Source organism: Triticum urartu, chromosome 2A (genome assembly GCF_056163025.1).
Source record: "Triticum urartu cultivar PI428250 chromosome 2A, HENAU_Tu73, whole genome shotgun sequence".
Lineage (NCBI taxonomy): Eukaryota > Viridiplantae > Streptophyta > Magnoliopsida > Poales > Poaceae > Triticum > Triticum urartu.
The window spans coordinates 210,584,223-210,656,311 of NC_141874.1; positions in this window are offsets into that span (position 1 = coordinate 210,584,223).

Sequence of the window (72,089 nt, forward strand, 5' to 3'; positions counted from 1 at the left end):
TCGTGCCCCGGAGAGGCTTTGTTTTATCTTAGTGTATATCCGGAGATTACATGCTGTATTTGAGAGAGAGAGGGGGCGGAGAACGGATCTCCATGCCTCAAGCTAAATGGTGAAAAAGAGAGAGAGGTGGAAGAAAAAAGCCCCATAGTCTAGTGGTGGGGGTGGCTTATATAGAGTGCGCCACCCCCTCACCTCCTATGTTACAAAAGTGGGGGCGTTAAAGCCATAACACAGCCTACTACTAAGATGATGCTTCGAGTGCCTTGTCGACTGCTGGTCTTCGCATATCCGAGTGAGATTAGGTGCTCCGAGTGGAATGAGTTGGTTGAGTGGTTGTTGTCATCCGAGTGACTTAATGGTCATCCGAGTGGATAGTATGTCTGTATGAAATTTATCAGGACCCACATGCTGTGTGGACCCATGCTTTATGATATTTTGACCCATCGTGGGCCTACCTGTTATGTGTATCCCCAACATTAGCCCCCGAATCGATTGCGATTTTGCAGAACGAGGTTGTGAAAGACACAGTTTGGCCCGAGTGATTACGGAAATACTCGGTACCCATCATTGTGCTTTCAGACAACCAAGGTTTGAACAAAATATCAATGGATTCTGGTACTGTGCATCCTGACTGATCTGGGGTCAGTGCCCGCGAGGAGCAACTTGGTGACATTCGATCATCTCTCGAAAGAGGTTAACTTGTGATCAGAGTATGGATGTGTCATTAAATCCAGGCAACAAGATTGACGCATGGACTGTTCTCTCGGAGAGATGCCATTCTTATCCCAGAAGAACGTCAATACGAGTCAGTTCTAGATCCAAACTTATGAGTTTCACGCTTTGAGTCCTAGAAGAAGGCTCAAAACAGGTCCATGGAGGAGCGTTAAATTCAACTTATAGCAATTTTTTTGTAGCCGACGGGAGCCTTAGAACTAGTTTGTTTGTTGTTCGCCACTCGGACCGGTCAGGCCGTACTGAGTGGAGATTACTCCAGTGGGGGCACGCTGAGTGCACCCACTGGGTTTAGTCCCCGAGACCGCTGTCGACTACGGGCAGTCGGCGGGGGTCTGAGAGAACTAAAAATCTTCTTAGCTGGTACTGATAGAACTTGTTCCTCTCCGACTCGGAGGACGAGTAGTACTTGAGGATCTGGTACTGGTCTAGCTTGCCCTTCCTCGACTCGGAAGTCGAGTAGCACTTGAGTGATCTGGAGCTGGTCTTGTATCGAGAAAAATGTTTCTTTCTGAGTTCTCTCCCAGTGGGTGCACACTGAGTGCACCCACTGGGTGTAGTCCCCGAGCCTCTGTCGGACAAGAAGTGTCGGACAGAGGGTTTAAGTCTCCTGGTAAACCTCCATGCAGTTGACACGGTAAATATCTTTTAGTCTGAAATTGAGTCAATCGGACGCATCTTCAGGCGCTTGACATGGTAAGTACGCTAAGCCTGGAGCTGAGTCAGTCAGACTGGTCTTCGTGCACTTGGCATGGAATAAATTCGTCCTGGAACTCAGTCAAGCAGTTGAATCTTCACGCTCTTGGCACAGTGAATGAATTCGTCTTTGAAACTGCCGGCTGTAGAAAAAAGCTGGACACTCCAGGGAGTAATCGTTCCAGTAGTACTTCTTATATTGACTGTTATATTTTGCCTGAAAGGGGTATTTGTAAGAGTAGATTGTGTCCGTAGAGGAGCTTCGTTTTCACCCTTTTGCATGGAAGGGGTATTTGTCCAAGTGGACGTGCTTCCCGACTGATCGGGGTATGTTGACCGCGAGGAAAAACTTGGTGGCACTCGTATGTCTCTCGGAGGAGATAGACTAGTGGTCTGACATGGACGTGCCATGAAAGCCGAGTGGCGAGGCTAGTGTGTGGGCTGACTCTCCGGAGAGATGCCACTCATTATCCCGGGGGAACACCAACACATGCCATCTCTGAGTCCAAGTTTGTGAAACTGGCACCTTGGAGCCTAGGATAAGGGCCAAGTGTATCCGTAGAGGAGCGTCATTTTCACCCTTTTGCAGTCCTGAAGATGACTTCAAGAAATGATTTGGGCGATCGTCCGAGTGGACAGTACTACCCTTGTAGATTTTCGACGGAACGAGCATGTATGGTCAGATTGATATTCCTGATGTGATCAATGGGTTGATTGAATGGGCGTAACCCCTGAGGGCGCCATGGCCAACGGCTGTGCAGAGCCCACGAGTTATGCTTGAAAGAGGTAGGCTTGCTACAGAGTGTGATTTGAGGTTTGATCATATGAGTAACTTAGTCGTTCCCGTGCTGGGGGTGTAGAGGTAAAGACATGTCCAACTGATGGTGACGCGCGAGGCAGCCGAGGGGCGATGATGTGTACAACTGAGTGGCGACGCGTGGGGCGGCCGAGTGGTGAAGAAGTGCACAACCGAGTGGCGATGCGCGGAGCGGCCGATTGCTGAAGACATGCACAACCGAGTGGTGACGCAAGGGGCGGCCGTGTGGTGAAGGCATGCACAACCGAGAGGCCACGCGTGGAGCAGCCGAGTGGTGAAGACGTGCACAACCGAGTGGTGACGTGCGGGACAGCCGAGTGACGACGTGTGGCGTGACCAAGTGACGACACGCGGGGCAGCTGAGTGAAAGATTGGGTGTCCAGCCAAGTGGCTGAAATGGTCTTCGAAGGAGTTAGCCAGATGCTTTTGAAGCTAATGTAGCGACGCGGTCGGTGTAGTGTGGTTGCGACGCAACAAGACCGGTGTGGCAATCGAGTCTGAGTAGGAATTAAGGTGGCGTGCGGAGCGTCTAGGTGATTATAAAACTTGTCAAAGTGGCGGATCGAATGCACTTGTTGAAGTGAAGGATCTGACTGGTGATGAAGTACTCGACTACTCAGGAGAGTGTCATTCCAAATGAGATGCAGCCCCCGAGTGCGGCGTAGTCCCTGAGCGTACTACATGCTTCGACAACGGACATGTGGGAATACGAGAAATGTAGTTTTGAATGGATGATTTGCAATTCATCGAGTCAGACTTGGGTAAAGATGAGGAGAAGCTTCCGAGTGATGCTCGAAAGAGGCAAACTTGCAAAGGAGTGAAGTGTGAAGTTTAATTATAAAAGGGACTTATCTGTCTCATGCCTGACGAGGTCTATATCATTGATACGAAGAAGAGGATTCCACAGAGGGGTTGGTCGGATGTGTTTGAAGTCAACAGAGCGACAATGTCAATGTTGTGGTGTGCGATGAAGTTGGCGCATAGGGCCGTCGAGTTATCGCGTAACTTGCGTAAAAAATGGCACAAGCCAACGAAATAATTTCTCGAGGAGATTTGATGTGTGTTGAAATGATTTGTGTGAATAACACCCATATACACCCGCTGGGAGTGCAAGGGGCTTGCTGGTTAACCAGCAAGAGTCTGAAAGAGCGAAGGATCCGTTCAAACTTGTCAAAGTGCTAACTCAAATAAAACGGAAGTGTAGTGTTTCGACTGAGTTGCAGCCCCAGAGGACCGATGCAAACTCGAAATTAAGAACACATGGTGTTCGTGAATGATGTATGCGAAAGGATGGAAGTTGGACTCGGGTGAAAATAAGCAGCCGAGCATAGAGGTACACTTGGTGGCGTGGCCTCCGAGTGAATGTGATGTGTGAATAACAGGATACTTGGGAATGCGGAAATAATAGAATGTAATGCATGTAGAATGACTTAGCTGTCTGAAGGCGCGCGAGTGGCCGAGTGGTGAAGATGTGTTCAACCGATGGCGATGCGAGGGGCAACCGATTGATGTAGATGTGTCCAACCGAGTGCCGACGCACGGGGCGACCGAGTGGTGATGAGGTGACCAACCGAGTGGCGACGTGCGGAGCGGCCAAGCGGTGATGAGGTGACCAACCGAGTGGATACACGCGGGGCGGCCGAGTGGTGATGAGGTGACCAACCCAGAGACGACGCACGAAACGGCCGAATGGTTATGAGGTGACCAACCGAGTGGCGACGCGCGGAGCGGCCGAGTGGTGATGAGGTGACCAACCGATGGCAACGCGCGAGGCGTCCGAGTGGTGATGAGGTGACCTACCGATGGCGACGCGCGGGGCGGCCGAGTGGTGACGAGGTGACAAACCGATGGCGATGCCCGGAGCGGCCGAACGGTGATGAGGTGACCAACCGAGTGGCGACGCGCGGAGTGGCCGAGTGGTGATGAGGTGACCAACCTATGGCGACGCGCAGGGCGTCCGAGTGGTGATGAGGTGACCAACAGATGGCGACGCGCGGGGCGGCCGAGTGGTGATGAGGTGACCAACCAATGGCGACGCGCGGGGCAGTCAAGTGGTGATGAGGTGACCAACCGATGGCGACGCACCGGGCGGCCGAGTGGTGATGATGTAACCAACCGATGGCGATGCGCGGGGCAGCCGAGTGGTGATGAGGTGACCCACCGATGGCGACGCACGGGGCGGCCGAGTAGTGATGAGCTGACCAACCGATGGCGACACGCGGGGCGGCCGAGTGGTGATGAGGTGACCAACCGATGGCCGCACGAAGCAGCCGAATGGTTATGAGGTGACCAACCGATGACGACGCGCGGGGCGGCCGAGTGGTGATGAGGTGACCAACCGATGGCGACACGCGGGGGCGGCCGAGTGGTGATGAGGTGACCAACCGATGGCGACGCACGGAGCGGCCGAATGGTTATGAGGTGACCAACCGAGTGGCGATGCGTGGAGGGACCGAGTGGTGATGAGGTGACCAACCGATGGCGACGCGCAGGGAGGCCGAGTGGTGATGAGGTGACCAACTGATGGCGATGCGCGGGGCGGCTGAGTGGTGATGAGGTGACCAACCGATGGTGACGCGCGGGGCGGCCGAGTGGTGATGAGGTGACCAACCGATGCCGACGCGCGGGGCGGCCGAGTGGAGTAGACGCGTCCTGCGGACTGGCGACACTCAAGGCGTCCGAGTGAAGTAGACGTGTCCCCTGGAGTGACGATGCGCGGGACATCCGAATGAAGTAGACGCGTCCCGCGGGCTGGCGACGCTCAGGGCGTCCAAGTGAAGTAGACACGTCCCGCAGAGTGACAATGAGCGGGGCGATCGAGTCGGGCAAGTTGATGATGACACGAGCAGCTTCGTGACCACGTGCTGGACGACCGTTTGATGAGGACATGTCCAGCCGAGCGATGACTCATGGGAGGCCGAGTAACGGCGCACGGGCAACCGAGCGCCAGTGATCTGGTTCGGTTCGAGTGAGCTAGTCCCATCTGAGTGGCCATGCCGACTCGAGCGAGTTGCTGTCGAGCGAGCTAGTCCCATCTGGTTTGGTCCGAGCGAGTTAGTCCCATCTGAGTGACCATGCCGACTAGAGCGAGTTGTTGTCGAGTGGATGATGCCGGAGTAAGAAATTGATGAGCATGGCGACGTGGCCAATTCCTAATCGCCATGCCGCGTCGGGTTTGTGCCTCCAACGCGGGAGACGCTGTCGTGTGCGAGGGCAGAGCCAGCTTCCGGTTGCGGCGGTGCGCTTCTGCGATCGTCGGACGTGCAGTGTGTTGTTGACTCCGTCCGGCACAAGGATTTGCTAACGCCTGCAGTTAGGCTGCCCGTAATGGGAGTATCATAGGTAATATCATGCATGCCAACTAAGCAATTTTGATGAGGTGGCATAGAATTAAATGAAGAAAGAGAGGTTTGAGTATCATATCATGATACCGTATCATATTAAATGATGCGCTACTTTGTGTCATGCATGGCAATAAATGTAGTCCTCTATGATACCAACATATAATACTATGCATTAGGGATGTAGTATCATAGACTAGTATCATATGCATGATACTAGTATATGATACTCCCCATTAGGGCATCTCCAACAGATTGTATGTTAGTTTTGTTGGTAAAATGTCCATGTCATCAACCAACAAGCTATCATACAACTACTCCAATGGGTTGTATGTAAGCTATCCAATAGATGGTGAGACAATAAATATGATTGCTCTCTATTTCATCTTGGAGCTTGTGCAATTGTTGTTGGTTAATCTACATACAACTTTGCTCTCTCTCCACATTTAATACATGCCACATCATCACTATGTTCTAGGTGGCAAATTTACCAACACCTATCTCACAACTGTTGGAGATGCCCTTACAACCAGCCTTACGACGCATTGATGGGGTTGCCCATGTCCAAAACCTGTACGTGCATGCGGGAGGCATTAATTAGCGATGATTAGGCAAGAGTAAAGGCTATTTATGCACATAATGGATGTTTACCACGGCCATTTATCTCCTGCATGCAGGACATAAATTGGAAGGAATTAAGATTAGGAGGAAAGTGAAAGGCGAGGCGCAGAGAGCTCCCTGGTCAGCCACGGCGGTGGCGGCTTTGGCTTGGGTCCACCGCGAAGTGAGACAGTCTGCGACAAATCGGAGTGCGGGATGGCGTTCTTGTGCGAGGCGGCGGCGAGTCGACCCGGTGGCTCCCGTCCCGTTGTGGTCGAGGGCATGGATGGCATCGGTAGTGGGTGCCGCGTCAGGTCCGTGCAACGACCGCAGTGGTCGCTGCCGGGCGGTTGACGAGGGACGCCGCTGCAACGCGGTGTTAGGCTGTCGTGGTCTTGCGGAGATGAGGTGGCTGTTGCAGCGCCAGGCCTGCGCGCACGTCGCAACGACCACAGCCGAGCGCCCGCGCTGCCGAGGGACTGCTGATGCCGAGCGCTTGCGATCACTGCAGTCAGCTGACGGTGGGCTGAGGTCGACGGAGAAGAGGAAGCAGGAGGCGAGGACCACCACGCTGGCAGCCGTGCGCGAGGACAATGGCGACGACCCTTGGCGCAGCACGTCGATGCCCCTATCCCTTCCTCGTCTCTTGTCTGATTTATTCATCGCAAGATTTCGTTGTTGACCCCGATGGGCACCTGCTCGTACAGGGAGGAAAACAACAGATTTGTTAAGATCCACGATGATTGTTAGATCATAAGAGGATAGCTTAGAAAGAAATCTCCCGATCAATCCATTTGCAAACGGATATGCATGCCTGCAGCATCAAGTGAAGATGTTTCTTCTCCTCTCCTTTTGAGATGCTTTGGTTACTTGCTGCGAAGACGAACAATACGATCAGGATGAACAGGAAATTAAACACAAATGAATGAAAAAAAAACAATTGGCATCATGGCTCGATAGACTCCATGCCCCACGGTGGACGCCAACTGTCGTGGGAACGATTCTGACAATAATAAGGTATATGGTAATGGATCATGATCTATCGAGATGCAAATGGGTGACACGGTGGTTTTAGCGAGTTCGGGGCCTCTCACGATGGAGATAACAGCCATACGTCTCGTGCTCCGGAGAGGCTTTGTTTTATCTTAGTGTATATCCGGAGATTACATGATGTATTTGAGAGAGAGAGAGAGGAGAACGGATCTCAATGCCTCAAGCTAAATGGTGAGAAAGAGCGAGAGGTGGAAGAAAAAAGCCCCCTAGTCTAGTGGTGGGGGTGGCTTATATAGAGTGCGCCACCCCCTCACCTCCTATGTTACAAAAGTGGGGGCGTTAAAGCCATAACTCAGCCTACTACTAAGATGATGCTTCGAGTGCCTTGTCGACTGCTGGTCTTTGCATATCCGAGTGAGATCAGGTGCTCCGAGTGGAATGAGTTGGTCGAGTGGCTGTTGTCATCCGAGTGACTTGATGGTCATCCGAGTGGATAGTATGTCTATATGAAATTTATCTGGACCCACATGCTGTGTGGACCCATGCTTTATGATATTTCGACCCATCGTGGGCCTACCTGTTATGTGTATCCTCAACAAATCATGAGAGAACAATGGTTTCTATAAAACAAATCTACCATTGTGCTCTAAAAGATATAAGTGAAGCACTAGAGCAAAAACTATATAACTCAAAAGATATAAGTGAAGCACATAGAGTATTCTAATAATTTCCGAATCATGTGTGTCTCTCTCAAAAAGGTGTGTACAGTAAGGATGATTGTGGTAAACTAAAAAGTAAAGACTCAAATCATACAAGACGCTCCAAGCAAAACACATATCATGTGGTAAATAAAAATATAGCTCCAAGTAAAGTTATCGATGGAAGTAAATGAAAGAGGGGATGCCTTCCAGGGCATCCCCAAGCTTTGGCTTTTAGGTGTCCTTGGATTATCTTGGGGGTGCCATGGGAATCCCCAAGGTAAGGCTCTTGCCATTCCTTGTTCCGTAATCCATCAAATCTTTACCCAAAACTTGAAAACTTCACAACACAAAACTTAAAATAGAAAATCTCGTGAGCTCCGTTAGCGAAAGAAAACAAAACACCACTTCAAGGTACTGTAATGAACTCATTCTTTATTTATAATGGTGTTAAAACTACTGTATTCCAACTTCTCTATGGTTTATAAACTATTTTACTAGCCATTGATTCATCAAAATAAGCAAACAACACACGAAAAACAGAATCTGTCAAAAACAGAACAGTCTGTAGTAATCTGTAGCTAACGCAAGATCTGGAACCCCAAAAATTCTAAAATAAATTTCTGGACGTGAGTAACTTATATATTAATCATCTTAAAAAAGAATTAACAAAATAGCACTTTCCAAATAAAAATGGCAGCAATTCTCGTGAGTGCTAAAGTTTCTGTTTTTTACAGCAAGATTAAAAAGACTTCCCCCAAGTCTTCCCAACGGTTCTACTTGGCACAAACACTAATTAAACACAAAAAACACAACCAAAACAGAGGCTAGATATATTATTTATTACTAAACAGGAGCAAAAAGCAAGGAATAAAAATAAAAATGGGTTGCCTCCCAACAAGCGCTATCGTTTAACGCCCCTAGCTAGGCATGAAAGCAAGGATAGATCTAGGTATCTTTAGTTGGTAATTCTTTAATGAGACATCTATCACCTTTAGGAGTTTCTTTCATTTTATCAATAATGAAACTTCTAGGCACAAGATCTAAAAAATCATTAGTAGCAAATGGTTCCTTAATGATAGCAAAAAAGAATAGGATGAATACTTATAGATTTGAGATCCACAGTTTCTTTGCTAGAGGATTCACCCTTATTTTTAGGAACATACATAAGCTTGGCAATTTTAGTTGCAGGACTTGGAGTATTCTTTACGGAAGAAAAAGCGGTTCCCAAGTTGGTAATGATACCCTCAAGTTTATCGATTCTAGTGGAATCATGATTTATTCTTTCATTAATTATAGGTTCCTTCTCTTTAATATTTTTCAAAGTTACTCCTACTTTAGATCCATACTGGGTAATTTGGTTGTGGATCTTTTTATCGAAATTTTCAATTAACTCAACGGTAGCAACTTTATTTTCAGTAATTTCAAGTTTTTGCATTACATGCTCCAAACTTAACATAGTTCCATTAACCAAAAGAGGGGGTGAGCCAAACAAATCAATCATAGCATTATAGGAATCGAAAGTGTGGCTACCCAAGAAATTCCCTCCGGCAATGGTATCAAGGACATATCTGTGCCAAGGAATAGCACCTACATAAAAATTGCGGAGAAGAATAGAAGTAGATTGCTTCCTGGTAGATCTATTTTGAGCATTGCAAATTCTATACCAAGCGTCTTTTAGGTTTTCTCCTTCCCTTTGCTTAAAATTAAGAACTTCATTTTCGGGAGACAACGGAGAAGATAGGGGACTAGCCATAATGAAAAGCAAGCAATCCAACACACAATCAAACAAGAAACGGGCAAAAAGAGGCAAATATAGAAAGAGAGGGAGGACGGAGAGAGAGAGGGCGAATAAAACGGTAAGGGTGAAGTGGGGGAGAGGAAAACGAGAGGCAAATGGTGATGAAGCTATGTACCTAGGGTAGGGTCATGGACCTGTCCTAACTGCCCTACCCAAGGACATTCTAGAAGAAATCACCTTTCAATCGACTTGGAGGTGTTCCACTCGACAGACTCGAAGACACTCGACCAAGAAGCAATCACTCGACCAAGATCCAACCACTCGACGGCCAGGAGACCTAAAGTCACTCCGCACGCTAACGGTCGGTCATTAAATAGCTTTTATGGTCATCATAGCACTTTATTACTAGCGTTACCAGTAACACCCCGCCTTAATGTACATTGAACCCTTTGTAACATGGGCTGGCCGGGGTCCTGGCGCACTCTATATAAGCCACCCCCTCCTCCGAGACAAGGGTTCGGACCTCTGTAATTCATACTCACATAATCCAGTCGACCGCCTCCGGGCTCCGAGATGTAGGGCTATTACTTCCTCCGAGAAGGGCCTGAACTCGTAAACCTTGCGTGCTTACAACTTCTCCATAGCTAAGATCTTGCCTCTCCATACTTACCCCCCTACACTACTGTCAGACTTAGAACCACGACAGTTGGCGCCCACTGTGGGGCAGGTATTTTAGCGTTTGTTGGAGGAGTTGCGACCTTTTGCCGACCCGAATCATCATGGTTTTCGGCGGAGTTTCTGTCGTGGTTTTGTCACGGCAGATGTCCTAGCGAAAGGACTTAGTCGTGGAGCCATCGCAACGGGTTAGCTTGAAGGGGTTAAAGTGGACACAGGGATGCAAGAGGGTTTATACTAGTTCGTCCCCTTCGATGAAGGTAAAAGCCTACGTCTAGTTGTGATGGAATTGATGGGGTTTCGATGACTAGGGAGCAAACAAGCTTAGCCTAAGTCTCGAGTTGTTGTCTGTTGTCCTTGAACCGCCGCCGGGTCGTCCCCTTATATACACGGGTGACGCCCGTCGGTTCACAGAGTCCCAATACCGGCTCATAGATGTGTCCGGTTTGGTCTCTACTTATTCCTAACTTATAATACAAGTTAAATACCAACGCCGGTTTACGGCTACAGGCCTTGAACCGACTATGGGCCTTGAGCTCTCATCTGCCTTCTTGGGCTTTAACATAATTAACTACTGATGAAGTTAACCCAGCCCAGATAGGCCGGTTTACGCCCAGTAGTAATATCCCCAACATTAGGCCCCAGATTGATTTGAACAGGTTCATGTCAATCCTTAGCAAAAATCTTCACCTTCAACATCTTCTTGTAGTTTGTTGAACCGCCGTGATGTCATCTTCTCTGGTCGTTGTAAACCGGCGTGACGTCACCTGTTATAAAGAACCTTATCCATGATACCCCCTTTTTGTTTTTTGTTTAATAGGTCTCCGACAATTAAGGCGATAGCTTCATTTCCAAACCCACGGTCCCTTGATTTTCGCGCCTGACTCCTGTCCCTTGCCTTATAAATAGGACCAAAGGGTCATTTCTTTTTCCCCTTCGTGCCCTTCTGCTTTGTCTTCCTCACGTCGTCCAGCTTCGGAGCTCCGCCGCCGTCGACGACCTCTGCTCCAACCTTGGCCGCTGCATCACCCTGATTGTACCAGAGCATCACGGCGACCTTCTGTTTCTTCCTCGGCTCCGGTGAGTTCTTCACCTTTTCGTCGTAGATCCGTTCTAGGGTTTCCAAGTTCTTCAGTGTTCATCGTCTGCTTCGTACTCATATGATAGATCCTAGATGAACCTGTGAACCTTTGCTCTGTGTAGCGGTAGTTCTTAGCATCCGCCTTTACTTATATGCCTCAAGACCATAGATCTACCTGTATCTCTACCCATTGATTCGGTACTGTTCTTTTTTAAACCTTGTATATTTTCCTTCTTTTCTGAACTTGCTTCAGATCCGTCACTATAGATAAATCTTGTGAAATCTGTTTCTGTACACTTATCTATCCGCAATCTCAACTGTTTCAATGCTTAGATCTGATGGTTTAACTTTATAGAAAAATTGCCAAACCGGTATATACCATTAGTCCCCTTGTTGAACCGCCTGATGCTGTTGCTTCATAAAACTCCGGTTTAGATAGAGTTGTCTCCGGTTTAACATTGTACTTACCAGTGCACTTTAATCAATGCATTCTAGAACCGGAATTACCTATCTTGTAGATTTCATCATGGCCAAGCAAGTACATGAGTGCAACTGGGTTCCTTCTCGCGTCACAGAGACTCAACTAAACAATTTAGTCCTGATCGGCGCTTTAGGCAGCAAAAACACCATCCATTGGAGAGCCCCTGGCAAACAATGCCCTCCCACACCTCAAGAAGGAGAGGTCGTCGTTTTCGTAGATCACTTAGCCCGGGGCTTTAAGCCGCCCGGTTCTAAATTTTACCGGGACGTTTTAGCCGATTTTCAACTCCACCCACAAGACACTGGTCCCAACTCTGTTACAAACATGTGTCACTTCCAAGTGCTCTGTGAGGTGTTCTTTCAAGAGGAGCCCACAGTGGAGTTGTTCAGAGACTGTTTCCATCTAAACCGCCGTACTAAGTTTTCTGACGGTTCCAATACGGAATTGGGCGGCGTGGCGATTCAGAAAAGGAAAGAGGTCACATACCCTCACGCCAAGCTGCACAGCCACCCCAAAGAGTGGAATCAAACATGGTTCTATTGCAAAGACACCTCCCTTGCTGGTGAAAATCCTTTGCCTGGCTTTCGTCCAGAGCGGCTTAGCAATACACACCCCTTTCCGCAAAGGTTGACTGCAAAGGAGAGAAGCAAATACGCTCCTCAACTGTCCAAGCTCAGAGCCTTCATGGCCAATGGTTTAACAGGAGTTGATCTCGCTCGCTGTTGGATATCGTGGAGCATACTGCCCCTTAGTCAGCGCTCCGGTTTGATGTGCGAGTATACTGGCAGTGTTGATGACCCACTGCGACATGCTAACATCCAGCTTACCGACGAAGAAATCACAGAGGCTATGAATAAAATGCTGAATGAACCGGAACACGTCTGTGCTCGAACCGGCCTGCTTCCCTTCTGTGCCACCAACAAACCGCCAGCTGTAAGAATTTGATTTTTTTTGTTTTTACTGAACCTGTTATTGATATATCTGGTCATTGTTTAATATCAATGTCTGTTTAAACAGGGTAATGATCCGTTTTGGAGCAAGAAACTTCCCCAAGAGAAGCCAGAAAAACCAGAAAAACCGGAGCGACCAACCCGGCCAAAGACTAAAGTCGTGAAACAGCCTGCTCACAAGAAGAAAACCACTGCATCTTCTGATCTGGCCCCTGATGATGATGTGGATAATCCGGACCTTGAGGTAGAGCTTGACTCACTTGGCTTATTTTTCATGCGTCTTATTGATGATGATATTTGTCAGGATGATGCCGAAGCCAGCCATGCTGATGCTGCAGAGGTAATTATTCTCTCTTCCGATTCAGAACCTTTGCCTTCACTAAAAATCCGTCAGGCAAACCAGGAAGTTAAATTTTGTCATCCTCTTGCTTACTTGGACCCCAAATTTCTTATGAAGACCCAACCGCACGAAGCTCGCCGCACAACCCGGCACAGCGGCCAGGTAGTTACCTCCGCCGGTTTACCGAACAGTCCGGTTCGGAAACGCCGTTCAGAGGTCTCTAATTTGCTTGTCAGTGCTTGTCCTAAAGCGGGCTGTTTTCGTCAGCCTCTTAATCCATCTGACTCCGATTATCAGGTTACTTCCCACTCATCCTCTGGCGAGTCATCGGCTACTCAGCTGCCACCGCTCAAAACGGTGCTTAGGTAAGCTATACTTATCATAATATTTTTGGTACATCACCTTGGAACATACGTTGTATTTGACTTTGTTATTCCTTTCAGGGCCAAGCCTAGGCCGAGCAAGAAGGCTCGCCTGGATAAAGCGGCCGAGGAGGATGCTGTCCCTGAACCGGGAAAAACATCAGATCTTGAAGCGGCTATTCCTGAAGATATACCCAATGATCCACCGCAGCGAGATGACGATCTTATTACTGAAGAGAGGCCTATTGATACCTCAAGTCCTGTCAACCAGCCCACAAGCCCCATCCGGATTGAAAAATCCACCAATCCATCAAAGCCTACTAATAAGCCAATGGCCCCAGTGCAAACCGGCGATGCCAAGGATGATGAGGTTGTTATTACTGGCATTGGTCACACAGAGCCAGGCAATCCCGTTGCTTTATCCAGACACACTGGCAAGGAAGAATTTGCTGCCATTGGCAAGGGAAAATGGAATGCCGATCTGACAACTCATGCCGCTTTGAACGCCCAAGATCTCCATTCCGGCTATCTGAACCGGCTATACACCAGCCGTGACTATGAAGCTGGTCTGGTTAATATGATGAAAGAGAAATTTGAGGTAACTTCCATGTGCTTTTTCCTGTTTGGATATTTCAATCTTGTTAACTCTCCTAGCCCCCAAGGGCCGGTTTAGAATCTGCATCCAAACCGGGACTTGCTAATATAAATCCCAATGCTTCAGAACTCGCTGATGTAGCCCCCAAGGGCCGGTTTAACTTAGTGTAGTTAAACCGGGACTTTAAGTAATTGAGATCGCCGCATCAGAATATATTCGAGCAAATAGCCATTAGCCCCCAAGTGCCAAGTTGAATACTTGTATTGATCTTGGTACTTTATAATCAAGTGAAATATGAAGATCAAATAGGCATTAGCCCCCAAGCGCCAAGTGCATAACTTGTTATGTGGTTGGTGCTTCAATTCTTGCATTGCTTGCTGAATCATTTAACTGTCTGTATGCAGGCTGAGCTGAAGATAAAAGAGACCCAAATTGCCGACCTCCAAGAAAATCTGAAGTCCCAACAGACTGAAACCTCAAAAGAAAAAGAGGAGTTGACCAGCGCCTTAAGCGTCATGGAACAGCTTAAGAAGAATTTCAAGAAGGAGCGGGCGGATTGGGCTACTGAAAAATCCGCTTTAACCAAACGAGCAGAAGACGCCGAGGCTGCACTAAAACCGGTGGTGGACGAACTGACCAGCATAAAGTGGCACGTGCATGCCATGACCGCCGCTATCTTTGGTAAGCCGGTTTGATTTCTGAATTGATTCGGCCGTCTTACAGAGCTGCCGGTTTGTTAACCCTTTGTGATATTTCAGGGACACGCATTGGTCACTTGGGGTCAGATGTGCGGAAGAAATTGAAAGATGCCTACACGTTGATCGAACAACTGTACACTGGTGCACAGCGGATCATCTGTACTGCATCCCACAACAATCCAGCGCCCACTTTGATTCAGGACACTCTGAAGAAACTGTCGGTGCTTCCTGCCCGGGTTGAAGAGCTGAAGAAATATGCTGCTCGAACCGGTGCGATCAATGCCTTAATCCGGGCAAAAGCTTGGGTGCCGGATTTTGATCCTATTGAAGCGGCTCAGGGCTATCCCAGCTTGAAGGAAGACAGGTCAGAGTTTAGTGAAGCGGATCTGCGAGCAATAAACCAGGAGGTGCGTCCGCTAGCTTGTCAATTGGCTGAAGAAGCAGACTTGTCTCATTATCAAGCCCAATATGACAATCAAAACAAGCGAGTAGCTGCACCAATTCATGAAGCGGAAAATCTTATCCCTCCAATCCGTAAGCATACTTACGCTCCCGATATTGAACCATCGTTGCTGATCCATGATGAAGCTGTCTTTCGAGCATTAATGGGAATCAACTGGACAACTATTGATTTCCAGCCGCTGGGTAGAGAAACTGAAGTTGAAGCGGCGCGGGATGACCCACAACCATCAGGCCAGGCTGGTGACCAATCTTGAACCGGAAGCCGGTTTAAACTGCTTCTCCTTTGAAAAACAATGATCTTGTTTTGGGCACCGTGTTGCCTTGTAATAAGCTAGCTGATACTCTTGATCTTAATATGCCTTCGTGCATAACCACTGCAACTTGTGCTTCCTTTGGGTGATGAACTTTCCAAAGTATTTTCTGCAACATAAAAAATCTTAAAGTACCACCGCGGTTGTACCGTCAGGCGGAGTATGATGTCCGCATATGTAAAATCAAAATAGCTGAAATTTAAGCATATGATCAAATCTTTGAGATACATAATACCTGCCATCGTTGGGCATGAAGTTGGCTTAGCCAATCTCGAAGCGGAGGTTTCATAAACCCACCCTGTTGGAGGAGATAGCAGCTCCTGTATATATATAATGCCGGTTTACCATGTAAACCGTGCCGGGTTATAATAAAACACCGTGTTACTCCGTAATAGGATGTTAATAAAAAAATCAAACCGGGCAAATAGTCTCCGGATTAAAAATGGACCGTGTTCCGTCAATTGACAGTGTGAACCGGTTTAAAATTTTGTCGGTTTAAAAAACGCAACAAAAAGAAAGAAATATCTATCAAAGAAAATTGTGAAGCAAAGGCAATGATAAAACCGTTTCCAAAAAGAGGCTTATTTGAGCCGATCAGATGGCGTTACCATGGTCGGACACGACCAAGGTCCCGATAGGTGTAGCTATGGTTCAAGTCAGCCAGGTCCCCAAATGAAATCGTGGCGTTTATGCCAATTAAGAGGCGTGGCAATGGTTCGGGTTCGACCAAGCCCCCAAGTGATTCTGTGGCCTTAGGCCGATCAAGAGGCGTGACTGGTTCAGACGTGACCAAGGCCCCAATTGATCTGGTGGCTCTCGCCTATCAAGAGGTGTTGCATTGGTTCGGACATGACCAAGCCCCCAAGTGATATGATGCTTTTGAAAAGCTAACTCAAGGGGTAAACCGGAGGCCGCTTTAGAACAACTCCGTGTAAGCACACATGATGTAAAAGAACAGATACCCCCCTTTACTTGAGGTTCTGGTTTATTATATTTAATCATAATATATACATCGTCGTAATATGTACATAAGTAGAGCCAATGGCTCAGGTATAGTAAGTCCGAAGATGAGCTATGTTCCACGGCCTGTTGGTCTCCGCCTCTGATGTACGTGAGTCTTTATGCTCTCGAATATCGATCAGATAGTATGACCCGTTGTGCAGATTCTTGCTGACCACGAAAGGCCCCTCCCAAGGTGGGGATAGCTTATGCATATCAGTCTGATCTTGGATGAGCCGAATCACCAAATCTCCTTCCTGAAAGGTTCTGGTTCTGACTCGGCGACTGTGATAACGACGAAGATCCTGTTGGTAAATCACCGATCGGGCGGCTGCTATGTCACGTTCTTCATCCAACAGGTCCAAAGCGTCTTGCCGTGCAGCAGCGGCAACGAGATTGTCTATTGGGTTGGAGTAGTGACCCGGAGGTGTTGAAACAGCCTGAGGTATAACAGTGTTTTGACGAGGCGGATTCATCAGACGGGGCTGAATCGGCGCATCGGTCCCCGGAGCTTCCGGCTGTTTTCCCTCCAGCGGATTACTAGTTCCTGCTCCTGGGGTGTTGAAAAGGTCTCTGGCCTCGAAAACCGAAGGCAAACGGGATCGGTACTTCCTCTTCATGACTTCATGCGACGCGTTTTGGTCCAACGTGAGCCTGTAGGCTTGTGCGTCTAAAGCGGCCCGCTCTATGGTCATCCTGGCACTCTCAGCTGCCAGGTCCGCCTTGGCCTGGGTGATCTGTTCCTTCACCTTTGCAATCTCCGCGTTGTGGACTTCCTGATCTGCCGGATTAGCTTCTGCCATAAGCACACCCAATGCATCAAATAGATCTGATAGAACTTGAGCCGGCGGGCCTGCAGAGCTTCCTGCCCCTGCAGCTGTCGCCGCTACTGAACCGGAGGTTATTGGCGCAGCGGTCGAAGAATGAAGCGCTGCTTGTGTGCCGGCCATGAATATTCCAACTCGGTTGGGTAGATCAGAGGGGTCCGGAATACTGTCGCCATCGGAACAGCCCCCAATCCGGCCATCTTGTAGCTGATATAGAGATTCGGTTTCTCCGGTTGATGACTCGTCGCCGGAATAAACGACGGTCTCGCCGCGAGATTCCGATCCATCCTCGTAACTTCCTTCATGGATGACTCCCACGAAGGCACGCTTCACGCCCGGTTTAACCCGGGCAGACCGCGCACGCTGAGCCGTTTCGACGAGGTCGGTGCAGATGTCCGGCTCAGGGGCCGGTTCACCGATCTTGCTGATGAAAACGTGTATGCCACCAAAGGGGACCCGGTACCCGTACTCAACTGAGCCGGCCTCGGGGCCCCAGCCTGCACCATCGATGTAGAGCTTGCCGCGACGACTCTTAGTCATCCAGCCCACAGCGTAGCCCTTGAGTCCTTCAAAGTGGCCCTCCAAGAACTTGAAACCATCGTGCGATAGCCCCACAGTGGGCGCCAACTGTCGTGGTTTTGTCACGGCAGATGTCCTAGAGAAAGGACTTAGTCATGGAGCCATCGCAACGGGTTAGCTTGAAGGGGTTAAAGTGGACACAGGGACGCAAGAGGGTTTATACTAGTTCGGCCCCTTCGATGAAGGTAAAAGCCTACATCTAGTTGTGATGGAATTGATGGGGTTTCGATGACTAGGGAGGACACAAGCTTCGCCTAAGTCTCGAGTTGTTGTCTGTTGTCCTTGAACCGCCGCCGGGTCGTCCCCTTATATACACGGGTGACGCCCGTCGGTTCACAGAGTCCCAATACCGGCTCATAAATGTGTCTGGTTTGGTCTCTACTTATTCCTAACTTATAATACAAGTTAAATACCAACGCCGGTTTACGGCTACAGGCCTTGAACCGACTATGGGCCTTGAGCTCTCATCTTCCTTCTTGGGTTTTAACATAATTAACTACTGATGAAGTTAACCCGGCCCAGATAGGCCGGTTTACGCCCAGTAGTAATATCCCAACAGTTTCGGTGGAGGGCCGCGAGATCCGTCTCGGCGCGCTCACGTTCATCATCGACGACTCTGCTTGGCTCCAGGAGGCTCCGCTCGACGTGGACGCACTCCCTGCTCACGGGGCAACGCAATTTAGTGCGTGCGTCCGCGGCGTTCTCCTACGGCAACCGTTGACCCCCTACTGGTCGGCTCCTATGTTGTCCTCCCTCCCCGTTTCCCGCTGGCGCAAGCGCTCCGGTCGGTCGAGACTTCAGCGGTGGGTGAGGCACGCGGTGGCACGTCAGTCGGCCACCCCTCAAGTCGCGGCGATCGAGCCCGACGAATCCCTCTACGGCCTGTTCGACCTGTCGACTGGCTCCGCAGAGACCGCATCCGAGTGCGACAGCAGCGATCCGGCGGCGAAGGTTCTGATGGTCGATGGACCACCCAGTCCCCTCGGTTTTCCCCGCACCGACGGAGGCGCGGGTGGAGGCGACCCGCCGCGTCTCCATGAGGAGTATCTTCCCGAGCCTCTCATGTCGCTGCAGAGAGAAGAACTTCGCCGCCGGAACATGGATGCACTGCACACTCTATCGTTGGAGAAACCCCCGAGGCTCATGCCTTGGAGGACGCGCGATTGGCAAAATTGGCCGAGCGCACTCGATTGGAGAACCTTCAGCGAGCACTCGACTAGTGTGCGCGACAACGGGTTCCCGAATCCAGTCGACGTCAGCTCTTCCCACCCCGCAGGTATATCGAACTCCGATTCAGATTTAGCACCTGCAGCCCGTATAGCGGAGTCGATTTAGCCTTCCCAGTCGGAGGCTGGCAGAGGCTTGCTACAGATCCGAGCGCTACTCCGGGCAGCAGGAGATCAGAATTCCGTTGTTTCTCAGTCGCAGAACAGGATTCACAGCAGATCCGTTGCCGCAGACACAGTCCAGTCGGCTCACAGCCCGAGATCGCCCCCGAGGCGTGAGGGATGTGAAGACCGGTGTGACCAATATGGGAACCATGAGTAGTATGATCACCGAGTCGATCGTGACGGTCGACGTCGAGTGCCCACGCCTCCCCCGAGGAGCGAGTCGTATGTGCCTCCCCAGCAGGATGACAGGCACCCTCATAGTGGTGGGCGAAGGATTCCAGTCGACCCCAAAGGGCTAGGCTTTGACGCAAGATCCATTCTCGTCCAGGGTTTGGTTGACAGGAACAGGGCTCACCGAGAAGGTCACGACAGAGATGCACCTACCAGCAGCAGAGTACATGTTTCGGGGCCAGAGTGCTTTAGTAGAGCCATCAGGGCCACTGTGATTCCTCCCAACTTCAGGTTGGCGAATGGAGTCAGTAAGTTCACTAGTGAGTCCAAGCCCGATACTTGGCTTGAGGACTACCGAGTGCTGTCCAGATCGGCGGCGGCAATGATGAAGTGGCCATGAAGCACCTGCCTCTCATGTTGGAGGGCTCGGCCAGAGCGTGGCTGAACCAGTTAGCACCTAGCAGCATTTACACTTGGGAGGATCTCTCCCAAGTGTTCGTCACCACATTTGAAGGCATGTGCAAGCGACCGGCAGGGCTGACGGAACTGCGGTCTTGCGTAAAGAAGCCGAATGAAACTTTGAGGGATTACATCCAGAGGTGGATCACGTTACATCACTCGGTGGAGAATGTGCCTGACCACCAAGCAGTTTGTGCCTTCAAGGAAGGCGTCAAGTACAGAGAACTGAATTTGAAATTCGGTCGAACCGGGGATATGTCCCTGAATCGGATCATGGAGATTGCCACCGGGTATGCTAATGGCGAAGATGAGGATCGACTCAGGAGTGGCAAGCTCAAGTCAGTCGCCCAAGAAATCGGAGGCAATTCCAATCGGAAACAGAAGCGGAAAGCCGAGCCAACGGCTCCCGGGGAAGCCTTGGATTTAACCCAAGGAAAGTTTAAAGGGAAACCTAAAGGGCCTTGGAACCCCAAAAAGGTTAAAGACCAGGACGGAAATGATGTGTTGGACTTGCCATGTCTCGTCCACACAAAGAAAGATGAAGAGGGTAATTTCATTTACCCGAAACATACCACTCGACAGTGTCGACTCTTGATCCAGCAGTTCCAGAGCAAGCAGCCCAAAGGTAAGGAAAAGGAGTCGGACAAGGTCGAGGAGAAAGAAGACAGTGATGACGGATACCCTCAGGTCAATTCCACTCTGATCATTTTTGCCGATGTTGAAAGCAAAAGTCGACTGAAAGTTATTAACCGAGAGGTGAATATGGTTGCTCCGGCGACACCAAGTTATTTGAAATGGTCTCAGACTGCCATAACATTCGACCAGTATGACCACCCAACGCACATCCCCACCCCTGGGAGGCAAGCCTTGGTGGTCGACCCAGTTGTTGAAGGAACTCGACTGACCAAAGTCCTGATGGATGGTGGCAGTGGTTTGAACATATTGTACGCTGAAACGTTGAAAGGGATGGGCATTCCGATGTCCAGACTCAGTGCCAGCAACATGAGTTTCCATGGGGTCATTCCTGGGAAGAAGGCTGAATCACTCGGCCAGATTGCTCTTGATGTGGTTTTCGGTGATTCCAAGAATTACCGCAAAGAGAAGTTGACATTTGAAGTTGTAGACTTCCAGAGTGCCTACCACGCTGTTTTGGGCAGGCCGGCTTATGCACGCTTCATGGCCCGACCTTGTTATGTGTATCTCAAATTGAAGATGCCTGGCCCCAAAGGTGTGATCACTATTACGGGCAATCGGAAGAAAGCGGAAGAATGTTTTCAGAAAGGTTCGAAGATCGCCGATGCTCAGATGGCAGTGGCGGAGTTGCAGGAATACCAGAAGACTGCAGGCCCGAGTGATTTGTTGCGAGCCAAGAAGCCCGCTACACAGTCAGCTTTTTAGTCGACTGGCGATATGAAGACAGCTCACATCCACCCGACCGACCCCAGCATTGCTCCAACTCATATCTCGACAACACTCGACTCCAAATAGGAAGAAGCGCTCATCCAGTTCCTCCGTGAGAACTAGGACATTTTCGCATGGAAGCCCTCTGACATGCCGGGTGTTCCCAGGGAGCTGGCTGAGCACCGCCTAAGAGTCGACTCAAAAGTAAAACCTGTCAAGGAACATCTCCGACGGTCCGCCGTCCAGAAGAGAAAGGCCATTGGCGAAGAGGTGGCTCGGCTCTTAGCGGCGGAGTTCATCTGAGAAATCTACCACTCCGAGTGGCTCGCCAATGTTGTCATGGTCCCCAAGAAGGACAAGTCACTTCGCATGTGCATTGACTTTAAACATATCAATCGGGCCGGCCCGAAAGATCATTTTCCTCTCCCCCGCATCGACCAGATAGTCGACGCAACTGCGGGATGTGAGCGACTATCTTTTTTAGACGCCTATTCTGGGTACCATCAGATCCATCTGTATGGGCCTGACGAGATCAAAACAGCTTTCATCACTCCATTCGGGTGCTTCTGTTATGTTACCATGCCATTCGGCCTCAAGAATGTCGGAGCCACATTCATGAGGATGATTCAGAAATGCTTGCTCACCCAAATCAGTCGGAATGTGGAGGCGTACATGGATGATATTGTGGTCAAGTCACGGAAGGGTTCCGACCTGCTGACTGACCTTGCTGAAACCTTTGCCAACCTCAGAAGGTTTGATATCAAGCTTAATCCATCAAAATGCACATTCGGGGTTCCTGGCGGAAAGTTACTCGGTTTTCTTGTTTCCGAACGGGGAATCGATGCCAATCCAGAAAAAGTCGGTACTATACTCTGAATGAAAAGTCCTGTGCGAGTGCACGTTGTTCAGAAGCTTACTGGTTGCTTGGCCGCCCAAAGTCGATTCATATCTCGTCTCGGTGAAAAGGCGTTACCTCTTTACCGATTGATGAAGAAGTCTGACAAGTTCAAGTGGACTCCTGAAGCTGACGCAACGTTCGCAGAGCTCAAAGCGCTGCTCTCCACCCAGCCGGTGCTTGCTGCCCCAATCAGCAACGAGCCTTTGCTGCTTTACATTGCAGCCACAGGACAAGTCGTCAGTACGGTACTTAAGGTCGAGCGGGAAGAAGAAGGGAAAACCTTCAAAGTTCAGCGCCCAGTGTATTATATTTCTGAAGTCTTGACCCCTTCGAAGCAAAGATATCCTCATTATCAGAAGCTCGTATATGGGATTTACATGACCACAAATAAAGTTGCCCACTACTTCTCTGATCATTCCATTACAGTCGTCAGCGACGCTCCGTTGTCAGAGATCTTGCATAACAGGGACGCAACTGGTCGAGTGGCTAAATGGGCGATTGAACTCCTTCCTCTAGATATCAAGTTTGAGGCAAAGAAAGCTATCAAGTCCCAGGAAATCGCCGATTTCGTCGCCGACTGGATTGAACAGCAACTGCCGACTCAGGTTCACTCGGAGCATTGGACCATGTTCTTTGACGGTTCCAAGATGCTAAATGGTTCCGGCGCCGGAGTGGTGTTGGTCTCCCCCAGAGGAGATAAACTCAGATATGTTCTTCAAATCCACTTTGATTCCTCTAACAACGAGGCAGAATACGAAGCACTTTTATATGGGTTGCGCATGGCCATTTCACTCGGCGTCCGTCGCCTCATGGTCTATGACGACTCAGATTTGGTGGTCAATCAAATGATGAAGGAATGGGACGTCAGAAGTCCAGCCATGACTGGTTATTGCAATGAAGTGAGAAAGCTGGAGAAGAAATTCGAGGGGTTAGAGCTTCATCACATACCCCGACTGAAAAATCAAGCAGCTGATGATCTGGCAAAAATAGGTTCCAAAAGAGAAGCCATTCCCAGCAATGTGTTTTTGGAACACATCCACACACCATCAGTCCAGGAGGATCCCTTCACTGAAGAGGCCCCGCAACCAAAAAGCACCACGGATCCGACTGAAGTTGAAGTTCCAGCTGTGGTCGACCTGATCATGGAAGTCTTGGTTATCACTCCCGTCTGGACAGAACCGTATATCGAGTACATCCTAAGGAAAGAACTCCCAGAAGACGAAGAAGAGGCTCGACAGATCGTCCGTCGATCCAAGGCCTTTACAGTCATAAAGGGACAGTTATATAGAGAAAGCGCGACTGGGGTCGGCCAGAAGTGTATTACACCAGAAGAAGGTCAGATGATCCTTAACGATATCCACTCGGGGACCTGTGGTCATCATGCATCCTCTCGGACCATTGTGGCTAAAGCATACCGAGCGGGGTTCTACTGGCCGAGAGCCAATGAGATGGCAAAAGAGATAGTCGACAAATGTGAAGGATGTCAATATTACTCCAATATGCCGCACAAGCCCGCGTCAGCCCTAAAAACCATTCCACTCATCTGGCCTTTCGCTGTTTGGGGGCTGGACATGGTTGGGCCACTGAGAACAGGCAGGAGCGGCTTCACTCATGTGCTGGTAGCAGTCGACAAGTTCACCAAATGGATTGAAGCCAAGTCTATCAAGAATCTTGATGCTTGCACCGCTATTAGTTTCATCAGAGAGTTGATATTCAGATATGGAGTTCCACACAGCATCATCACCGACAACGGGTCAAACTTCGATTCCGACAAATTCAGGGCCTTTTGTGCCTCTCAGGGCACTCGGGTCAACTATGCTTCGGTCGCTCACCCCCAGTCGAATGGGCAAGCAGAAAGGGCAAACGGCCTAATTCTCAAAGGACAGAAACCCCGATTGATGCGCGATCTCAAGCACGCAGCAGGTGCATGGGTCGACGAGCTTCCATCAGTCCTTTTGGGATTGAGGACAACCCTGAATCGATCAACCGGAAGAACCCCATTCTTTCTGGTCTATGGAGCCGAGGCAGTCTTACCGAGTGACCTGCTTCACAACGCTCCCAGAGTCGAGCTCTACTCAGAAGATGAAGAAGAACAAGCCTGGCAGGACGCAGTCTACCTCCTAGAAGAAGAAAGAGAACTGGCCTTGATTCGATCGACCATCTATCGGCAATACTTGCGTCGATTCCATGCCACAAACGTGAAGCGCCGAGCCTTCCAAGAAGGAGACTTAGTCCTCCGAGTGGATCAGCAGAAACCACACAAGCTCGCTCCTACTTGGGAAGGCCCCTTCATAGTCACCAGAGTCCTCCACAATGGAGCATACCACCTCTACAATGTCGATCGCCAGATTGATGAGCCACGAGCCTGGAATGCGGAGCTACTCTGCCCCTTTTATACTTAAATTCTCACTCGAATGAGATGTAATAAGAAAAACTCCTGTAGTTTATTTATCAAAGACAAGAGCATTATAATTTTCCCAGCGATTATTATTGTTTTTGTTTGCGTAAGAAATCCCCCAGTGGGTGGCTTAGCTGCGAATCCGCTTCGCCTAAGTTTGTAAAAACAGTTTCCTACCGAGTGGCGAGCCAGCCTCCCACTCGGGGACTTAGCTGCGAATCCGTTTCGCCTAAGTTTGAAAAAATCCTACCGAGTGGAGAGCAATCCTCCCACTCGGGGGCTTAGCTGCAGTCCAGTACTCGCCTAAGTTCTCTCACTTAGAGACTTAGCTGCAGTCCGGCACTCGCCTAAGTTCGAAAAAATCCTACCGAGTGGAGAGCAATCCTCCAACTCGGGGGCTTAGCTGCAGTCCAGTACTCGCCTAAGTTCTCTCACTTAGAGACTTAGCTGCAGTCCGGCACTCACCTAAGTTTGAAAAAATCCTACCAAGAGGAGAGCAATCCTCCCACTCGGGGGCTTAGCTGCAGTCCAGTACTCGCCAAAGTTCTCTCACTTAGAGACTTAGCTGCATTCCGGCACTCGCCTAAGTTTGAAAAAATCCTACCAAGTGGAGAGCAATACTCCCACTCGGGGGCTTAGCTGCAGTCCAGTACTCGCCTAAGTTCTCTCACTTAGAGACTTAGCTGCAGTCCGGCACTCACCTAAGTTTGAAAAAATCCTACCAAGTGGAGAGCAATCCTCCCACTCGGGGGCTTAGCTGCAATCCAGTACTCGCCTAAGTTCTCTCACTTAGAGACTTAGCTGCAGCCCGGCACTCGCCTAAGTTTGAAAAAATCCTACCGAGTGGAGAGCAATCCTCCCACTCGGGGGCTTAGCTACAGTCCAGTACTCGCCTAAGTTCTCTCACTTAGAGACTTAGCTGCAGCCCGGCACTCGCCTAAGTTTGAAAAAATCCTACCGATTGGAGAGCAATCCTCCCACTCGGGGGCTTAGCTGCAGTCCAGTACTCGCCTAAGTTCTCTCACTTAGAGACTTAGCTGCAGTCCGGCACTCGCCTAAGTTTGAAAAAATCCTACCGAGTGGAGAGCAATCCTCCCACTCGGGGGCTTAGCTGCAGTCCAGTACTCGCCTAAGTTCTCTCACTTAGAGACTTAGTTGCAGTCCGGCACTCGCCTAAGTTTGAAAAAATCCTACCGAGTGGAGAGCAATCCTCCCACTCGGGAGCTTATCTGCAGTCCAGAACTCGCCTAAGTACAAAACACATCTCAATCCTCAAGGACGACGAGGGGCAGGTCGACTGCCACCTTCTCCTAGGGAGCTTCGCCACAAATACAATGCGCGATTCATCCCGCTCTACAATAACGAAGTGCAGGTCGACTGCCACCTTCTCCTGGAGAGCTTCGCTACAAATACAATGTGCGCTTCGTCCCACTCTGCAGTAACAGGGTGTGGGTCGACCGCCGCCTTCCCCTGGGGAGCTTCGCCACAAATACAAGACATGGGTCGACTGCTTCCCTCTCCTTCGGAGCTGCGCTGCGAATACAAAAGTTGTCTCGAATGAAGAATGGGTTCACTCAGCAAGAGATTCATAAAGATATTCAACGGTAAACCAAGTTCAGGTAAATTCTAAAGGTTCCAGATCACAGATCGAAGTACTCGGGCATGTAGGCCGAAAAAGTTGAACGGTTACAAAAACCACTCGGCATTCCGAGGCAAATTTAAGGTGGGACATAAGAGTTTGTTCACTCCGCGGGAGGAGGGCTGGCAGGCTCGACGAACTCATCCAGGTCGACGCCGTCGGCTATCCGAGTGGCTGTAGCGATGAAAGTCTCCATAAAGGTTCGGAAGTCATGCTTCTGGGTGTTGGCGACCTTGATTGCTGCCAGTTTGTCCTATCGCACCTCCTTGCAGTGGACACGAACCAAAGACAGAGCCACGTCAGCGCCACACCGAGCAGCAGACTTCGTCCACTCCTGCACTCGGTCTGGGATTTCATTTAGTCGAGTCACCAGGGACTCAAGATCATTTTGGAGCACAGCCTCTGGCCAAAGTGCCGGGTCAATCCACGACATGGCGACCTTCAGTTGAGCCAAGTAGTCCACGGCACTGTCGATGCGAGATTCCACACAGAGCAGATTCATGGTAGTTTCATCTTTCACGGGAGAGTTGATTGGATCCAAACCTGGTTCGATCCGCCCAGTCTCCTCTTCAAAGTTCTGGCAAAACTCTGCATTCACGATCCAAGGATAAGTCAATTTTCGTACACTGAGTCGACACAAAAAAAAATCAGTCGGAACAGAATGTGCACCTTCAAGCTTGATGAACAACTTCTTGGCAAGACTTCTCAGATAACTCTCCAGATCATCCCTCCTGCGAGCAATGCCATCCATTTTCTCGCCCTGGACGAGATTCGCCTTCTTCCAGCGTGAGCACTCCTTGTTGGAGTCATTCAGAGCGGTCTTCAGCCTGGTATTCTCTTCTTCTAACTGGCTGACCGAAGCCAGCTTCTGTTCGGCCAGAGCGGTCTTGTCGTCAGCCTCCTTACGAGCAGCAGCCAAATCCTGATCCTTCTTCGCCAGAGCTTCTCTCGGTTTTTCTGCAAAGAAATGATGATTGATTCAGAAATAGTAGAAGGGTACTCAAGCCTAAAACTGACTAGTCGACAAACTCGTCTTACCAGCGGCGCCGTCTCTGACCTTTTGCAGCTCTGTCCTGGCCAGCTCCAAGTCAAGGTTCAGTTGAATCTGCTGCTTCTCCAAGTCAGCAAAGCGAGCTCCAAGATCACAAGATTTCTGAAATCAAGGGGGAGAAGTTATTTTTACAGCAAAAAAACAACAAAGGCAATAAATACTAAGACTACGGTCGACTGCCCGCAGTCCACCATAGTCTCGGGGACTACACCCAGTGGGTGCACATTGCGTGCCCCCACCGGTTCTGATCCCACTCGACCGGCCCGCCGAAGTCGAGTCCAAAAAAAGAGAGAGAAAGTAGAACTCAGACTACAGTCGACTGCCAGCAGTCCACCGTAGTCTCAGGGAGTACACCCAGTGGGTGCACTTAGTGTGCCCCCACCGGTTCTGATCCCACTCAACCAGACCGAGTGGAAGAGACAAACTACCAGTTTGGTTTATACATTCGGCAAAATACAAAGACTACAGTCGACTGCCAGCAGTCCACCGTAGTCTCGGGGACTAGACCCAGTGGGTGCACTCAGCGTGCCCCCACTAGTCCAAAAATTCAATCGATGCACCCAGTGGGTGTACAGATGCAAAGATTTTCGGAAAGAATCTTCAGGTAGCATATCCTAACAGAACAAGCGGCGACCAACTAACCTGAATGTTGCTCTAGAGAGCTGAGCTGGCATCATAGGCGGCTTGGCTGGCGTCCCGCACCGTCTTCATCTTCTCCATCATAATGCCCGCCTGGCGTATGGCTTCCCTAGCAGCATTCACCTCGTCCTCTGGGACATGATGGGTCACAAAAACTGAAGGCGGGTCGACAGAGGCCCGAGCAATCAACGAAGAAGGCAAGGCACTCGACAGGGGCTCGGCGAATGTAACAGAACCCCGATTGACGTCGCCAGTGTCCTGAACGACTGGTTCCGCCCTTGGCGTCGACTGTAGCGCCTCACTTACAGGAGCTCGCCTATTCTTCCTCATCAAAGGCCTCTCGGGCTCTTCCTCATCATCAGGGAGGTCAATAATGTTGGGAGCTGTGCAAAGTTCAGTTGCCAAAATCACGTCACCCAATGATGCACATTGCAGTTGAATCGACCGAATAAAGATAGTATGGCAGAAATCATACCCGGATTAGAAGTGGCCGCATCCTCCATCACCTCATCATCATCCCTATAAGCTAAGGTCCCGGAAGTGGCAGCGCTGACAATTCCAAAGTTCGTCCAGTTAAAACAAGAAAAACAAACAGTGCGGAGCGTCGAGTGAATACAAAGATAGACACTCACGTGGAGGCGACGGGGATATCAATCTTGATCTTCGGCAACGCCTTCTGAGTCCTCGGCTCTGCAACTTTGGGGTGCTTTGGCGCCTTCTCAGTCAGGGTTGGTGAAGAGATCTGAGGATGCTTCGAAGACTGACCAGCCTGAGCAGTTGCCTTGTCACGGGCACTCGGCCGTTCTTGGTCAAGCTTGGATCGCCTCTCCCTGCGAGGGGGCGACTCGACTTCTTCTCCATCACTTGAGTCGTTGCTTCCTCCATCCCCTTCACCATCGGAAGTCCACTCGCCACTATCGCCGCCACTCGCCTCGCCTTCCAGAACTTGCTCTTGCTCCCCGTTGGGCATTGAATACATTTCAATAATGGCCTGAAAGAAAGCAAGGAGAGCAAAGTCAGTCGATGCAATATAGGCAGCTGCGCGAGTGAATTCAGATTACAAGCAAAAAACTCGGAATCAGACCTGCTCTGGTGCATGAGACTGGTCGAATGGGGGAACTCTCCTGGCTCCCCTGGGATTGTCCTTGTTCCCGGTAATGCCCGACAGCCACTTCTCCAGTGTGTCGTCGTCGACCTCCTCCGGATGGATCCGAGTGGAGTCTTCAAGACCCGAATACATCCACATCGGATGGTCTCGAGCTTGAAGAGGTTGGATGCGCCGCTGAAGGAAGACCTCCAAGAGATCCATACCAGTGACCCCGTCACGAATAAGCTGGACCACTCGATCGACCAACACCTTCACGTGTGCCTTCTCCTCCGGGAGCACCTTCAAAGGGGAGGGTTTCTCCACTCGGTCCATGGTAAAGGGAGGGAGGCCAGTCGATTGCCCTGGCGTCGACTGGTCATTACAGTAAAACCAGGTCGACTGCCATCCGAGAACTGAGTCAGGAAGAATCATGGCCGGAAAGGAGCTTTTTCCTCTCGTCTGGATGCCAAGGCCCCCACACATCTGGATCACTTGGGTCCTCTCGTCACTCGGATTAGCCTTTTTCACTGTCTGGGAGCGACAAGTGAAAATATGCTTAAAAAGACCCCAGTGAGGCCGGCAACCCAGGAAATTCTCACACAAAGAAATGAAAAGCGGCGAGATAAACGATTGAGTTGGGGGTAAAATGGTGGAGTTGTGCCCCAAAGAAGTTCAGGAACCCTCGAAAGAAAGGGTGAGGAGGCAAAGAAAATCCACGGTCGACGTGGGTGGCAAGAAGGACACGCTCACCCTCCCGAGGTTGTGGCTCAGATTCCTTCCCCGGGAGCCGCGCCGAGTCGTAGGGGATCAGCCCCCCTTCGGCCAGGTCGTCGAGGTCTTCTTGGGTAATCCTCGAGTGGATCCAGTCGCCCTGGATCCAGCCCTTCGGTAGGCCAGTCCGCGAGGAAGATCCGCCCCGGCTGGTCGCCTTCCCCGTCAACCTCGCCGTCGCCTTCTTTGACCGCTCCAGAGCGGCCGTCTTCTCCTTCCCCATTGTCGCCGGTGAGACGCGTACGAAGCGGTGATGCTGGGGAGAGAACGAGCGCAGCGGAGGGGCGTGAAGAAGGGAAGAGGAAACGGGAACACACTGTTCAAGAGACTCCGGCCCAACGCCTGATATGAGGCCGCTTCCGAGTGGCTGACGGGTAGGCCCAGGTGGCTCTGTCAAATCCCGTAACGATCGCGCGCGTGATACGTGGCAAAAAAGGTGGCGCAGGGATCGAGGCGGCTCCGCTCTATCCCATCCGATTACTGCGGCCTCCCCCATTCCGCGCGCTTCCCAAAATTCGGATCCCACGAAATCTGCGGGCAGCAAACAACTTGTCAGACCAAAGATCTCCTCCGCACCGTCACTCGGAGCCTTACAAGTAAAGAAATTAACTCGATGAAGAATTAAGAATGGATCAAGGCTACTGAAAAGGAAGTTGCTGTCATCACTCAGGTCCGTTAATCCGAAACAAGATGTGCTCACGGCATGAAAAACGAGTCGGAGAAGTTCTCAACTCCTTCCCCACTCAAACCTCGATCCATTCGGGGGCTAATGATGAAGCTATGTACCTAGTGTAGGGTCATGGACCTGTCCTAACTGCCCTACCCAAGGACATCTCTAGAAGAAATCACCTTTCAATCGACTTGGAGGTGTTCCACTCGACAGACTCGAAGACACTCGACCAAGAAGCAATCACTCGACCAAGATCCAACCACTCGATGGCCAGGAGACCTAAAGTCACTCCGCACGCTAACGGTCGGTCATTAAATAGCTTTTATGGTCATTATAGCACTTTATTACTAGTGTTACCAGTAACGCCCCGCCTTAATGTACATTGAACCCTTTGTAACGTGGGCTGGCCGGGGTCCTGGCGCACTCTATATAAGCCACCCCCTCCTCCGAGACAAGGGTTCGGACCTCTGTAATTCATACTCACATAATCCAGTCGACCGCCTCCGGGCTCCGAGACGTAGGGCTATTACTTCCTCCGAGAAGGGACTGAACTCATAAACCTTGCGTGCTTACAACTTCTCCATAGCTAAGATCTTGCCTCTCCATACTTACCCCCCTACACTACTGTCAGACTTAGAACCACGACAAATGGAAAATAATGTAATCCGGGAGATAAGGGTTTGTGATGGCTTGGTATGTTGACTTTTGTGTAGACCTCCCAGGCAACGGCGCCAGAAATCCTTCTTGCTACCTCTTGAGCACTTGCGTTGGTTTTCCCTTGAAGAGGAAAGGGTGATGCAGCAGAGTAGCGTAAGTATTTCCCTCAGTTTTTGAGAACCAAGGTATCAACCCAATAGGAGGCCGCGCACGAGTCCCTCGCACCTACACAAACAGATAAATCCTCGCAACCAACGCGATAAGGGGTTGTCAATCCCTACACGGTCACTTACGAGAGTGAGATCTGATAGATATGATCAGATAATATTTTTGGTATTTTTATGATAAAGATGCAAAGTAAAATAAAAGGAAATAAAAATAACAAAGTATTGGAAGATTAATATGATGGAAAATAGACCGGGGCCATAGGTTTCACTAGTGGCTTCTCAAGAGCATAAGTATTTACGGTGGGTAAACAAATTACTGTTGAGCAATTGACAGAACTGAGCATAGTTATGAGAATATCTAGGTATGATCATGTATATAGGAATCACGTCCGAGACAAGTAGACCAACTCCTGCCTGCATCTACTACTATTACTCCACACATCGACCGCTATCCAGCATGCATCTAGAGTGTTAAGTTCATAAGAACAAAGTAACGCTTTAAGCAAGATGACATGATTTAGAGGGATAAACTCATGCAATATGATATAAACCCCATCTTGTTATCCTCGATGGCAACAATACAATACGTGCCTTGCTGCCCCTATTGTCACTGGGAATGGACACCGCAAGATTGAACCCAAATCTAAGCACTTCTCCCATTGCAAGAAAGATCAATCTAGTAGGCCAAACCAAACTGATAATTCGAAGAGACTTGCATAGATAACCAATCATACATAAAAGAATTTAGAGAAGATTCAAATATTGTTCATAGATAAACTTGATCATAAACCCACAATTCATCGGTCTCAACAAACACACTAGAAAAGAAGATTACATCGAATAGATCTCCACAAGAGAGGGGGAGAACTTTGTATTGAGATCCAAAAAGAGAGAAGAAGCCATCTAGCTAATAACTATGGACCCTTAGGTCTGAGGTAAACTACTCACACTTCATCGAAGGGGCTATGGTGTTGATGTAGAAGCCCTCCGTGATCGATGCCCCCTCCGGCGGAGCTCCGGAACAGGCCCCAAGATGGGATCTCGTTGATACAGAAAGTTACGGCGGTGGAATTAGGGTTTTGGCTCCGTATCTGGTATTTTGGGGTACGTAGGTATATATAGGAGGAAGGAGTACGTCGGTGGAGCAACAGGGGGCCCACGAGGGTGGAGGGCGCGCCTGGGGGGTAGGCGCGCCCCCTACCTCGTGGCCTCCTGGTTGATGTCTTGACGTAGTGTCCAAGTCCTCTGGATCAAGTTCGTTCCGAAAATCACGTTCCTGAAGGTTTCATTCCGTTATATGAGCTATGGAAATACTCCCGAACTCTTGCCTCAGTACTGGGTGGCATCGAGGTTATCTCACCAACAACTGCATACAAGAGATTTTCGATGTCGGCGAACTCAGGTATTCCAGAACTGCAATGATAAAATTGTGATGACAACACCTCAGAGCTCAACTCCCCGGGACACTGCCACAACCCCTAAATGTCCTGAGGCACCAAGAACAATGTTCTTGTCACAAGAATATCAGAATGATCCCAAGATACCCGCGTGATCCTAATTTTTTTAGTGAAAATAGAGGAGAGGAAAGTCAAAACATCTACGTAAGGAGGCCTCACTAGAGCGACAAAAGGACTGAGGAGTAAAAAGAATCCAACTCTCCGATATATATAATCCTAACACTCAAAACATTTTGTTCTAGACTCAACAACGTCAGCGATTCGATCAAGCAGGGGGCTCCTAACTCGGGGATGGCTCTGATTACCAACTTGTAACACCCACGATGCGGCTATATCTCCCACGTGTCGAGGGACGACTTAGAGGCATAACCGCATTGTGGTTTTGTCGCAAGAGGGGTAATCTTCACACAATACCATGTACTGAATAAGAAAGGGATAAAGAGTTGGCTTACAATTGCCACGTCACACAAATAACAAGTTAAACGTACATCATCCAGATTACAATCAAGGTCCGACTACGGAACCGAAATAAAAGAAGACAACCCCAAATGCTAGATTCCCGATCGTCCCAACTGGGCACCACTACTGATCATCCGGAAAGACACATAACAACGACCAAGATCTTCATCGAGCTCCCACTTGAGCTCGGTTGCGTCACCTGCACTGGTATCATTGGCACCTGCAACTGTTTTGGAAGTATCCGTGAGTCACGAGCACTCAGCAATCTCAAAACCCGCAAGATCAAGACTATTTAAGCTTATGGGTAGGATAGGATAATGAGGTGGAGTTGCAGCAAGCACTAAGAGAATATGGTGGCTAACATACGCAAATAAGAGTAAGATGAGAAGCTACGCAATGGTCGTGAAGTTAGAAGTGATCAAGAAGTGATCCTGAAACTACTTACGTTCAAACATAACCCAAACCGTGTTCACTTTTTGAACTCCGCCGAAAAGAGACCATCACGGGTACACACGCGGTTGATGCATTTTAATTAAGTTAAGTGTCAAGTTCTCTACAACCGGATATTAACAAATTCCCATCTGCCACATAACCGCGGGCACGGCTCTCGAAAGTTTATACCCTGCAGGGGTGTCCCAACTTAGCTCATCACAAGCTCTCATGATCAACGAAGGATATTACTTCTCCTGGGATAACCCGGTCAGACTCAGAATCCCGGTTACAAGACATTTCGACAATGGTAAAACAAGACCAGCAAGACCGCTGATACGTCTCCAACGTATCTATAATTTTTTATTGTTCCACACAATTATATTATCAACCTTGGAAGTTTTATATGCATTTATATGCTATTTTATATGATTTTTGGGACTAACCTATTAACCTAGAGCCCAGTGCCAGTTTTCTGTTTTTTCCTTGTTTTAGAGTATCGCAGAAAAGGAAAATGAAACGGAGTCCAATTGACCTGAAACTTCACGGAACTTATTTTTGGACCAGAAGAAGCCCACGGAGTATCGGAGATGGACCAGGAGAGTCCCGGGCTGACCACGAGGGTGGGGGGCACGCCCACCCCCCTAGGCGCGCCCCCTGCCTTGTGGACAGCCCGGAGATCCACTGACGCACTTCTTCCTCCTATATATACCCATATACCCTAAAAACTTCGTGGAACACAATAGATCGGGAGTTCCTCCGCCAGAAGCCTCCGTAGGCATTGAAAACCAATCTAGACCCGTTCCGACAACCTGCCGGAGGGGGGAATACCTCTCCGGTGGCCATCTTCATCATCCCGATGCTCTCCATGACGAGGAGGGAGTAGTTCTCCCTCAGGGCTGAGGGTATGTACAAGTAGCTATGTGTTTGATCTCTCTCTCTCTCATGTTCTTGAGGTGGTACGATCTTGATGTATCACGAGCTTTGGTATTATAGTTGGATCTTATGATGTTTCTCCCCCTCTACTCTCTTGTGATGTATTGAGTTTTCCCTTTGAAGTTATCTTATCGGATTGAGTCTTTAAGGATTTGAGAACACTTGATGTATGTCTTGCATGTGTGTATCTATGGTGACAATGGGATATCACGTGATTCACTTGATGTATGTTTTGGTGATCAACTTGCGGGTTCCGCCAATGAACCTATGCATAGGGGTTGGCACACGTTTTCCTCTTGACTCTCCGGTAGAAACTTTTGGGCACTCTTTGAAGTACTTTGTGTTGGTTTGAATAGATGAATCTGAGATTGTGTGATGCATATCGTATAATCATACCCATGGATACTTGTGGTGACATTGGAGTATCTAGGTGACATTAGGGTTTTGGTTGATTTGTGTCTTAAGGTGTTATTCTAGTACGAACTCTAGGATAGATTGAACGGAAAGAATAGCTTCGTGTTATTTTACTACGGACTCTTGAATAGATCGATCAGAAAGGATAACTTTGAGGTCGTTTCGTACCCTACCATAATCTCTTCGTTTGTTCTCCGCTATTAGTGAATTTGGAATGACTCTTTGTTGCGTGTTGAGGGATAGTTATATGATCCAATTATGTTATTATTGTTGAGAGAACTTGCACTAGTGAAAGTATGAACCCTAGGCCTTGTTTCAACGCACTGCAATACCGTTTGTGCTCACTTTTATCATTAGTTACCTTGCTGTTTTTATATTTTCATATTACAAATACCCATATCTATCAACCATATTGCACTTGTATCACCATCTCTTCGCCGAACTAGTGCACCTATACAATTTACCATTGTATTGGGTGTGTTGGGGACACAAGAGACTCTTTATTATTTGGTTGCAGGGTTGCTTGAGAGAGACCATCTTCATCCTACGCCTCCCACGGATTGATAAACCTTAGGTCATCCACTTGAGGGAAATTTCCTACTGTCCTACAAACCTCTGCACTTGGAGGCCCAACAACGTCTACAAGAAGAAGGTTGTCTAGTAGACATCAAGCTCTTTTCTGGCGCCGTTGCCGGGGAGGTTAGCGCTTGAAGGTATATCTTTAGATCTTGCAATCGAATCTTTTTGTTTCTTGTTTTATCACTAGTTTAGTTTATAAAAGAAAACTACAAAAATGGAATTAAGGGTACCTCATATGCTTCGTCTTTTTAATGTCTTCCGTGAAAATAAGGATTCCGATAATTGTGCTCAATTGCTAGAGGAAGAATGCATTAGAATGTTTGGCACTAAATCTTTGAATGATGAGCATGAGTGCAATGTTGTTGGTATGAATTCTTTGAATATCCATGATGCTAATGATATGCAAAGCCACAAGCTTGGGGATGCTATGTTTGATGAAGATGATATTGTTAGTCCCCTAAGTTTTGGTGTGCAAATTTATTATGATGAAAGCATGCCTCCTATCTATGATGATTACTATGATGACATGTATGCTATAAAGAACAATGATATCCATGGAACTTGTCATCATGATTTTAACTTTCAATTGGATTATGCCTCACATGATAGTTATTTTGTTGAGGTTGCTCCCACTACTATTCATGAGAAGAAATTTGCTTATGTGGACAGTAATAAAATCTCTATTCTTGTAAATCATGAAAAGAATGCTTCATGCGATAGTTATATTGTTGAATTCATTCATGATGCTACTGAAAATTATTATGAGGGAGGAATATATGCTTGTAGGAATTGCAATAATATCAAGTTTCCTCTCTATGTGTTTAAAATCCGGAAGTTATGCTTGTTTTACCTTCCTATGCAAGTTGATTCTTGTTCCCATAAGTTGTTTGCTCACAAAATCCCTATGCATAGGAAGTGTGTTAGACTTAAATGTGCTAGTCATATTCTTCATGATGCTCTCTTTATGTTACAATTCTTATCTTTTATGTGAGCATCGTTGAAATCATCATGCCTAGCTAGGGGCGTTAAACGATAGCGCTTGTCGGGAGGCAACCCAATTTTATTTTTGTTCCTTGATTTTTGGTTCTGTTTAGTAATAAATAATTCATCTAGCCTCTGTTTATATGTGGTTTTATGGTTTTAATTAGTGTTTGTGCCAAGTAGAACCTTTGGGAAGACTTGGGGAAAGTCTTTGTGATCTTGCTGTAAAAAACAGAAACTTTAGCGCTCATGAGAATTGCTGCAATTTTTTATTGAGGAGTGCTATTTAGTTAATTATTTTTCAATATGATTAATAGATAAATTCCTCACGTCCAGCAATTTATTTTAGAATTTTTGGGGTTCCAGAAGTTTGCGTTAGTTACAGATTACTACAGACTGTTCTGTTTTTGACATATTCTGTTTTTCGTGTGTTGTTTGCTTATTTTGATGAATCTATGGCTAGTAAAAGAGTTTATAAACCATATAGAAGTTGTATACAATAGGTTTAACACCAATATAAATAAAGAATTAGTTCATTACAGTAACTTGAAGTGGTGTTTTGTTTTCTTTCGCTAACGGAGCTTACGAGTTTTCTGTTAAGTTCTGTGTTGTGAAGTTTTCAAGTTTTGGGTAAAGATTCGATGGACTATGGAATAAGGAGTGGCAAGAGCCTAACATTGGGGATTCCCAAGGCACCCCAAGGTAATATTCAAGGACAACCAAGTGCCTAAGCTTGGGGATGCCCCGGAAGGCATCCCCTCTTTCGTCTTCGTTCATCGGTAACTTTACTTGAAGCTATATTTTTATTCACCACATGATATGTGTTTTGCTTGGAGCATCAATTTATTTTGTTAGGATTTGCTTGCTGTTATTTAGAACAATGTTTTGCATCTTTTATTTCAATAAAAGTGGCATTGATAGCCTTTACTATGCCTATTTTACAAGTCCACATGTTGCTGTTTGAAAACAGAAAGTTTACCAATGTTGCAAAAATTCCCTACAAAAGTCAGAATGTGATAAAATGTTGAAACCTTTTGCATAATAAGATCTGATAAATTTAATACAGTGGGAAGTTTATTTCATAATTTGTGGAGATAGGGAAATATGGATCTTGCTGCACTCTTTACAGACTGTCCTGTTTAGGCAGATTGCTGTTATGTTTGCATTGTTTGCATATGTTTGCTTCTTTAATGATTCTATTTGAGGATAGGACTATTAAATATGCAGAGGCATTTAGTATGCAATGTTGAATAATAATTTTAGTGATTTTCTGCAGCAGAGTATGATAAGGTTTTTGCATTGGTTTATACTAACTTATCTCACGAGTCCTTGTTGAGTTTTGTGTGGATGAAGCTTTTGACATTTAGGGAGACCGTGATATGAGAGGAATTAAGGAGACACAAAAGCTCAAGCTTGGGGATGCCCAAGGCATCCCAAGATAACATTTCAAGAAGTCTCAACCGTCTAAGCTTGGGGATGCCCTGGTTGGCATCCCACCTTTCTTCTTCAACAACTATCGGTTAGTTTCGGTTGATCCTAAGTTTTTGCTTCTTCACATGATGTTTGCCATCCTTAGAATGTAATTTTACTTTGTTTTGCTTGCTGTTTGAATAAAATATCAAGATCTGAAATTATTAAATGGGAGAGTCTTCACATAGTTGCATAATTATTCAACTACTCATTGGTCTTCACTTATATCTTTTGGAGTAGTTTGTCATTTGCTCTAGTGCTTCACTTATATCTTTTTAGAGCATGGTGGTGGTTTTATTTTGAAGAAATATATGAACTCTCGTGCTTCACTGATATTATTTTGAGAGTCTTTAGAACAGCATGGTAGTTTGCTTTGGTTATGAAACTAGTCCTAATATGATGGGCATCCAAGTGGGATATAATAAAAACTTTCATAAAAAGTGCATTGAATACAATGAGAAGTTTGATACTTGATAATTGTTTTGAGATATGAAGATGGTGATATTAGAGTTATGCTAATTGAGTAGTTGTGAATTTGAGAAATACTTGTGTTAAAGTTTGTGATTCCTGTAGCATGCACGTATGGTGAACCGTTATGTGATGAAGTCGGAGCATGATTTATTTATTGATTGTCTTCCTTATGAGTGGCGGTCGGGGACGAGTGATGGTATTTTACTACCAATCAATCCCCCTGGGAGCATGCACGTAGTACTTTGTTTCGATAACTAATAGATTTTTGCAATAAGTATGTGAGTTCTTTATGACTAATGTTGAGTCCATGGATTATACGCACTCTCACCCTTCCACCATTGCTAGCCTCTCTAGTACCGCGCAACTTTCGCCGACACCATAAACCCACCATATATCTTCCTCAAAACAGCCACCATACCTACCTATTATGGCATTTCCATAGCCATTCCGAGATATATTGCCATGCAACTTTCCTCCGTTCCGTTATTATGACAAGCTCCACCATTGTCATATTGCTTTGCATGATCTTGTAGTTGACATTGTATTTGTGGCAAAGCCACCGTTCATAATTCTTTCATACATGTCACTCATACATCATTGCACATCCCGGTACACCGCCGGAGGCATTCATATAGAGTCATATTTTGTTCTAAGTATCAAGTTGTAATTCTTGAGTTGTAAGTAAATAAAAGTGTGATGATCATCATTATTAGCGCATTGTCCCAGTGAGGAAAGGATGATGGAGACTATGATTCCCCCACAAGTCGGGATGAGACTCCGGACTAAAAAAGGGGGGCCATAAAAAAGAAGAGAAAGGGCCAAATAAAAAAAGAGAGAAGGGACAATGCTACTATCCTTTTTTACCACGCTTGAGCTTCAAAGTAGCACCATGATCTTCATGATAGAGAGTCTCTTATGTTGTCACTTTCATATACTAGTGGGAAATTTTCATTATAGAACTTGGCTTGTATATTCCAATGATGGGCTTCCTCAAAATTCCCTAGGTCTTCGTGAGCAAGCGAGTTGGATGCACACCCACTTAGTTTCTTTTGGAGCTTTCATACACTTATAGCTCTAGTGCATCCATTGCATGGCAATGCCTACTCACTCACATTGATATCTATTGATGGGCATCTCCATAGCCCGTTGATACGCCTAGTTGGTGTGAGACTATCTTCTCCCTTTTTGTCTTCTCCACAACCGCCATTCTGTTCCACCTATAGTGCTATATACATGGCTCACGCTCATGTATTGCGTGAAGATTGAAAAAGTTTGAGAACATCAGAAGTATGAAACAATTGCTTGGCTTGTCATCGGGGTTGTGCATGATTTAAATATTTTGTGTGATGAAGATAGAGCATAGCCAGACTATATGATTTTGTAGGGATAGCTTTCTTTGGCCATGTTATTTTGATGAGACATGGTTACTTTGTTAGTATGCTTGAAATATTTTTTTATGTCAATATTAAACTTTTGTCTTGAATCTTATGGATCTGAACATTCATGCCTCAATAAAGAGAATTACTTAGATAAATATGTTAGGTAGAATTCCAAATCAAAAATTCTGTTTTTATCATTTACCTACTCGAGGACGAGCAGGAATTAAGCTTGGGGATGTTGATACGTCTCCAACGTATCTATAATTTTTTATTGTTCCATGTTATTATATTATCAACATTGGATGTTTTATATGCATTTATATTCTATTTTATATGATTTTTGGGACTAACCTATTAACCTAGAGCCCAGTGCCAGTTTCTGTTTTTCCTTGTTTTAGAGTATCGCAGAAAAGGAAAATCAAACGGAGTCCAATTGACCTGAAACTTCACGGAACTTATTTTTGGACCAGAAGAAGCCCACGGAGTATCGGAGATGGACCAGAAGAGTCCCGGGCTGCCCACGAGGGTGGGGGGCACACCCACCCCCCCTGAGTGCGCCCCCTGCCTCGTGGAGAGCCCGGAGATCCAACGACGTACTTCTTCCTCCTATATATACCCATATACCCTAAAAACTTTGTGGAACACAATAGATCGGGAGTTCTACCGCCAGAAGCCTCCGTAGCCACCGAAAACAATTCTAGACCCGTTCCGGGACCCTGCCGAAGGGGGGGAATCCCTCTCCGGTGGCCATCTTCATCATCTCGGTGCTCTCCATGACGAGCAGGGAGTAGTTCTCCCTCGGGGCGGAGGGGTATGTACCAGTAGCTATGTGTTTGATCTCTCTCTCTCTCGTGTTCTTGAGGTGGTACAATCTTGATGTATCGCGAGCTTTGGTATTATAGTTGGATCTTATGATGTTTCTCCCCCTGTACTCTCTTGTGATGAATTGAGTTTTCCCTTTGAAGTCATCTTACCAGATTGAGTCTTTAAGGATTTGAGAACACTTGATGTATGTCTTGCATGTGTGTATCTATGGTGACAATGGGATATCACGTGATTCACTTGATGTATGTTTTGGTGATCAACTTGCGGGTTCCGCCCATGAACCTATGCATAGGGTTTGGCACACGTTTTCGTCTTGACTCTCCGGTAGAAACTTTGGGGCACTCTTTGACGTACTTTGTGTTAGTTTGAATAGATGAATCTGAGATTGTGTGATGCATATCGTATAATCATACCCACGGATACTTGTGGTGACATTGGAGTATCTAGGTGACATTAGGGTTCTGGTTGATTTGTGTCTTAAGGTGTTATTCTAGTACGAACTCTAGGATAGATTGAACAGAAAGAATAGCTTCGTGTTATTTTACTACGGACTCTTGAATAGATCGATCAGAAAGGATAACTTTGAGGTGGTTTCATACCCTACCATAATCTCTCCGTTTGTTCTCCGCTATTAGTGACTTTGGAATGACTCTTTGTTGCATGTTGAGGGATAGTTATATGATCCAATAATGTTATTATTGTTGAGAGAACTTGCACTAGTGAAAGTATGAACCCTAGGCCTTGTTTCAACGCACTGCAATACCGTTTGAGCTCACTTTTATCATTAGTTACCTTGTTGTTTTATATTTTCAGATTACAAATACCCATATCTATCATCCATATTGCACTTGTATTACCATCTCTTCGCCGAACTAGTGCACCTATACAATTTACCATTGTATTGGGTGTGTTGGGGACACAAGAGACTCTTTGTTATTTGGTTGCAGGGTTGCTTGAGAGAGACCATCTTCATCCTACGCCTCCCACGGATTGATAAACCTTAGGTCATCCACTTGAGGGAAATTTCCTACTGTCCTACAAACCTCTGCACTTGGAGGCCCAACAACGTCTACAAGAAGAAGGTTGTGTAGTAGACATCAACCGCCCGAATGTGCTGACAAATCCCGATAGGACCTGCACATATCTCATTCTCAGGGCACACCAGATGAGACATCCTACGAGTAAAACCAGCCCTCGAGTTTCCCCGAGGTGGCCCCGCAGTCTACTCAGTTCGGACCAACACTTAAAGAAGCACTGGCTCGGGGGGGTTAAATAAAGATGACCCTCAGGAGTGTGACTCCCAAGGGAAAATTAATAGGTGGTGGTGGCAAATGTTAAAACCAAGGTTGGGCCTTGCTGGAGGAGTTTTATTCAAAGCAAACTGTCAAGGGGGTCCCATAACCCCAACCGCGTTAGGAACGCAAAATCAAGGAACATAACACCGGTATGACGGAAACTAGGGCGGCAAGAGTGGAATAAAACACCAGGCAATAGGTCGAGCCTTCCACCCTTTACCAAGTATATGGATGCATTAAATTAAACAGTAGATAATATGATATCCCAAACATATCCATGTTCCAACATGGAACAACCTGCAAGGCACCTGCAACTAGCAACGCTATAAGAAGGGCTGAGCAAAAGCGGTAAGATAGCCAAACAACAGTTTGCTAGGAAGGTGGGTTAGACGCTTGACATGGCAATATGGAGGCATGATAAACAAGTGGTAGGTAGCGTGACATAATGATAGAGCGAACAACTAGCAAGCAAATATAGAAGTGATATCGAGGGTAATGGTCATCTTGCCTGAAATCCCGCTAGGAAGAAGACTGAAACCAACAAGTAGACAGACCAACATAGTCGAACGGATCCTCACAACTCCGGAATGAAACCGAAGCTAATGAGAGAAGCAAATCGGAAAGGAGAAAGTGATACGTCCATTTTGCATCATGCTTTTATATCGATATTTATTGCATTATGCGCTGTTATTACACATTATGTCACAATACTTATGCCAATTCTCTCTTATTTTACAAGGTTTACATAAAGAGGGTGAATGCCGGCAGCTAGAATTCTGGGCTGGAAAAGGAGCAAATATTAGAGACCTATTCTGCTCAGCTCCAAAAGTCCTTAAACTTCATGGAAGAAGCCATCCTCCTTACGATGATGACACAGTGGAACTCTCAATGAAAGCACCAATGTCGGTGTCAAAACCGGCGGATCTTGGGTAGGGGGTCCCAAACTGTGCGTCTAAGGAGGATGGTAACAGGAGGCAGGGGACACGATGTTTACCCAGGTTCGGGCCCTCTTGATGGAGGTAATACCCTACGTCCTGCTTGATTGTTCTTGATGATATGAGTAGTACAAGAGTAGATCTACCACGAGATCAGAGAGGCTAAACCCTAGAAGCTAGCCTATGGTATGATTGTATGTTGTCCTACGGACTAAAACTCTCCGATTTATATAGACACCGGAGGGAGCTAGGGTTACATAAGGTCAGTTACAAAGGAGGAGATATACATATCCGTATTGCCTAGCTTGCCTTCCACGCCAAGTAGAGTCCCATCCGGACACGAGACAAAGTCTTCAATCTTGTATCTTCATAGTCCAATAGTTCGGCCAAAGGATATAGTCCGGTTGTCCGGAGACCCCCTAATCCAGGACTCCCTCAATGCCCTCATGTCCATATTTTATTTTTATCGACACCTCTATCTCTAAACATGTGGGCATATTTTTTGATTTAGGCTTTCGCTTGAGGACAAGCGGGGTCTAAGCTTGGGGGAGTTGATACGTCCATTTTGCATCATGCTTTTATATCAATATTTATTGCATTATGGGCTGTTATTACACATTATGTCACAATACTTATGCCCATTCTCTCTTATTTTACAAGGTTTACATAAAGAGGGAGAATGCCGGCAGCTGGGACTCTAGGCTGGAAAAGGAGCAAATATTAGAAACCTATTCTGCACAGCTCCAAAAGTCCTGAAACTTCACGGAAGACGTTTTCAGAATATATAAAAAATACTGAGCGCAAGAAGTTCACCAGGGGGGCACACCCTGCCCACGAGGGTGGGGGGCGCGCCCTACCCCCCTGGGTGCGCCCCCTACCTCGTGGGCCCCCTGGTGGCCCTCCGATGGCCATCTTCTGCTATATGGAGTCTTTCAATGAGAAAAAAATCATAAGCCATCTTTCCGGACGAGACTCCGCCGCCACGAGGCGGAACCTTGGCAGAACCAATCTAGGGCTCTGGCGAAGCTGTTTTGCCGGGGAAACTTCCCTCCGGGAGGGGGAAATCATCGCCATCATCATCACCAACGCTCCTCTCATCGGGAGAGGGTAATCTCCATCAACATCTTCACCAGCACCATCTCCTCTCAAAACCCTAGTTCATCTCTTGTATCCAATTCTTGTCTCCAAGTCTGGGATTGGTACCTGTGGGTTGCTAGTAGTGTTAATTACTCCTTGTAGTTGATGCTAGTTGGTTTATTTGGTGGAAGATCATATGTTCAGATCTTATATGCATATTAATAACCCTCTGATTATGAACATGAATATGCTTTGTGAGTAGTTACGTTTGTTCCTGAGGACATGGGAGAAGTCTTGCTATTAGTAGTCATGTGAATTTGGTATTCGTTTGATATTTTGATGAGATGTATGTTGTCTCTCCTCTAGTGGTGTTATGTGAACGTCGACTACATGACACTTCACCATTATTTGGGCCTAGAGGAAGGCATTGGGAAGTAATAAGTAGATGATGGGTTGCTAGAGTGACAGAAGCTTAAACCCTAGTTTATGCGTTGCTTCGTAAGGGCCTGATTTGGATCCATATGTTTCATGCTATGGTTAGGTTTTCCTTAATACTTTTGTTGTAGTTGCGGATGCTTGCAATAGAGGTTAATCACAAGTGGGATGCTTGTCCAAGTAAGGACAGCGCCCAAGCACCGGTCCACCCACATACCAAATTATCAAAGTATCGAACGCGAATCATATGATCGTGATGAAAACTAGCTTGACGATATTCCCATGTGTCCTCGGGAGCGCTTTACATCATATAAGAGTTTGTCCAGGCTTGTCCTTTGCTACAAAAAGGATTGGGCCACCTTGCTGCAGTTTATTTACTTTTGTTACTTGTTGCTCGTTACAAATTATCCTATCACAAAACTATCTGTTACCTATTATTTCAGTGCTTGCAAAGAATACCTTGCTGAAAACCGCTTATCATTTCCTCCCGCTCCTCGTTGGGTTCGACACTCTTACTTATCGAAAGGACTACGATAGATCCCCTATACTTGTGGGTCATTAGCAAGCAACATAGTAAACACACAAGCATAATCATGGCATGATGCATGTCCAGTTTAAATATGCATGGCATGGCAAAGTGCACAAACAAAACTAGAAGTTAAGTGGAGCTCAACATGTAACAAGATGCAAGTTGATGAAACACCACATTCCAATATTTAGTTCACTCTCATTTATGGACTCACCAATATTAAATGTTGTTAAACATGGCAAGAGTTGAACATATATGAACTAACTATCTAGGCAAGTTTAAATGAGGCCGAAAATAACGAACAACAATTCCAAAAAATCCTCATGTTCATATTTTAGATTTGGTACTGTTCTGCCCTAAACCATATTTTAGAGTTGTTAAACATGCAAAGTAATGTCACCATGTTAAACTATGCGTTCTGTACCCCATTTACATATAAAGTTTATTTAAAACCGAGCTACGGTTAATTAGTTATGAATTAAAACATTTTAACATGTCATTATGCAAATTAGAAGCAAACAGAATTTTAAACATTTTTAACATGGATGAAAGTTGCATATTATGAAACTAGACAAAATTCTAAGCATTTTACATATATAAGTTATTTACAAATGATGCACGGTTTGTGAGATATGATATGCATGAACATGGAGGGTTTTCTCGCAAATCTGCCAAACTCCTGGATAATGCTAAAATTGCATATCTGGAAAAAAACAATTGGCCGAATCTGAATAGTGCTCTGGGCGCTGGGCGGGTGCTCACATTGGGCTGGCAGGGCAGCAAGCGGGATGGGCCGGATGCGGGGGCGCGGGCGAGCTGGGCCTTCGGGAGGGCGCGGCTCACGGGGATGGACGCGAAGCTCGTCCTCTCCTCGTGCGCCCGCACGAGCCCACAGGAGGGAGCCGGCCATGGCAGTGGACGGCGGCGGATGGCGAAGGGAGGCCAGATCTGGGCGTGGGGTGCCTGTTTCCAGCGACAGCGGGGCCGGCATCGACGACGCTTAACGCAGCGGTGACGGTGCCCTGCGGGGGAGAGAGAAAGGAGATGAGTGAGGGAAGGAAGAGGGAGGAGGAGAGGTCGGAGCGGCCCGACCTAGGCCGTGGTCGCCGGCGGGAGGAGCGGCGGTGCTCCGGTGGTCTCGGGACTCGCGGTGCATGGGGACAGAGGCGACGGTCATCGAGGAGATCGAGATCGGGCTCCTCCCGATCCAGATCGAGCGAGGGAGCAGGGAGCTCGGGGCTGCGGCCGTGTGGGCCTGGACGGGCCTCCCGCGTGCTGCGGTGAGCCTTGCGATGGAGTGCGGAGCCCGGGGCCACGTGGCCGGCTTCGGTTGGCCGCGGGCACTAATGGAGCGGCGGCTGGTCACTAGGGGAGCTCCAAGTGGCGGAGGGAGGCTAGTCGGCGGTGGATCCGAGGAAGGAGGCGGCGGTTGGAAGGTGGAGGTGGCGACTGCGGGTTGGGGCGCGGTAAACAAGGAGGGGAGGAAGGAATGTCCAGAATTGGAAGGGGGTCTCCTTTTATAGGCAAGGTTAGGGTTTGGGGGGTTGTGGGGTTTCCGGACCCTAAGTTGACGATCTGACGGCTCCAACGAGAGGGGGAGTTCAGGTGGATGATGATGGGTTGTGCAAGTGGACTAGTGGGCTGAGAAGAGAGGAAGATTGGCAGCCCGTCACATGTTTCCGGATACCGGAAACACCCGACGTCTGACCGGCTATACTGCCGCTATAGTTATCCGTTGGAGCCTCAAACAAACTCTGTTGGGGATATAACTACCAGGTATGACCCGCCCAGGAGGGGCCGGGTAAACCCCAATGGCGGGTTACAAAAAGAAGCACAGTAATATTCAAGATGGTAGTTTATTAAGACGTATAGAAAGCCTAAGCCCAGAGGCGGCTTAAGGCCCAATATTGTGAACCACCATATGTAGAGAAAGACTTGTAAGGAAAGACATATAAAAGAAGTCACCAAGCCAGACATGTTTTATGAGCTGGTCGGGACTCTGTAGGCCGCTAGGCATCAACCCATGTATATAAGGGGACGACCCGGCGGCGGCTTAGGACAAGAAGGAACAGATCAATAACCAAGCTAGCGGATTCGCTCCTTGGTCATCGAAACCTAGCAATACAACAACAACTGGACTAGGATTTACCTTCACTGCAAGGGGCCGAACTAGTATAAACCTCTCGTGTCCTTTGTCCCGATTAACCCCTTTAAGCTTCCTAGTTGCGATGGCCCTACAACTAAGTCCTTTCACTAGGACATCTGCCGTGACAATTCCACGACAGACTCCGAATGTGATGAAACTTGGCAGGCGGCCTACCTCCACTATAACAAGGCCGCACGCCAACTTTCACCCCATTCCGAGGACATTTTCCGGCCACTTATAAAATAATATTTCGGACATGCCACGGGCGCGTGCAAGTGTGTATGGGCTCAGAAGGGACAATGGGTAGAACTGGGAGACCCGGACGGATGCAACTTTTGAAAACATGATGATGCAATGCACATGTTGACATGGCAAAGATGTGACATGCAAGCAAATGACATGGCAAACACAGCGAATAACTGGAAGACACCTGGCGCATCGCACTCTGGGCGTCACACTTTTCCTCTCTCATAATAATTATATGTAGGATCATACTCAAATTCAACAATATAGCTATCATATAAAATTTTCTCTACATGATCCACATGCATGCAAAGTTGACTATCTTCCAAAATAGTGGGATTATCATCAAATAAAATCATGACCTCTCCAAGCCCACCTTTATCAAATATTTCATAAAATTGATTATTCTCCAAAGTAGTGGGATCTTTATCACCTAGAGTTGACACTCTTCCAAACCCGCTTTCAATATTATTGCAAGCATATTCATCATGAGGTTTAAATATAATTTTAAGATCATAAGAATCATTATCACCCCAATCATGATCATTGCAATAAGTAGTGGACATAGCAATATTAGCATCCCCAAGCTTGGGGTTTTGCATATCATTAACACAATTGACATTAGTAGAAATTATAATAAAATCATTGCGATCATGCTTTTCATTCAAGGATCTATCATGAATCACTTCATAAATTTCTTCATCACAGTTTTTAGATTCACGAATCTCAAGCAAAACTTTATAAAGATGATCTAGTGCACTCAACTCACTAGCAATTGGTTCATCATAATTGGATCTCTTAAAAATATTAGCAAGTGGATGAGGATTCATAGAAATAGATTCTTAGCAAGTAAAGATGCAAGCAAATAGAAGGCATATGGCAACATAAGCAAAGAAGATTGCAAGCAAAAAAGATAGATCTGACGAGAAAAAGGCGAACGAAAAAGAGGGCGAATAAAACCGCAATTTTTTGTGAAGTGGGGGAGAGGAAAACAAGAGGCAAATGGCAAATAATGTAAATTGCAAGGAGATGAGATTTGTGATTAGGAACCTGTTTATGTTGAAGATCCTCCCGGCAACGGCGCCAGAAATTCTCCCCGGCAACGGCGCAAGAAATTCTCCTTGATGGCAGCTAGAACTACGTCGGTATTTCCCCGGAGAGGGAGGGACGATGTAGCACAGTGACGGTAGAGTATTTCCCTCAGTTATGAAACCAAGGTATCGAACCAGTAGGAGAACCAAGCAACACAACATAAACAACCCCTGCACACAAATAACAACACCTCGCAACCGACGAGTTAAAGGGGTTGTCAATCCCTTTCGGAACGGTGCCAGAAATTGGCGTGTGACGGGAGAAAGTTGTAAATATTGATAGATCAAACGCCAAATAAAATACATTGCAGCAAGGTATTTTTGGATTTTTGGTTTAATAGATATGAAAATAAAAGCAAGGAAAAAGTAGATCGCAAAGGCAAATATATGAGAAACAAGACCCGAGGGTCGTAGGTTTCACTAGTGGCTTCTCTCGAGGAAAATAGCAAACGGTGGGTAAAAAAATTACTGTTGGGCAATTGATAGAACATCAAATAATTATGACGATATCCAGGCAATGATTATTACATAGGCATCATGTCCAAAATTAGTAGACCGACTCCTGCCTGCATCTACTACTATTACTCCACACATCGACCGCTATCCAGCATGCATCTTGTGTATTAAGTTCATGGAAAACAGAGTAATGCAATAAGAACGATGACATGATGTAGACAAGATCCTTTTATCTATATGGCGGTAGATATAGATCTCGTCTTTTTATCCTTAGTAGCAACGATACATACGTGTCGGTTCCCTTTCTATCACTGGGATCAAGCACCGTAAGACCGAACCCACTACCGGGCACCTCTTCCCATTGCAAGATAAATAGATTGAGTTGGCCAAACAAACCCCAAATATCGGAGAAGAAATACGAGGCTATAAGATATCATGCATAAAAGAGATCAAAGAAACTCAAATACTTTCATGGATATAAAAATGGAGATCAGATCATAAACTCGAAGTTCATTGATCCCAACAAACACACCGCAAAAGAGTTACATCATATGGATCTCCAAGAGACCATTGTATTGAGAATCAAGAGAGAGAGATGAAGCCATCTAGCTACTAACTACGGACCCGAAGGTCTACAAGGAACTACTCACACATCATCGAAGAGGCACCAATGGAAGTGGTGAACCCCTCTGTGATGGTGTTTAGATTGGATCTAGTGTTTTCTAGACTCTGCGGCGGCTGGATGAATATTTCATCGACTCCCCTAGGGTTTTGGGAATATTTGGGCATTTATAGAGCAAAGAGGTGGTCCGGGGGGCACCCGAGGTGGGCACAACCCACCTGGGCACGCCAGGGCCTCCTGGCGCGCACTTGTGGGTTGTGCCCCCTTCGGGGCACCCCCAGGTGCAACTAGGCCCCATCTGCTTCCTTTTGACCCATAAAAAGTCATCGTAAAGTTTCATGCCATTTGGACTCAGTTTGATATTGATTTCCTGCGATGTGAAAAACATGGAAAAAACAGGAACTGACACTGGGCACTATGTCAATAGGTTAGTGCCAAAAAATGATATAAAATGATTATAAAACATTCAAGATTGATAAATAAACAACATGGAACAATCAAAAATTATAGATACGTTGGAGACGTATCAGCACACAAGGTGTTCCTCCGGTATTCGGGAGTTGCATAATTTCATAGCCAGAGGAATATGTATAAGTCATGAAGAAATCAATAGCAATAAAACTAAACAATCATAATGCTAAGCTAACGGATGGGTCTTGTCCATCACATCTTTCTCTAATGATGTGATCTCGTTCATCAAATGACAACACATGTCCATGGTCAGGAAACTTAACCATCTTTGATTAACGAGCTAGTCAAGTAGAGGCATACTAGGGACACTCTGTTTTGTCTATGTATTCACACATGTACTAAGTTTCCGGTTAATACAATTCTAGTATGCATAATAAACATTTATCATGATATAAGGAAATATAAATAACAACTTTATTATTACCTCTAGGGCATATTTCCTTCAGCGTGTCCCATTTACTCCATGGCGTCGTTTTCCTTAGTGGTGAAGTATTTTGGCCACTTCAAGCAACTCACGGACGGTGACCAAGTGGTGCCAAAATCTCTGAGGAAGTAAGTGTGTTCATCATTTGGTCGGATATGCTCGATGTTTTGGTCATTTGACCGGATATGCTCTATGTTTGGTCATTTGGCTGGATCAAATAGGCTCATTGTTGACAATGTTTTATACTTTGTAGCCATCATGTGCATGCAATTTGTTCTTGAAGTTGGATAAGAAGAACTTCGTGCTCATGCATTGGTGGTTGTAGTTAAATGGGCAACCTAAGTGAAATGTATTTATTGTCTCCTCCGCCAAGACTGTTGACATCGGCACCGAGGAAGAAACAAGTGACTCAACCGACCCAACAAAAAAGTGCCGAAGAAGGTTAGGAGAGGCTTTCGGGGAAGAATTGGAGGATGAGGAGGCGAGGCGAGAATGGGTGGTGGACAAGATGACAGTTGGCAAAGAAGGACGAGGCATATGTGAAAGAACATGCGGTGCCCCCATGTTTGGTTTTGGTAATTGATGACAATCTCTATGGACTAATGGTTGCCTTGAGTTATATTTGAAGGTTTTGTCCATAGGCTTTTCTTGGAGTACATGTGTTGGTTTCAAGGAGAGTTTGTGTTGACCAAGGTGCTATTAAGGAATTATCGAAAGCTTGGTCATGTGAGAGTTGAGCTTATTGCAAGCATGTCTTGAAGAAGAAGATTGTGTGATCATTCATGTTTACCTTCAAGACATCATCCAAATGAAGAGAGTTGGAAAGATTCAAGGTTGATCAAGACTAAGTCAAGAGTGAATCAAGTTGATCAACTCACAAAGCGTAGAAGATGTACCGAGAGGGATCAAGTGATCCCATGGTTTCGTAAGCATTGTCCATTGTGCTTTGTGTACTAACCCATAGTCTATGTCAGAGTTCTACGTGGGGTTAGGTACGTGTTCATGGGCTTGTGTCAAGAGGAAGATATCACTCAACCCATGGAGAGGATGACATCAAGTGGTGATCGTCATCAAGATTTCCGTGTGCAAGTTCAAGTGGATCATCGCGAAGAGATCAAGTGCTTGAAGCTTGCCGTTCATTGTGGTGACAATGGACTTGTGAAGATGTGCCGAAGAGTGGCTCACCCATAGTGGACTATGGGAGAGCAATCATCTAGTCTTCATCGAGCCAATGCAATCAAGAAAGGTGGTCCAACTTGAGGGAGTCAAGATCGTTATCATCTAGCTCAAGTGGACCACGCAAGGCAAAGGTTTGCCCTTGATAGGTTTTCTATTTTACCGGTCTCATGGTGGTAGTTTGGAGACCGGGTTATAGGATCGTTTGCCGTACTATCAAGGGGGGCTCTCAAGTTGGTAGCTTGATCGTACCGTTAGTAGAGAGCTCAAACCATTGCATCCTTGCATCATCTTTATTGGTTCTTGTTTGGTTCTCTTTGTGAGTCTTAGAGCTTATGGTCATCTTGATGACAAGCTTGAGTTCATCGAAAACGGAGTTCACATGCATCTTCTATGATGTTTTCGGTGTTGGAGGTTTTACCGGTCTTTTCCGAGGAAGGGTTCTCACCATTTTCTTATGGGCCTTTTCTCATTTGCTTCTTATTGATATTTCTTTGAAGATTGTGTTAGCCCTTGTCGCTAGCTTTCCAACAAACTTGGTTTCATCGAATTCGGAGTCCGTTTGCAAAAGTTGTGGCGGTTTTGGTGTTCTGAAAAGGCTGCAGTGGTACTACCGTGAATTGGAGAATTTTTTACTACTGCTCTAGAGCAGTACTACCGCAGCTCCTACAGCGGTAGTACCGCTCCGGACCAAAAACTCGTCCCAAGTCTTGCGATGGTAGGCCCGGATGTATTTTTTTTAGTACCGCTCGCAAGCAGTAGTACCGCTACCATTTGCGGTAGTACCGTGAGGTCGAGCGGTAGTACCGTGAGGACGAGCGGTAGTACCGCTCCGGCGATTCTTCTGGCCTTTTGCCTCCTCGCTGTTGTTTTTCAAAGGGGTACTTCCGCCCTAGCGGTAGTACCGCTCCTTTGAGCGGTAGTACCGCTCTGTGCGGGCTGTGAGCATAACGGTTGGATTTTTCCCCACCTATAAAAGGGGGTCTTCTTCCCCAATGAACCTTATCCTTTTAGCTCGTGTTCTTCCCCCATTGTTTGACCTTCTTCGAGCTTGCTAACTCTCAATCCCTCCAATGATTCTTGCTAGTTCTTGAGGGAAAAGAGAGAGGAGATCTAGATCCACGTTTCCACCAATCACTTTCTCCTCTAAGTGAGGGGAACCCCTTGGATCTAGATCTTGGAGTTCTTCGTGTTCTTCCTCTCATTTTCTTCCCTAGCATTAGTTGCTTTGGTGGGATTTGGAGAGAAGGACTTGGGAACTCTGTGTGCCCTTGCCATTGCATTTGGTGCATCGGTTTGAGTTCTCCACAGTGATACGTGGAAGTGAAGTTTGAGAAGCTTATTACTCTTGGGTGTTTGGGCACCCTAGAGCTTGTTCCTCTTGGGTGCCTTGGCGCCCTAGACGGTTGGTGGTGTTCGGAGCTCAATCATTGTGGTGTAAAGCTTTGGGCAAGCGTCGGGGTCTCCAATTAGGTTGTGGAGATCGCCCCGAGCAATTTGACGGGTACCGGTGACCGCCCCCAAGGGTTGCCAAAGTGTACGGGTTCGGTGACCGCCCCCAAGGGTTGCCATTTGTACGGGTTCGATGACCGCCCTCAAGGGTCCCTTAGTGGAATCACGGCATCTTGCATTGTGCGAGGGCGTGAGGAGATTACGGTGGCCCTAGTGGCTTCTTGGGAAGCATTGTGCCTCCACACCGCTCCAAACAGAGATTAGCATCCGCAAGGGTGTGAACTTCGGGATACATCATCGTCTCCGCGTGCCTCGGTTATCTCTTACCCGAGCTCTTTACTTATGCACTTTACCTTGTGATAGCCATATTGGTTCTTGTCATATATCTTGCTATCACCTAGTAGTTTATCTTGCTTAGCATAAGTTGTTGGTGCACATAGGTGAGCCTAGTTGTTGTAGGTTTTGTGCTTGACAAATTAACCGCTAGGTTTATTCCGCATTTGTTCAAGCCTAAACCGTAATTATTTTAAAAGCGCCTATTCACCTCCCCCTCTAGGCGACATCCACGATCTTTCAATTGGTATCAGAGCCTCGCCTCTCTTTATAGGGCTTAACCACCTAGAGAGTAAGGATGTCGACTAGGGGTTTAGGATTCTTTGACACTCTTAGTTTCGATGGCACAAATTTTGATGTTTGGGTAATTCGCATGCTTAATCTCTTTAGGGTCATGGACCCAAATTTAGAGCGAATTATAGATATGGGTTTTTCTCCTCCAAAGGATCCCCAAAGGTTATCTTTAGAGGATGAGAAAAACTCTTATCTCAATGTTCAAGCTTCTAATGTGCTTTTCGATGCTTTGAGCAATGTAGTTATATTTCAACTCATGTCGTTCCGGGATGCTCATGAGTTGTGGACAAAGCTTCAAGATAAATATGGCGTGTCCAAGTTTTGTGGGGATAATTGTTCTCCCTCCACATCCGGCCGTATAGTCTTCTCAACTTCTTCTACTTCAGCTACATGTGGTTTGCCACAAGGTAATGATATGGTGAGTAGTGTTGGTCATTGCAATGATGATAATGTGTTTATTGTGGATGATCCTTCATCACTATCTTATTGCAATGCTCCTTCTTTGGGCTTTAACACTTCGAGCACTCCAAATGTTTCACATGCTTGTGTTGATAGTCCTTGCATATCATGTAGAAATTGCTTGACTAAATCTCATGATGATATGTTTACTATGTCTTGTTGCCACGATAAAAATGCATATATGTCCTCAAATTGTTGTGCTAACAATGTATAGGAAACCCGACACCCCATGGAACATGATGTGGTCTTGAATGGTGCTTCAACGGATCCTACATCATCATCTATTGCATTTTTCCTTATGGCGAATGCTTCAAAGGTATCTCCCACTTTGAATCCCAATATATCTTGTGATGATGGCAAGAGTGATGATGATGTTGATTATGATGAAGAGAATGATAATGTTGCCTCCTTAAAAACTAAGGGGGAAATGATTTTTAAAGCTCTTCACAAAAATAAACTTGCTCGTTCCAACTTCATGGAAATCATGTCTATTGCCATTGAAGGCAAGAAATACATTGAGGAGTTGGAATCTCATCTAGAGGAGCATGAGGCTCCATTGAGAAAATGGAATCTCATGAGCGTGATTACGCAAATGAGATCGCGGAGCTATCTCAAACTCTCGAACATGAACAAACCACATCCGAATCTCTTGAGGAGACCTTTGCTCTAGAATTATCTAGAATAAAGGAATCTCGTGATAGAGCACTCGAGGTGGCCAATGATTTCAAAACTAAAAATGCTAAGCTTGAAGTTGCTCATGCTAGACTCCTTGAGGATTTTGAGCACCTCGAAAATGGCTCAAGGGTCATCAAGGGTGAGCTCATCAAACTCACTGAGTCTCATGCTCAACTTGAAGCTTCTTACTTAAAAGAGCTTGCCAAGGTGTCCTCTCCTATTGTTGTTAATGATGATGCTTGGGATACTAACTCTATTACTTGTGAAGCATCCATTTTGAAGGAGAATGTTGAGCTTCGGGCTCAACTTGAATTGCTATCTAGCAATTATGGGAATTGGAAGAAAACCATGAAAAGCTCTCAAGCTCTCATGATGATCTTCTAGTATCCCATAATGAGCTAAAGATAGCTCATGAGGCCATGATTTCTAACGTAACATCTAGTGAGCCTCATGTGGATACTAGCACTACTTCTAGTCAAAATGCTATATTGCCATGTGCTAGTCCTTGTAATTCGTCTACTCACAATGTTGGTACATCTTGTGATGAAATGCTTTCCTTGCCTTGTTGCTCTAACGATGAAGCTTATACTTCCTCTAGTACTTGTGTTGAGACTAACCATGTAGAGGAAATCAAAGAGCTCAAGGCACAAGTCACTTCTTTGAAGAAAGACTTGGAAAAGAGTCATGAAGGTAAATCCACACTCAACAATATCTTGAGTGTGCAAAAATCCCCCAATGACAAAGGTGGACTTGGATTCAACTCCAATAAGAAGAAGAGGTCCAAGATGATCAAGAAGAAGGGCCAAGAACAAGTCAAGAATTCGGCCAAGATTATTTGCTTCAAGTGCAAAATTGAAGGGCATCATGTTAGATCTTGCCCATTGAATAAGAAACCCATTAGTGACAAGCAACAAGGGAAGCGGCAACAAGTTCATTCTCATGCTCAATCTCAAGTTGAAGAAAAGCCTCTTCCCAAGAAGACTCAAGCTTATGCTTCTCAAGTTGAGAAATCAAGTGAGAAGAAAGTGAAGAGTAGACGTTGCTACCTATGTTGTGAGAAAGGTCACCTCGCCTCTTCATGCACTAGTGGTAACTTATCCAACCCAATTATTATTGATGATATCTATTCTCTTGGGAAGGATAATGTTGGCAATGTGTTTGCCAAATTTGTTGGTGCTCAAAGTGGTGTCAAGAAAAGAACCATTTGGGTAGCCAAGCCTATTGTGACTAACCTCTTAGGACCCAACTTGGTTGGGGACCAACAAGCTCAAACTTGATCAATATGTGATATTGGAGGTCTTTGGAGACTTGGCTACATTATAAAGAACTAAGGGGACTTCATCATTCTTATTGTCTCAAGCCAAGTCATTCGGGTTATCAAGTTTCTATCTTATATCCAATGTTCCTCCTTGCGGTAACTCATGCTTAAATTGTTTACAAGTTACTTGCCCCTTAGCATGTTGTGGTTTCGTACCTTGAATGTGCTTGTATATGTTGTGCTTCCAATTTGCTTATCTTGAGAAATCAAGTATGTGTATGTTGGTTTGCACATCACGTACGTGTGTGTTGTGTGTTGAGCCTTTTTGCATCTTGTTTATTTCTTAGTTGGCTCTTGTGAGAGATTAATGGAATATCCCATTATGGGGGAGTGATGTGCTTTGTGCACCTCACAATCCTATAAATGTGTGTACATGAGTAATACCATCTAGTATTGATATTTCAAGATTATCTAGTCACTATGTGGTATGTCTTCTCATGAGAAATTCAAATTCTAAATAGTCCAGTAATTATCTCTTGTTGGTTCCTTTTATTTGCCTCTTGTTTAGCCTTAATTGGTATCACATTATGGGGGAGTAATATGCTATGTGTATATTACTAGCCTAGAAAATGTGTACATTTGAGATATTGTCACCTAGTGTTGATATTATAAATTATCTTGTTCCTAGGTGGCATGTTAGCTCTACAAGTTGCAATTTGATTTTTGTTTGGTGTGAAGATGATGTCGGATATCCTTGTTATGTACCATCGGGAATTATTTCCAAATACTTCTTGTCTTTTGACAATTGGTACTCACTTATGTGTGGTAGAAATTATTGATCATCTTTACATTGGCCTTTGCTTTTATTTGCTTTATCTCTTGCCTAGGATTGTGTCAACTCCCATTGTATCCCATACCACTTGTGGATCTTGTTAATTTCTTAACCTTGTCTAGTGTTTTCTAGATATAGTGAAAGTGGTGATCCCACCTCGTGCATTTTGTATTCAAATGCAAATTCTCTATAATGCACTAGTCTTGGGGGAGCTATCCTATTCTCTATAAAACACTCATCTTGTGATCCTTATCAAGTGTGTGTTTGTGGAAGGCAAACCGTTTCTTTTTGGTGCTTTGTGCCATCATGAAACTTTGTAGAGGGCTTGGTTTGTTTGGAACCATTCTCTCTTTTGGGAGTTTGACATCTTTCTTTTTGAGTGTATCAATGGATATCTCATTCCTTGATGTATCTTTTTGGATATCCTCCAAGTGATGATTTATTCATTTGGTATCTTTTCTTCGCTTGGTATTTCTTTGTCTTTTGGTCTCGGTTCTTGAAAGTCTTGAGCATGCATATTTACTTCTTGTAGTTTCTTTGGCATGCTTTCTTTCTTTGACCCAATATATAGGGGGAACTCCACCAAGTCTCAAATTGGATGAGATGTGCATGAAATTCATTTTCATATCTATATGCACATATTTATGTGGCGTTTGTCCTATGTGTTGTTGGTTCTCTAACTCTTTGGTCCCAATGAGCTTGGGTACCATTTTGTTTGTGTTGTTGTTCTAGGAACAAGTGGAGATGCATTGGATGCTCGGCTCACTCACAAGGAAGGTGGTGTCACCATGTCCTTATTGGAGTCAAGCTAGGATGATTAATGAACTACTATCTACCATTAATTGTTATATACTACATCCATCCAATGGTATCTCGGTAACAAGTATCATCATCTACTTCATGCACACATTTCTTGCATCAACCTTCCGTAGGTTGTATCATGGCATGTTATCCATTATCTCTTGTGATACTTGTTTCCTTTCTCAAAGCATCCCAACAATGATGTCTTGTTGCTAGTTGTGATGTCTTTGATGTTCGTGTGGTTGGAATTCATTTATATGCAATAAGACCATATCTAGCCTTGTGCTATGCTCCAAGCAAATATCTTATTGGTATATGTATGACTTCCTTTTGGATATCTTGTTCCTTCATGTTGTAACTATTTCGGGTGTACATCCTTCTTTGTAGATATATATCATCATGATCTAGTCTACCTAGAACCATATATACTTGAGAGAAATTACATCTCTAGATGATATCCTTTCTTTCACATCCACCTTGTCTTTCTTATGTTATTTCTTTGGTGGCTCCGTGAAAGCTTTTTCCTTGAGTGTGTGTCTTCTATCGTTGCATCTTGATGCGCTCTTGTGTGGTGAACATTATTTTCCTCATGCTTTTCTTTACGAGGTTTTTGCCATCTTAATTGGTATCCCTCGTCTTGACGCGCCTTTCATCTTCTATCTTCACCGCGGGTTGTCACAAGCATAGGTTCTCTATATGCTTATTAGTAAGATTGTGAACCCTTTTGCTTGTTGTGTGTGGGAATGATAGGCCTTGCACTGTGTTGCCTCATTCTTTCAAGACTTTATTGATGCTTAATGCTCATCCGTACATTAGTCTTCTCAAGTGCATTGCCTTGACTCACACACATCATTTTGGTTGAGCCCATTCTTAAGTTGCCTCTTTCACTTATTGCTCAACCATGTGTTTGTTACATGTACTAGGCTTAGTTTCCTATATGCTCACTTGCACTTGTTGTAAGTTTCTATTGATTTTGGGGGAGCTGTGATCCTATTTTGTGCACTTTGTTTCCAAATTCAAATATTCTTATGTGTGCGCAAATCATGGGGAGCCTCTCTAGTTTCTTTAGAACACTCCTTTGCTCATATCATAATATCTTTTATTCATGTGGCTCGTAGGATCATTGGCCTAGTTGGTTCAATTGGTATCATTTGATAGCTTGCTTCAATAGATATCTTTTGATTACTTGATTGCTTGTTTCTCTCTTTGTTATGTCTTTGTGGCATATCTTTCTTTTGCAATCTTTGGGCCTCAATATAGTTTGTCTTCCTCCAAGTATTTACGGTTGGATGTGTGTATTGCATTCCACTATCTTGTTGAGAAATACACAATTTATGGAGGACCACAATCTATATTGGCCCTCTAAGCTTTTCGCCCATTTTGGCAATCGATGCCAATGGGGGAGAAGTTTCAGAGAGTTTTGTGGAGAAGCTTTGGTTTATGTTTCCTTAGCTTTTGCATCTCATTCGCATGCATTATTGGTTGTTGCAGTGCATGGTGATGCATAATTCCTTGTATAAACTCTCTTGAAAGTGATTGTCATCAATTACCAAAATGGGGGAGATTAAAAGAACATGCGGTGCCCCCATGTTTGGTTTTGGTAATTGATGACAATCTCTATGGACTAATGGTTGCCTTGAGTTATATTTGAAGGTTTTGTCCATAGGCTTTTCTTGGAGTACATGTGTTGGTTTCAAGGAGAGTTTGTGTTGACCAAGGTGCTATTAAGGAATTATCCAAAGCTTGGTCATGTGAGAGTTGAGCTTATTGCAAGCATGTCTTGAAGAAGAAGATTGTGTGATCAGAGTACATGTGTTGGCTTCAAGGAGAGTTTGTGTTGACCAAGGTGCTATTAAGGAATTATCCAAAGCTTGGTCATGTGAGAGTTGAGCTTATTGCAAGCATGTCTTGAAGAAGAAGATTGTGTGATCATTCATGTTTACCTTCAAGACATCATCCAAATGAAGAGAGTTGGAAAGATTCAAGGTTGATCAAGACTAAGTCAAGAGTGAATCAAGTTGATCAACTCACAAAGCGTAGAAGATGTACCGAGAGGGATCAAGTGATCCCATGGTTTGGTAAGCATTGTCCATTGTGCTTTGTGTACTAACCCATGGTCTATGTGAGAGTTCTACGTGGGGTTAGGTACGTGTTCATGGGCGTGTGTCAAGAGGAAGATATCACTCAACCCATGGAGAGGATGACATCAAGTGGTGATCGTCATCAAGATTGCCGTGTGCAAGTTCAAGTGGATCATCGCGAAGAGATCAAGTGCTTGAAGCTTGCCGTCCATTGTGGTGACAATGGACTTGTGAAGATGTGCCGAAGAGTGGCTCACCCATAGTGGACTACGAGGGAGCAATCATCTAGTCTTCATCGAGCCAACGCAATCAAGAAAGGTGGTCCAACTTGAGGGAGTCAAGATCGTCATCATCTAGCTCAAGTGGACCATGTGCAAGGCAAAGGTTTGCCCTTGATAGGTTTTTCTATTTTACCGGTCTCATGGTGGTAGTTTGGAGACCGGGTTATAGGATCGTTTGCCGTACTATCAAGGGGGGCTCTCAAGTTGGTAGCTTGATCGTACCGTTAGTAGAGAGCTCAAACCATTGCATCCTTGCATCATCTTTCTTGGTTCTGTAACATCCCAAAATTCTAAATTTTGGAATGTTATAAGAAATAGATAGATTTGACTAATTGTTTGATTGATTGTCTGAAAGTGAGTGAATTCGAAACTTTTGAAAGTTAAATGAGAGGGAATAAAAGGACTTTCCCAAACTTTCATATTTGCTTTCTGATCTCCATGAATTCAAATGCTTTTCAAACACAAAACCCTGGAGAGAAGATGACATGACTTCTTCCATTTATTTAAATGACAAGGGTGTTTGAAAAATATTTGAATTTCATTTGAAAATATTCCAATTCTGAAACTTTATGCGACTCAATGATTTTCACGAGAGAAGATAAAATGACTTCTTCAAATTATATGAAATATGAGTTGGGAGTTTCAAAGAATTAAATCCAAAGCTCTTTTGAATTTATTTTCAATTTGGAATGTTATATATGAGATCATCATGCATATCTTATTTTCTTGCATTTTGGTCGATCCTAGAAATTTCAACTCAAGGACCTTCGGAGAGAGTTGGAGATTTCGTTATTTTCATATTTGAGAGTTTTCTCGAATTTGAAAAGAGGATCATTTGATTTATTTATTTCATCTTCAATTATTTTTCCGATATCAAAATATAAGAGAGGGAATAATATGACTTTCCCAAAATTGAGGAAAAATGAAGATTTAATAAATAGATCAAGTTTTGGTTTTGCCGGAGTTTTGTTTGCGTTTTTTTTGGATGGGGAAAAATGCGTGTTTCCAAATTGCATTTTAGGCCCGGAGAAAAGTTCATTTTGTTCGGCTCATTTTTAGGAGTCGGGGAAAATTTACTTTAGATTTTTTGGAGTTCATTTAGTTCTCTTTTTGTTTTTTTTTTGTTTTTTTCTGCGCGCGGAAACTATTTAAAAAAAAGAGAGAGAGCTTCCAGCAGGCCAGCCGCCGCTGCGCCCCAGCTCCATGTGCGCGCCGTGCGCTAGCCAGGCGCTACCCACGCCGCCGTCGCTCGCCTCTTGGCCGAGTCCAAAAAGGACTTAGGTCGGTTTAGCCCCCCCTCTTTCCTTTGTTTTGTTTTCCTAGTAGGACTTTAGTCCTACTCCGTTTCCTCTTTTTCTTTTCCTATTCCTAGTCTATTTCTTGTCCCCTACCCCAAGAAACCCCCTCCCCTCACCTATATAAATACCCCCATAGACCCCCCCCCCTCTCCTCACACCAAAAACCCAAACCCCCTCTCCTCCCAAGCTGCGCCTCACCCCGCGCACCTTGCCCACGCCGTCGCCGCCCCTCACCCGCGCCGCCGCCCTTGTGCCCTAGCGCCGCCGCCACACCTTGCCCGCGCCGTCGCCGCCGCCGCCGCCTTACGCCGCCGTTCGCCGGAGCCCCTCGCCAAGGTTGCCCCGTGTCTGTTTTCCACGGATCGTTTTCTCCTAATCGTTCCGATTCTTTTCTTCTCTAAACCGTTCCGGTTCTAGATCGGTTTTTCGTTCGGTTTTCTTTTCCAAAACCCTAGATCAGATTCGTTTTATTTTCCAATTTAGTTGTCTTTGGACCATTCGCCGGACCATTCGTCCTAACGAACGTGATCACCGGATTCTTCTAGGTTAACGACACCCGTTCGTTTAACCTAGTTCCACTTGCTAGAACCGAGTTGTTTTCTTCCGCCGTTTGTTTTCCGTTTCTTTGTTCGGTTCGTTCTTTCTTTGCAACCGAAGTTCTTAGTGAAGTTAACCTTAGTTAGTGTATCACCAGGATCTGGAGTAGTACATCAAGAAGTTAAGATGGACCTTTAAGAAGCAGTATTTTGACAAGGAAGTATTTCATGAGGAACTCAGGACCCAGAAGTTGAAGTAGCCAAGCTGGAGGAGCAAGACCTCGGGATACAGGAGATTAGTCAGGAACTGAAGGACAGTATGACCATGGCTCATGCCAAGGATGTTGAAACCTAGAAGTTTGAAATGCAACTCCAGAATATTAAAGGATGTCACGAGAGATTTCACGTCAACAGAGATGATCTGGTAAAAGAACTTGAGAAAGACAAGTATGGTCGGAAGAAGCCATTGGAGACATGAACAAGACTCGAAGAGTTTGGCAACGTTGACCATTAGAAGACCAAACCCCTGTTATATACCTACGTTCGATGCGACGGTTGTGAGCTGTCATTTGTTTGATGTTTTTCGACAGCCACAACAAAAATCTGTCTTTTCAAAACTTTTGTTTGTATTGTGTGCATCCCTCTCTCTTGATCTCTCTTATCTCACCCCAAACCCATGGACCCAATAGATGATGAATGGAGATGAGCTTGTATTTTCTGGACCGATGAATCAATTGGAGACAGACCGATGGATTCAGAACATGGAGGATCATATGGAGAACAACCCTATAGTCGGAAAGGATATGGCCCAGCATGCTCTTTAGTGCTTTGAAAGAGGTGCTGCTACTTGGTGGAGGATGTACCAAACCATAAATGGATGGCAAGGAGTAACCACTTGGAAAGAATTTAAGTTGACTTTGCTAAAGTCTCAGATTGTGTCCCAGAAGTTGAAGCCTTATGGAAAGGACATGAAGAAACCTTGTGCATGCAAGCTTTGTGGAGAAATAGGACACACCCATAAAGAACACAAGGATGAATGCCCTAATTGTGAAGGAAGTCACCCAGCTGAAGAATGCCCAACTAGGCGGATCACTTGTTTCTTGTGTGAAGGGACTACCCACTACCCTGCTCAGTGTCACATTTACCCCATGGTACAAAGAACCATCCAGCAGAAGGAAGAAGCAATGAAAGGAGCTCTTATGGAAAGTTTAGAAGAACTTGTGATGAAGAAAGAGGTGGAGGACACACCCAAAGAAGAACCAATTAAACCCTGCACTAAGTCTTGCTATTCATGTGGAGAAGAAGGACACATCTCCCAAAATTGTATGAATGGGGATCTAGTAGAATTCCCGACGGAGGAAGTAGAGTATGACCCACAGGAAATAGAAGCCCTGATTGGAATGGAAAAGTCCAGAAAGAGAAGTAAATTGGATTCCGGGAAGGACCTGAGTCATGTCACCTGTTATGGGTGCAAGGAGTCAGGGCACTACCACAACAATTGCCCAAAGAGGAAGCTAAGAACCCAAGCAGGCTATATAATCACAAGGAAACCTCGAATCTTCCCAGAAGTAATATGTTTCCGTTGTAATGAAGCAGGGCACTTTGCCAGGGTTTGTCCGAAGGAGAATGAGACTTGTGATAAATAGTTGAGTTTATAACAGAAGAAATATAGTAGTAGAAGTGAGAACATTTTCTTGAGGTGTTGAGTTGAGACATGTAATGGAAAAGCGAGAGATTGTAATCACTTGAAAATGAATAAAGTTAGCATCGTTGGTACTGATATGGATTTTATGAGTTGTTACTCTATGAAGAAGAATTTTAGCCATTCTGAGGATATGAGAAATATGGTCTATGGAAGATTTGTGCATTTTAAGGGTGGTATTACCCTGTAATGGATTTCGGACAAAATGAATACGAGTTTTGTCTCGATACGTGTGATGCCCCAAGAGTATGTGGGATGAAGTTGGAGACCGACAGTTGTTTGGACCAAAGGTGATCAAAGGAGTCAGAAGAGAATGTTAAGTTGATTCGAGATAGACTGAAGGTAGCTCAGTCCAGGCAGAAGAGTTATGTAGACTCAAAAACTCAAGGAGGTAGTCTATGAAATTGGAGACAGAGCATGTCTTCATGTGATCCCTCTGCGAGGAGTTAAACAAATTGGAGTTAAGGGAAAATTAGCCCCGAGATTTGTAGGACCATACCGAGTTTTGGAGCGTATGAGAGAAGTGGCCAACAAGTTGGAGTCACCCGAAGGACTGTCCGGAGTTCATGATGTGTTTCACATTTCCCAGTTGAAGGAGTGCCATGCAGAGATGGCCAGTATTCCCCTGTAAGGACGCTTGACCGCGGAAAGGATAATGATATTCCATGAAGTGGAATATGAACTTCATAAGTATAAGTTTTTATCTCGGTATGAGGGATATCCCACGAGGATGAAGAGATGAAGTACTTTTGGATATAAAGGAGGTATGATGTTGGAAATATGGATCAATGGAAAACTCCATGATGAGTCTGAGTAAACATGTCCTAGTTTGGAGCCAATAGAAGGAAGGAAGACAGTACAATTGGATGGATTTAGGAATACTAGGAAGTTGGAACAATGACTAGTTGCCCCGAGGATAAGTTCGAGGACTACAAGTGATGAGATGTGCCATAACCCACAGGCCCCAAGACCTTCCAAGAAGCAAGCACACTCTTGCTGAAGGAAAAACCCTGGAAGTGGATATACCTTTGTCGACAGACGATCTTATAGGAGTAACGCAAAACCTGAGAGTTGTGAAGGAACGATAGATGGTTGTTTGGCTTGCAGAATCTATGGATTTATCCGAACTTGGTTCGTCGACAAGAGAAATTCTGCAATGCTTGTGAGGATGACCGAGTGTTAGAATGCGAGATTCGCTAAACCATATACAGGGTAATGATTTGGGTGCGGGATGGATTGATCACCATACCGACTTACTCTTATTATTCGCCTTGATATATGGGATGGTAAATCTGAATGACTTACCTATAGTGGAGAGACGATGATCAAAACCTTGTTTAAACCTTAGAATGGTATAGGTATTTTTTTTCCTTGTACAAGGCAGCTTTTGCCAACCGTAGGTTATACGATGAGGATCAACCCAGACCCATTTCCTGCAGGAGAAACCATAAATTGTTGACCACCATGAGATATCGATAGTTGTTTAGTTTTGGCGCCAGACCCGTCAGCTACGAAGACCCAGTCGCGGAATAACCTTACCAAGATGAAAGAATAGAAGAATTGTGGTAAAGGCTATGCCACCACCAGAAGAGCTCAGAGAAGGAATTTTCTCGAGGATTTGAGAAGACCGACACTGTCAAGAATATGGATGAAGTATACGAGTTTTGATGGAACCGTAACAATGATTCTAAGGGTGGTAGCACCCCAGACACCGTGTGATGATCGATGGATTTTGAGAAGACCCCCAAACCCTAACCTTTTCTTGCTAGCCTCTCCGAATCTCGAGGACGAGATTCCTTTTAAGGGTGGTAGGTTTGTAACATCCCAAAATTCTAAATTTTGGAATGTTATAATAAATAGATAGATTTGACTGATTGTTTGATTGATTGTCTGAAAGTGAGTGAATTCGAAACTTTTGAAAGTTAAATGAGAGGGAATAAAAGGACTTTCCCAAACTTTCATATTTGCTTTCTGATCTCCATGAATTCAAATGCTTTTCAAACACAAAACCCTGGAGAGAAGATCACATGACTTCTTCCATTTATTTAAATGACAAGGGTGTTTGAAAAATATTTGAATTTCATTTGAAAATATTCCAATTCTGAAACTTTATGCGACTCAATGATTTTCACGAGAGAAGATAAAATGAGTTCTTCAAATTATATGAAATATGAGTTGGGAGTTTCAAAGAATTAAATTCAAAGCTCTTTTGAATTTATTTTCAATTTGGAATGTTATATATGAGATCATCATGCATATCTTATTTTCTTGCATTTTGGTCGATCCTAGAAATTTCACGCAACTCAAGGACCTTCGGAGAGAGTTGGAGATTTCGTTATTTTCATATTTGAGAGTTTTCTCGAATTTGAAAAGAGGATCATTTGATTTATTTATTTCATCTTCAATTATTTTTCCGATATCAAAATATAAGAGAGGGAATAATATGACTTTCCCAAAATTGAGGAAAAATGAAGATTTAATAAATAGATCAAGTTTTGGTTTTGCCGGAGTTTTGTTTGCATTTTTTTTGGATAGGGAAAAATGCGTGTTTCCAAATTGCATTTTAGGCCCGGAGAAAAGTTCATTTTGTTCGGCTCATTTTTAGGAGTCGGGGAAAATTTACTTTAGATTTTTCGGAGTTCGTTTAGCTCTCTTTTTGTTTTTTTTGTTTTTTTTTCTGCGCGCGGAAACTATTTAAAAAAAAGAGAGCTTCCAGCAGGCCAGCCGCCGCTGCGCCCCAGCTCCCTGTGCGCGTCGTGCGCTAGCCAGGCGCTAGCCACGCCGCCGTCGCTCGCCTCTTGGCTGAGTCCAAAAAGGACTTAGGTCGGTTTAGCCCCCCTCTTTCCTTTGTTTTGTTTTCCTAGTAGGACTTTAGTCCTACTCCGTTTCCTCTTTTTCTTTTCCTATTCCTAGTCTATTTCTTGTCCCCTACCCCAAGAAACCCCCTCCCCTCACCTATATAAATACCCCCATAGACCCCCCCTCTCCTCACACCAAAAACCCAAACCCCCTCTCCTCCCAAGCCGCGCCTCACCCCGCGCACCTTGCCCACGCCGCCGCCGCCCCTCACCCGCGCCGCCGCCCTTGTGCCCTAGCGCCGCCGCCGCACCTTGCCCGCGCCGTGGTCGCCGCCGCCGCCTTACGCCGCCGTTCGTCGGAGCCCCTCGCCAAGGTTGCCCTGCGTCTCTTTTCCTCGGATCATTTTCTCCTAATCGTTCCTATTCTTTTCTTCTCTAAACCGTTCCGGTTTTCTAGATCGGTTTTTCGTTCGGTTTTCTTTTCCAAAACCCTAGATCGGATTCGTTTTCTTTTCCGATTTAGTTGTCTTTGGACCGTTCGCCGGACAATTCGTCCTAACGAACGTGATCACCGGATTCTTCTAGGTTAACGACGCCCGTTCGTTTAACCATTCTTCTTTTTCTTTTCGTCGGATTTATTCCGCGATCGCGATCTCAGATCCGATCTTCATTCTAGTTTATCTTCTCGCCCGTTTATCGGAATCAGGTGTTTCAAGCGCCTGGAGTTTCGTCTCGAAACCGCCGTTCCGTCTAATCAACTTGAACAAGTTTTTGCCCCGGTAAAAAATTTGACCTAGTTCCACTTGCTAGAACCGAGTTGTTTTCTTCCGCCGTTTGTTTTCCGTTTCTTTGTTCGGTTCGTTCTTTCTTTGCAATCGAAGTTCTTAAGTTGAACTATCTTGTTCGTTCTCTTGTTCGAGTTGTTTTCTTCCGCCGTTTGTTTTTCGTTTCTTTGTTCGGTTCGTTCTTTCTTTGCAACCGAAGTTCTTAAGTTGAACTATCTGGTTCGTTCTCTTGTTCGAGTTTTACCTGTGCATTAAATGAGTACTTATTGTGTGGTTATTATTGTTTGCTTACGATAGATTGACCGGAGTTTGACGAGTAGATCTATCAAGAGTTTTAAGTGTGAATCATCTTCATCAACATTGCAGGCAAGTTCACACTTTGATCATACCTTTTCTACAACCCAGTTTTATTGCATTAGATCAATCCTCACACATTGCATGATTAGGATCTAATTAAATTGTGGGATGGGAAGTAGATGAGGTAGTACCTATTACCTGTATTATTATGAAACCTTTGGGAGTTACTTCTACGCTTGCTATTTATGCCATGCTATGCTAGTAGACGTGGATTAGGTGAGTGATATCCATGACAGATGTGAGTTGATAATTTTAATGGTTTATCTAAGGTGGCAACTTAAACACACATCTGGGTGGATTGAGGCACCTGATGTCTATCAGGACTTGCCTGTTTTTTTTGGACCGCCACCCAGGCTCAAAGGGATCATAAAATCTTTCATGCTAGAAACTTCCGTGTGCAGCCACATGCTACTATGGGCTCTGGCATAGTTGACTAAGTAGTGCGAACTCTTACGGGGTGGACTAGCAGATGTAGGGGTTGTAGGTGGTACGGTCTACCCCACATGTAAGGTGCTAGCGCTTCTGAAAGACTATGTCTCGGTCATCCGTTTCTCAAACACCATGTAGTGCGAGAAAACAAACGGAGGCGATTGAGTCATGTGGGGAAAAGTGCGCAAACCTCTGCAGAGTGTACAAACTAATCATGATTAGCCGTGTCCCCAGTTATGGACATCTTGAATATCATTGTGAATCTCATCACGTTACTTCTAATTAATGCCGTTGGGTTTTAATTATTTTTAATTGGGATTGAGAATGCTGTCAACCATTCTCAATGTTTCACAACCACCATGATAGTAATTAATTTTATTCCTTTGCAGTAGGGAAAAATTGGCTTTACGCAAAAACCTTATAACCATAGAGCTTTTCCACCAACCAAATATGCATGTAGTGATAGCCATTGTTCATCATTCTCTATGGTGTGAATTTGCCAGTACATTCAATGTACTGACCCGTTTTGGGCTGCAACGTCTCATGTTGCAGGTTTCTTACGACGAGTAAGTGATACGTTAGGGTTACGATTTCTACACTCAACTTTGCCGTTGGTGTTGATGGGAATCCACAACCTTGTTGCTTCCGCTATATTTGGATTGAGGTAATAGTATTTACGTTACTTTATACATGTGATTTACCTCTGTTATAAATCCTTCGAGTACTGTGTGTGTCAGCATACTGATCCAGGGATGACACATAAGCACAGAGACTTGATCCATTCGGGTCGGGTCGCTACAGGTTCTTGTTTGGTTCTCTTTGTGAGTCTTAGAGCTTATGGTCATCTTGATGACAAGCTTGAGTTCATCGAAAACGGAGTTCGCATGCATCTTCTATGATGTTTTCGGTGTTGGAGGTTTTACCGGTCTTTTCCAAGGAAGGGTTCTCACCATTTTCTTATGGGCCTTTTCTCATTTGCTTCTTATTGATATTTCTTTGAAGATTGTGTTAGCTCTTGTCGCTAGCTTTCCAACAAACTTGGTTTCATCGAATTCGGAGTCCGTTTAAAAAAGTTGTGGCAGTTTTGGTGTTCTGAAAAGGCTGCGGCGGTACTACCGCGAATTGGAGCAGATGTAATTTTTTACTACCGCTCCAGAGCAGTAATACCGCAGCTCCTACAGCGGTAGTACCGCTCCGGACCAAAAACTCGTCCCAAGTCTTGCGGTGGTAGGCCCGGATGTATTTTTTTAGTACCGCTCGCAAGCAGTAGTACTGCTACCATTTGCGGTAGTACCGTGAGGTCGAGCGGTAGTACCGTGAGGACGAGCGGTAGTACCGCTCCAGCGGTTCTTCTGGCCTTTTGCCTCCTCGCTGTTGTTTTTCAAAGGGGTACTTCCGCCCTAGCGGGAGTACCGCTCTGTGCGGGCTGTGAGCATAACGGTTGGATTTTTCCCCACCTATAAAATGGGGTCTTCTTCCCCAATGAACCTTATCCTTTTAGCTCGTGTTCTTCCCCCATTGTTGACCTTCTTTGAGCTTGCTAACTCTCAATCCCTCCAATGATTCTTGCTAGTTCTTGAGGGAAAAGAGAGAAGAGATCTAGATCCACGTTTCCACCAATCACTTTCTCCTCTAAGTGAGGGGAACCCCTTGGATCTAGATCTTGGAGTTCTTCATGTTCTTCCTCTCATTTTCTTCCCTAGCATTAGTTGCTTTGGTGGGATTGGGAGAGAAGGACTTGGGCACTCCGTGTGCCCTTGCCATTGCATTTGGTGCATCGGTTTGAGTTCTCCACGGTGATACGTGGAAGTGAAGTTTGAGAAGCTTATTACTCTTGGGTGTTTGGGCACCCTAGAGCTTGTTCCTCTTGGGTGCCTTGGCGCCCTAGACGGTTGGTGGTGTTTGGAGCTCAATCATTGTGGTGTAAAGCTCTGGGCAAGCGTCGGGGTCTTCAATTAGGTTGTGGAGATCGCACCGAGCAATTTGACGGGTACCGGTGACCGCCCCTAAGGGTTGCCAAAGTGTACGGGTTCGGTGACCGCCCCTAAGGGTTGCCATTTGTACGGGTTCGGTGACCGCCCTCAAGGGTCCCTTAGTGGAATCACGGCATCTTGCATTGTGCGAGGGCGTGAGGAGATTACGGTGGCCCTAGTGGCTTCTTGGGGAGCATTGTGCCTCCACACCGCTCCAAACGGAGATTAGCATCCGCAAGGGTGTGAACTTCGGGATACATCGTCGTCTCCGTGTGCCTCGGTTATCTCTTACCCGAGCTCTTTACTTATGCACTTTACCTTGTGATAGCCATATTGGTTCTTGTCATATATCTTGCTATCACCTAGTAGTTTATCTTGCTTAGCATAAGTTGTTGGTGCACATAGGTGAGCCTAGTTGTTGTAGTTTTGTGCTTGACAAATTAACCGCTAGGTTTATTCCGCATTTGTTCAAGCCTAAACTGTAATTATTTTAAAAGCGCCTATTCACCCCCCCCCCCCTCTAGGCGACATCCACGATCTTTCAATATGTCAAGCGCTCCAATGTCAAGGAGGCATAGAAGGCCGAGAGGTTCAATATGTAGATGACGACGACCGAGATGAAGCTCAAGCTTGAAAAGAAGAAGGTCATCCTTGAAGAGAAGAAGCTTCATATCACAACCACTCTGAAGGAGGAGAAGATATTGACCTTAAAGATGGATGATTTGGATAACGATGCAAAAATGATTGTCCAAGCCATCTGTTTCAAGATGTTGAGATGGCAAAAGGATCAACTAGAGGCGGAGAAGCAGGCGGCCGCGAACACGGCAATCGAGAAGGTGGTGGTAGAATGAGCGATGAAGCTCAAATTGCCAGTCTGACAGGGCAATTTTTTGGGCGCACCGTGGGATTGATATTTTTCTGTGAATTGATATGTAAAATCTATGCATACTTGCCTCTTTTTAGTTGTGATCATGTGTGTTTGTTTGCATTCTCATTTCAGCATAGTTGTACCCTCTTCGTGCACGCTCATCTCAACATCCCTCTTCATGCATGCTCTCTTTATACATGTTATTAGTGTAGTTGTGTTAAGTTAGTGTGAATTCATGCACCCTTCATACACTCTACTAAACACCCAAAAGTGAGTTGAGAGCATCTCCAACAGCTGCGCTATATAAGCACCGCGCTGCCGCTCCGGGTGCTCCAGCGGAGGCGCAAAAATCGCGCACGCGGCATATCTAGTTCACCGCATGGGCCAAAACGCCATCGTGCGCCGCTTATTTGCTGCGCCCGCTCCCGCGCGCTGGACTCTTGAGCGCTAACTCGCAACTCCACCTACCCCATCCAGCCGCTGCGCCGCCGCCGCCCGCGGCACCCCATTTCTTCCGGCGACCGTTCCGGTGCTTCCCCGGCCTATTCCCGGACCGCGGCGGCTTCCTCCGTCTCCCTCTAGTCATCGCCGCCCGTCGCGTGCGACGGTCCTCTGACGAACAACGCCCGACCGCTCACTACTGCTCGGGCCCGCAAGGTGTTCGACAAAACACCCGCAAGGTATGTATTGCTTCAACTTCACATTTTTGACATGAATTTGGTGCATGTTGATTGTAGTTTTTATTGCCTGGTTTATATTGAACATTGTAGATGAGTTCGTCGTATGATTTTTCCGAAGAAGAATCTGATATGGAAGAGGAGGAGGATCTTGCAATGATCCTAGCTATGCACATCAATAAAAAAACCGAAGCACAGTGGTTCGGTTTTGGGTCGGCAGAAAATTTGGAGGGACAGGATCGATGCCCACAACAGATTGATGAGGCACTATTTTGTGGAGAATCCCACATATCCGGAGTCGTACTTCCGTCACCGGTTTAGGATGAGCACCGAGTTGTTCAGGCGCATTGCAGAGAAACTAGCGAGCCATGAGCGGTTTTTTCAGCAAAGGGGGAATGCCGCCGGGGAGCTCGGGCATAGCACCTTTCAGAAGGTGACAGCCGCTTTGCGTATGTTGGCATACGGTATCCCGGCTGATCTAGTTGGTGATCACTTGGCCATGGGTGAGAGCCAAGCCATCATG